At 32.3% G+C, this 57,812-nt stretch overlaps 10 protein-coding genes and 1 long non-coding RNA gene across 11 annotated transcripts; 5 read left to right on the forward strand and 6 right to left on the reverse strand.

Annotated features, from left to right (window-relative positions):
- Nucleotides 1-415: 415 nt before the first annotated feature.
- On the forward strand, nt 416-3,949 carry LOC126673480 (protein REVEILLE 6-like). Its single transcript, XM_050367636.2, has 8 exons — nt 416-719; nt 1,207-1,264; nt 1,473-1,596; nt 1,702-1,851; nt 1,946-2,050; nt 2,716-2,825; nt 3,323-3,382; nt 3,491-3,949. Exons 1-8 carry the CDS (start codon nt 505-507, stop codon nt 3,578-3,580), a joined length of 912 nt encoding a protein of 303 aa, XP_050223593.1. The 5' UTR covers nt 416-504; the 3' UTR covers nt 3,581-3,949.
- Nucleotides 2,430-14,780, reverse strand: LOC126673479 (uncharacterized). Its single transcript, XM_050367634.2, has 11 exons — nt 14,513-14,780; nt 14,303-14,382; nt 13,959-14,057; nt 13,794-13,846; nt 13,283-13,444; nt 12,630-12,820; nt 12,361-12,469; nt 7,146-7,438; nt 6,847-6,925; nt 5,036-6,694; nt 2,430-4,916 (listed from the first exon to the last, which is right to left on the reverse strand). The coding sequence occupies exons 2-11, from the start codon at nt 14,377-14,379 to the stop codon at nt 4,828-4,830; spliced, it is 2,811 nt and encodes a 936-aa protein (XP_050223591.1). The 5' UTR covers nt 14,380-14,382; nt 14,513-14,780; the 3' UTR covers nt 2,430-4,827.
- LOC130015306 (uncharacterized) lies at nt 6,365-7,537 on the forward strand. The gene is made up of 2 exons (XR_008790327.1): nt 6,365-6,454; nt 6,536-7,537. It is a non-coding gene; the product is annotated as an uncharacterized LOC130015306 (long non-coding RNA).
- A 2,307-nt stretch (nt 14,781-17,087) lies between the features above and the next one.
- Nucleotides 17,088-18,892, forward strand: LOC126674725 (40S ribosomal protein S10-1). Its single transcript, XM_050369218.1, has 5 exons — nt 17,088-17,234; nt 17,327-17,375; nt 17,516-17,795; nt 17,903-18,038; nt 18,604-18,892. The coding sequence occupies exons 1-5, from the start codon at nt 17,232-17,234 to the stop codon at nt 18,694-18,696; spliced, it is 561 nt and encodes a 186-aa protein (XP_050225175.1). The 5' UTR covers nt 17,088-17,231; the 3' UTR covers nt 18,697-18,892.
- Nucleotides 18,893-20,550: 1,658 nt separating this feature from the next.
- LOC126674068 (heat shock protein 83) lies at nt 20,551-23,446 on the reverse strand. Its single transcript, XM_050368439.2, has 4 exons — nt 23,024-23,446; nt 22,785-22,926; nt 22,398-22,678; nt 20,551-22,289 (listed from the first exon to the last, which is right to left on the reverse strand). The coding sequence occupies exons 1-4, from the start codon at nt 23,159-23,161 to the stop codon at nt 20,739-20,741; spliced, it is 2,112 nt and encodes a 703-aa protein (XP_050224396.1). The 5' UTR covers nt 23,162-23,446; the 3' UTR covers nt 20,551-20,738.
- Nucleotides 23,447-24,673: 1,227 nt separating this feature from the next.
- LOC126671358 (glutaminyl-peptide cyclotransferase) lies at nt 24,674-28,161 on the forward strand. The gene is made up of 11 exons (XM_050365129.2): nt 24,674-25,024; nt 25,093-25,149; nt 25,265-25,300; nt 25,438-25,502; nt 26,278-26,341; nt 26,713-26,830; nt 26,919-27,016; nt 27,099-27,169; nt 27,274-27,301; nt 27,535-27,589; nt 27,869-28,161. Exons 1-11 carry the CDS (start codon nt 24,764-24,766, stop codon nt 27,964-27,966), a joined length of 951 nt encoding a protein of 316 aa, XP_050221086.1. The 5' UTR covers nt 24,674-24,763; the 3' UTR covers nt 27,967-28,161.
- A 967-nt stretch (nt 28,162-29,128) lies between these two features.
- LOC126671356 (probable serine/threonine-protein kinase At1g01540) lies at nt 29,129-33,128 on the forward strand. The gene is made up of 6 exons (XM_050365123.2): nt 29,129-29,819; nt 31,644-31,745; nt 31,828-31,950; nt 32,054-32,339; nt 32,532-32,741; nt 32,821-33,128. The coding sequence occupies exons 1-6, from the start codon at nt 29,287-29,289 to the stop codon at nt 32,965-32,967; spliced, it is 1,401 nt and encodes a 466-aa protein (XP_050221080.1). The 5' UTR covers nt 29,129-29,286; the 3' UTR covers nt 32,968-33,128.
- On the reverse strand, nt 32,995-35,581 carry LOC130014487 (probable polygalacturonase). Its single transcript, XM_050365121.2, has 6 exons — nt 35,473-35,581; nt 35,062-35,376; nt 34,643-34,763; nt 34,182-34,356; nt 34,015-34,085; nt 32,995-33,840 (listed from the first exon to the last, which is right to left on the reverse strand). Exons 1-6 carry the CDS (start codon nt 35,503-35,505, stop codon nt 33,137-33,139), a joined length of 1,419 nt encoding a protein of 472 aa, XP_050221078.1. The 5' UTR covers nt 35,506-35,581; the 3' UTR covers nt 32,995-33,136.
- A 3,406-nt stretch (nt 35,582-38,987) lies between these two features.
- LOC126671355 (probable polygalacturonase) lies at nt 38,988-41,585 on the reverse strand. Its single transcript, XM_050365119.2, has 6 exons — nt 41,482-41,585; nt 41,036-41,383; nt 40,627-40,747; nt 40,159-40,333; nt 39,996-40,066; nt 38,988-39,821 (listed from the first exon to the last, which is right to left on the reverse strand). Exons 1-6 carry the CDS (start codon nt 41,512-41,514, stop codon nt 39,118-39,120), a joined length of 1,452 nt encoding a protein of 483 aa, XP_050221076.1. The 5' UTR covers nt 41,515-41,585; the 3' UTR covers nt 38,988-39,117.
- Nucleotides 41,586-46,425: 4,840 nt separating this feature from the next.
- Nucleotides 46,426-49,148, reverse strand: LOC130014654 (probable polygalacturonase). Its single transcript, XM_050365126.2, has 5 exons — nt 48,801-49,148; nt 47,738-47,858; nt 47,477-47,651; nt 47,319-47,389; nt 46,426-47,186 (listed from the first exon to the last, which is right to left on the reverse strand). Exons 1-5 carry the CDS (start codon nt 49,131-49,133, stop codon nt 46,495-46,497), a joined length of 1,392 nt encoding a protein of 463 aa, XP_050221083.2. The 5' UTR covers nt 49,134-49,148; the 3' UTR covers nt 46,426-46,494.
- Nucleotides 49,149-52,485: 3,337 nt separating this feature from the next.
- LOC126671357 (probable polygalacturonase) lies at nt 52,486-54,841 on the reverse strand. Its single transcript, XM_050365128.2, has 5 exons — nt 54,265-54,841; nt 53,835-53,955; nt 53,554-53,728; nt 53,395-53,465; nt 52,486-53,259 (listed from the first exon to the last, which is right to left on the reverse strand). The coding sequence occupies exons 1-5, from the start codon at nt 54,595-54,597 to the stop codon at nt 52,571-52,573; spliced, it is 1,389 nt and encodes a 462-aa protein (XP_050221085.1). The 5' UTR covers nt 54,598-54,841; the 3' UTR covers nt 52,486-52,570.
- Between the last annotated feature and the right edge of the window lie 2,971 nt (nt 54,842-57,812).

Raw genomic sequence — 57,812 nt, forward strand, 5'->3', positions numbered from 1 at the left:
AGTAATTACAAAGAAATTTATAGAAATTATTATTACTAAACAAGATAATTTTAATTACATAATGAACAACAAATTTTATTCTTCAAATAATTATATTCTTTCATGAATTGTTGCTCATATTTTTTTCTCACATATAGATATGAAATAATTATTATGATAAGCTATAATTAATAATTATCTTAAGTAATACTTCTACACCTACACGTTACATAATTAATGAATACAGTACTACTCTATACTATAGTCGGCCAACTAAATTCTGATAAAAAAAAATATTTATGTGATCATCTAAAATCAAATCATTGAAGACTAGAATGACCACGTGGCATATTCTAATACGTTCTTCGTCCACATTTCGCCAAAAAGACTGGACGCATCTGATTCAATCCTCAAGCTTACATATCACACGTGTCACAGCAAAAGCCGCAATTCATCGTTAAACTTAATTCAAAGCTAAAACCCCCAACAACTGATAATAGTACTAACAAATTTTCAATTCAGTTCATGGTCTCAAAAAACCCGAACCCGCCGGAGCTTTTCTACTTGGATCCGAACGGAATGGCCTTACCCGGACTCACACCCTTCGACACCACAACTACTTCCACCAATTCGTCGTCGGAGGATCCGTCTAAGAAGATCCGAAAACCCTATACCATCACCAAGTCAAGAGAGAGCTGGACCGAACCTGAACACGACAAGTTTCTAGAAGCTTTACATCTGTAAATATTTAAACTTTGTTGTTCAGTTTTTGTTTCTATTTTTAGGGTTTTGTTTTAATTCTTTATATTTGTGTATGAAAATGTACTTGATTTTATGTCTAGATGATGAGTGTTGGTCAATTTAAGAAATGTTGCTGATTAATTGGAATTAAAATTATTTGCTATTTGCATATTTTGCATTTTCTTGTCTAAATTTGACTTGAACGAGAAATTAAAGTGTAAAGATTGAAATTACTGCTAAATATTTTTGATGGCAGGATTGCCTTCTGATGAATAATTATGTTGGTTAATTTGGAAAATTAGGAGAGTCAGCAGAGTAATTTATGGTCTTGGTGCTTTAATTTTGATATAATATCTCGTTTTTAGAGTATTTTTGCTTGTAATAAGACTCCCTTTCAGGGAGAATTTTTGTCTGATCGAAAAGATTCAGTATTGTTATCTTGTTGTCTTAACATATTCTCACTGGTTTTACATTGGTCTTTTTCAGCTTTGACCGCGACTGGAAAAAGATCGAAGCATTTGTTGGTTCAAAATCGGTTATTCAGGTAATGCTAGATAAGTGGTAGTGGTAGATAATTTAGTCATGTTTTCATCCCTGAAAAATGAGCATTCTTATCCCTAATATATATAGTTCCGCAAGTATTTAATGTTTCTGGTCCTCTGTCTTGGTAGCTTTGCTTGCATGATTGTTTTTACATTTCATTTATCCTTATTTAGTTCACTGCCATAAAACATTGAAAAACCATTCTGCAGATACGTAGTCATGCACAGAAATATTTTCTAAAGGTGCAGAAGAGTGGAACCAATGAACATCTGCCTCCCCCAAGGCCCAAAAGGAAGGCTGCTCATCCATATCCTCAGAAAGCTTCGAAAAATGGTAAGAATGGCTCATTTTACTAGGTTTATTAAGTCTTTATTGGAAAAGGATTAGCAATTTAACTTAATTCGTTTTGCACATCCCAACTTCTTTGACAACCTTCAGTATCCTTTCAACCATCATCTGCTCTTCTTGAACCTGGATATATTCGAAGGCCTGATTCCTCTTCCGTGCCTGTGAACCCTATAACAAATGCTGCTGCAGCTTCTTGGACGAATAACACGCCAGCACTCAGTTTCTCAAATCAAGCAAAAGGTTCATTGAACTCATCTTGTGTACAACAGTATTGACTATTCGGGAAAGCTGATTTTGTGGTATCACTTACTTCTATCTTATACGTGGTTTGCAGGACCAATAGTATCAAATAATTGTTGCAGTAGCACAGAGAGTACTCCTAAAACAAAACCAATTGGGGAAACAGCTGAGCAAGGGACTCGTAGCCATCCATTACGAGGTGAGGTTTTTTCTCCTTCCAATCAAACATATAGCCTTTATAGTCTGATTATGGTGCCTAAATGGTAGTAATGTTTTTGAGACTTGTTTGAAGACTTCATCTGCTCTGGAATTAGATTTGGTTGACGGGAAGTGTACTTACTTCAATTAGAATAAAGTTTGTGTGAATTTCAGGTTAGGATACAAATTTTAGCATTTGTGTGTGTGCTTGTGTGATATCCAAAATAGACTGATCTCGACTCACTCTAGCTGCTTATCTTATGCACACATCATGGTAACATTCTCTCTCTCTCGCTCATCGTATAATGCTCCCCGGCACATTTCTGTTACAGCTTGATAGAGGCATTAGTTTTCAGGAGACTTGTACTATTTTTTATTAAAAAAAAAACTAATGAATTTGCATCGGTTAGTTAGATTCTTTTATAATTTTCTTTACCATATGAATATCTTAGATGCGTGTGACCTAATTATATGTCTATATACAGGACTGTATATTTCTGCATAGATTTTCGTCCTTTTCCCTTTTAATGATTGCTTACAGGTTCCTTTCGGTCGGCATTCGGAGGCCTTGACTGTGTTGTTGCTTCTTGTCAGATGTAAATGATTTTATTTTATAATCCATTCTGATCAGGCACTAAATACCACTTATCTGCCTTCTTACTACAGTTCTGCCCGACTTTGTTCAAGTATACACCTTCATTGGTAGTGTCTTCGATCCAAATGTTACTGGTCATCTGCAGAGACTTAAAAAAATGGACCCTATAGATGTTGAAACGGTAAGTCTTGATAATTCTCTTGTAGCTTTGTTGGCTGTATCCATATTTAGTAGTAAAGTTAGCCCCTAGGCTGAGCATTGGAAATTCTATAATGATTGTGTAAAACAGTTCGAAAAATATATGCACTCTGTGTTAAAGTGGGAAATCCCACATTGGTTGTGTGTGTGAGTGGACATGTGTTTATATATTGGTTGGGCACCTCCACTTAATACCAATTGGTTTTAAGATGGAATCTAACATGGTATCAGAGCCTTGTCCATTCACACAATTTGAGTTTGGCCCGGCCCACGTGAGATTTACGTGAGGGGGGACTTTGTTGCTCGGCCCGTACACGCTACGCGTGAGGGGGAGTGTTAAAGTGGGAAATCCCACATTGGTTGTGTGTGTGAGTGGACATGTGTTTATATATTGGTTGGGCACCTCCACTTAATACCAATTGGTTTTAAGATGGAATCTAACACTCTGCACTCATTATGTTTTTGTGATTCCTAATTCAGGTGCTGTTGCTGATGAGAAACCTCTCTATCAATCTGACCTGCCCTGAATTTGAGGACCATGTAAGTGGTATTTCAACAAATCACACACTTGTTTGCAAAAGTTGTGAAAAGTAATGTCTAGCTCGAATTATCAAGTGTCACTTATGTATTGTAATATTGATGATGCAGAGAACACTACTCTCGTCCTATGAGATTGACGCAGATGTAGCTGGTGCAAACAAAACTCTTAAAGACGACTCACCAAAGCATGCCACATAATTTTGGTTATGAGCCGAAACTGACCTTTCATCACTGTTTGATTTGCCTGAGTTCCGAATTTACTTGTCTGATTGCCCCATACAACACCGACTTATCAGATGAATGCAGGCCGAGAGACTAGTTAGATAGCTTCAACCGCCATCTATTAAAGGCGTCTGCAGCAATAATTTTTTATTTGTTTTCCTGTCATGCTATAATAAGCTATAAGTAACTTTTAGCATTCTGACTTCATGTACATATTGGAAAGACCCAAAAAATAAAATTCATGGTACCACGACGAGTGTATAGTTGTAAAAATCGTTGGAAGACTTTCGTGTACAGTATCTAATTACGCTGTATTCAAGTTTTGACTCAAATTTTCATTGTCTAGCTTGTGTGTGAATTAGGACTGCAGGATTTGTAAATACTTGTAACTAAATGGAATACCTGGTTGTCTTCAGATGCTGCATGATAATTATGAGATTTTGATCGAATATGCTCCAAATGCTCAGCCAGTCTTAATATATTATATCTAATGATGTTCCTTTCCTTATCTGCCATGCGCTCCGTCATTATATTAAGCTCTCCTTGTCTCGCAGAGTAACAATAACCTCTAGATTGTATCAGAGATCATGCTTGTACAGATCGAAAGAACTGTTTCAGCAATAGTATAGTGCTTGGGATTGATTTTTTTTTTCCTTCCAAACTTGGGATTGAAATTAATCGAGTACTATGACTACATTTAATTGGCTGGGTGTGATTATTTTAATTTTCTGTTAAAAGGGGCTTTAAAGTTTAAACAACATGGCAGTTATAAATGAGAAGCGGTGGGCAGTCAGGGACCTATTTTTTCTCCCCAAGGATATGGCATTTTTTTAGGACTAACCCAAATTTATAGCATTGAAGAGACGGATTCAAGCACATAACTGTGAGAAATTCAAACACGAGGATATATCTATTTTAGCAGAATTTCAACGTGCTACAGTTAAAGGATAGGTCCAAATTTCTAAAAGTTGGTTACATGTTATTGGCAAAGGGTTGGAGTCTGAATGTACCACGTTTCTCGAATTAGTTCAAAATAAACATCTTCCATTACTTCAAAACCAGGAGTTTGAAGTTCTTATTTTCAGCCGAATCATGAAAGCAAAAGATTTAAGACTCTGGATGTTAATGTTGTCTTATATCTACAGAAAGAATGGAAGTACCCAAGAAAGATAACTGAAACCCATCCAGAAGATGCCAACATATAATCCCTATGTATCAAATTGTCAAACATTTCGTGACCACGGCCACCTTGGGTGAATTTGCTCTGCTTTTGCTGTCCCCAAGAGTCTGTTATTGCCTAAAAGAGAAGGGTCTACCAAAATGACATTGAATCAGAATAGATAATTATCCAAAACAAAGACGGTAAATAATTTCATACAACAAAAACAAAGGCAAAATTAATTTATGTTCCTAGAAGTTATAAATGCATACCTGGATCTGATATTCCATAGATTTGGTGTTCATAGTTCTGGTTAAAGTTTTGGTTTAGCCAAGGACGATAATATTGCATCTGATCAGAATGTGCACCACCAGAAAGTATATTCCATGGGTGAGGAAATTCACCAGGAATTATCATTTGATGCTGCCGACGAATAGGACCATACGAATGTATCTTTGAAGCTGAGGACCTGACTGCTGAATGATGGAACACTGGCTTTCTTGGATGTGTTTGGGAACGTGGGTAAGGTTTTCTTGCAACATCGATATCATCATAAGAAGTTTTCGAGTCCGATACACCATTAGAGACTAAAGTGGCATTTCCCAAACTGCTTGGAGAATTTTCATTACCTATGCTGACATTGTAAGCATTCGACTTTTGAGTATTGTTAGCTGAAGCAACCAAATGAGCTTCAGTTGAATTATTATCAGCCAACAATATTGTATCCATTTGAAATACCAACTCATCAAGTGTGATCAAACTGTCTTCATCAGGCAAACAAACTTCATCAATTGCATTAGCTTTCTCGTCAAATCCATCGACAGGAGTGAGCTCTAAAGCCTGTGCACTTAAGGAATCCGATTTTATTTCGTCCTCATCTTCACTGGAGGCCAAGTCACTGCCTTTTCTTTCATTTAAATCAGTTTTCTGCCCACAGTTTAAGGATGTGGTAGCCTGATGTTCAACTCCGATTAGCTCATCTATTGGCAAAAGAATTACCTCACTGTCCAATGGAGATGGGAAATCGACATGCCACAAGAAATCATATTCAGTAAGATCGTTTGAAGTAATTAAATGCAACTTCTTTGTGGAACCTGCTTCATCTTCCGACATTACATTTCTTTCCAAGCTCTGTGTAGTCCTTGCATTGGAGGATGAGCTTAAATTTGACCATGCTGCTTCCACATCTGTTGCCTCTTTACCCTTCTTTAACAAATCAAAAAGGTGCTGAGCCGAACCAGAATGACTTGCAGTACGTAAATTCTCACGCTCTACGTCATAATCTTCTTCAGATTGATGCTGAGAAAAGTGGTCTTCACCGACCTCTAATTTTTCAGCTGTCATTGCACTGAATTGATTTGAGCATGCCGCTTCTAGAGCTTCAGTATCTTTACCCTTCTTTAACAAGTCAAGAAGGTGCTGAGTTGAACCAGAATGACTTGCAGTCTTTGACAATGTTCTCCCTATGTCATAACATTCTGCCGCTTGGTGCAGAGCGATGTGCATTTCAGTGACATCTAATGCACCGGTTTCTACAGTCTCCATACACATAATAACACCTGGAGGCATAACAGATATACTAGCACTGTCTAATTGCTCAGTGATTTTCTCCGTGGCAGGTGCAATGAGCTTATGTTCTTTGCATTGATGCCGGTCAAATTGGTTTTCACTTGCCTCTAACTCAATTGAAGGTTCAGTCTCCTCACCCTTAATACCATCTTGACACATAATTGATCCCATAGAACTGCAATGATTAGAGTCTTTCTCAGCAGCAGGATGCGCGGAAGGTGCCACGGGCTCCAGTGGAACTTCACTGTCATGACAAGAAACACTTGTGGACCCATTTTCAACAGCACTTGTGCTAGGTTCTATGTATACTTCAGGTTCCTTAATTTCGTTGCCAATTAAGACGCCACCTGCTGGCTCTTTCTCTAGTGAATGCAGAGAAGATAGTCTTAGATACTCCATCAATTGTATTAGCCAATTAGGTTTTAGATGCTCAAATACACAAAATGATAACTGTTAGAACTTTCGTAGTGTATGAAGAAAAGGCCAAATAAACTGCGTTATTCACATAAACTACCTTCAACAGTAAACTGATCAACAGAGATGGAAGAGGAAGACATGGATATCTCGATCTTATCCACTTTAACATCATATTGCTGCCAGTCAGTAAACAAGCATGGGAATCTGTTAGAAGCTGGTTAACTATTAAGACTACAAATATCAGATTCAAGACTAAGCTGAAAAAAATATATTAAAACCAATGGTTCTTCAAACATTTGAATATTACATCAAGAAAATATATAGTTCAAGAAGATACAGTTCACTGAAAGGAGTTCATTACTTCTACAGAGACAAAAACAACTTTGTACTAATTACCTCTTGTGTAGGAGAGTGGTGTAACAATTTTGTTTGAAAATTATTCTCAAAGGATCTGCCTGAAGAAGTGGGAGATAATTTTCCTCCACATGTAAAAGCTTGTCTGGAAGAAGAGGACGAAGCATTATTTGGAGCTGATGATGCTGCACCATAGCACTTGCTAAGAATGCCCTTATTATTTCTGGAATCCATGCGGTGAGTATCTAGGTCCGAGCTCACTTTATACTCAGCTGGAACATTTTGTTGCTTCCCTTCAATAGGATTATGTTCCTTCCTATTCAAGTCCAATGAATCTAGAGAAAGTGTGTACACCTTAGAAATAAGACGACTTGCAGATACATAAGCACAGGAAGCAGAATGCCGTGACTCAGCAACACAGACCTATATATAGCTATTGGAAGATATTCTCTATATCTTTTTGATTCTCATGTTTCCTATATTAGCTATATTAGACCGTTGTACATGCTTAATTATAGGCTTAATTATAGGCTTAGTTTTCTCTGTACATGTCTTAGTCTCCAAGGCTAAACTTCCTATTTATATTGTTGTATTCTGTAAACAATTGATATGAATAACAATTATTTCTTTTTTCTCTCTTAAACTTTGATTTCTTCATGGTATCAGAGCAGTGATCTTACCTCTTTTTTTATTAATCATCCTTGATCATGACTGACAAAGGAAGTAATGTTGCTAATTCATTAAAACAGGTGGTTGTTGCCTCCTCTAATCCAGCAGAAAGTGACGTCAACACTTCTCAAAAACTGACTTCTATCTTGTTAAATGAATTCAATTATCTACCATGGTCAAGGGCAATCACCATTGCTCTTGGTGGGAGATCCAGATTGGGATTTATCAATGGCAAAGAAAAGACTCCAGCCTTTGAATCATCTGAATATGAGGCCTGGTTGTCAAAAGACCAGATGGTTATGTCATGGATTCTTAACTCCATGGAAAGTGGCATCGCTGAAATATTCAGCTATTCTGAGTCTACCCTTGATTTATGGGAGGCTGTTCGTGAAATGTACGGTAATCAAAATAACTCTGCTCGTATTTTTCAAATTCAACAAGAGATTGCTAATCTCCGTCAAGACGGAAAAACCTTCATTAATTTATTAGGCAGATTAAAAGGTTTGTGGAATGAATTGGAGGTGTACCGACCTCATTCTATTGATCAAACTACCTTGCGAAAAAGAACTGAAGAAGACAGAGTTTTACAACTACTGGCCAGTCTTGGTTCTGACTTTGAAGACTTTAGGCGTAACATTCTGATGACTCCAGAATTACCAACATTAAAGAGTATTTGTTCTTTAATTCAGCGTGAAGAAGTTCGCCGAAAGGTCATGTCTCGTGAAACAACAAACAACAACTCAGAGGTTCACGCCTATCTTGGTCATCAATCTTCAGAATCAAAAGCTTATAAAGGGAAGCGTCCAGATTTAAAGTGTGACCATTGCAATTCTCCTGGTCATACAATTGATCGATGTTGGATTCTCCATCCCGAGATGAAACCCAGGGCCTTAAAAGACAGAAAAGGAGGAAATCTGAAACAAGGCACTAATTACAAGGCTCATGTGGCTACTCATACAACTAATTCTTTTTCTTCTAATCCCACTGCCTTGTTAAATGATTTTGCTAGCTATTTACAAGAAAAACATGGTCAGGGAACATACCAGACAGGAGCTGTCAACCAAAAGAAAGATGAGTCTACTGCATCAGCTGGACTTCTTAGCAAATTTTCTGGGTTCATAACTGATGCAAATCTTGAGAATAGCCAAGGTATCATTACTGCCTTTATGACTGCATTAGAAATTAATAATTTGCATGATTTATGGGTTGTTGATTCTGGTGCCACTGATCACATGACAAACAAAGTAACTAATATTTCTAATTTTTGTCCAATATCTTCACTTGTTTCTATAGCTAATGGTAAAGGCGTTCCTATTAAGGGTAAGGGAAAAATCAAACTTGTCTCAGATGCCATAGAAGCTGATGTTCTTTATGTCCCTTCTTTTCCGTTACAATTGCTTTCTGTTCCAAAGTTGATATCTTCCCTTAATTGTGAAGTCATTTTTACACCTGACAAGGTTATCTTTCAGGACCTCGTCAACAAGAAGAAGATTGGTGAGGGATTCTTTTTGAATGGACTCTATTTTTTTCTACCTGTTTCTAGAACTCCAAAAGGTTTTAAGGCGATTACAACTCCTGACGATGAACATCTTTTGTGGCACCGTCGTCTAGCTCATCCGTCAGAATCTATTTTTTCAAAAATAAAGTTAGGATTAGATAAAGGGACTCATGAATGTGAAATTTGTCATTTTTCGAAGTCTACAAGACTTCCATTTACTTTATCGATTTCTAAATCTGTTCAAACTTTTGAATTAGTTCATTCAGATGTATGGGGACCTTTTTCTACTTCTATTGACGTTTTTAAATATTTTTTAACCTTTATTGATGATTTTTCAAAGGTTACATGGGTTTATCTCTTGAAATCAAAAAATGAAGTTTTTCATTACTTCAAGGATTTTCATATGATGGTTTCCATTCAATACTCGACTCATATTAAAATTCTTCGATCAGATAATGGTACAGAATATACATCTCATGACATGAGAAACTATTTAACTTCCAATGGCATTTTGCATCAGACTAGTTGTGTTAATACTCCTCAACAAAATGGAGTAGCTGAACGCAAAAACCGTGATTTGTTAGAAAAGACCCGAGCAATAATGATTCAAATGAATGTTCCTAAGCATTTATGGTCTTATGGAGTTCTCACTGCTACATATCTTATAAATCGCTTACCAAGTCGTGTGTTGGATTTTAAAAGTCCAGTTGAGATTTTGCAGGGAAAGAAACCAGAATTATCCCATTTGAAGATTTTTGGTTGTACTTGTTTTGTGCATATAGCAGCACATCTCCGTGATAAACTTGATCCAAGAGCGGTCAAATGTATTTTCTTGGGATACTCTCAAACCAAAAAAGGCTACAAGTGCTACGATTCTGCTAACAACAAACTCTATGTAAGTAGAGATGTTCGCTTTATTGAAAGCATGCCCTTTTTTGAAACTTCTACACAGGAGGAGATTCTAGAGGATTTATTTCCGTTACCAATTATTGAGTCTTGTCATGAAAATTCAATAAATGGTGTTAAAGACCGAGATATTTACATTCAAGATTCAGCAAATAGTTCCTCATCTCCAAACGCGAGTGTAGATGATGTTGATAATAATATTGCGGCAGAATCATCAAATGCTCAAAATCTGTTTCCTCGGCGCAACCCCCCACGAGATCGCCATCCTCCCATCAAAATGAGGGACTATGTTGCTCATGCTTCCAGGTACCCTCTTGCTAAATCTTTAACTTATCAGAGACTCTCTCCCTCTTATGCAGCTTTTCTCACAACAATTTCAAGTGTTCCTGAGCCTAAGAGTTTTCAAGAAGCTCAGTCCCAAGATATTTGGAAGAAAGCTATGTTTGAAGAGTTAACAGCCCTTGAAGAAAATAACACTTGGTGTATAGTACCTCTTCCGAAAGGAAAACATGTGGTTGGTAGCAGGTGGATATTCAAAACCAAATTCAATTCAGATGGGTCAATTGAGCGTCATAAAGCACGTCTAGTGGCTCAAGGTTTTACTCAAAAATTCGGTGTTGACTATAAAGAGACATTTGCTCCTGTTGCAAAAATGACCACTGTTAGAGTTCTTTTGTCCGTTGCTGTTAATAACGGTTGGTCGTTGTCTCAAATGGACGTCAAAAATGCGTTTTTACATGGGGACCTTGAAGAAGAAGTTTTTATGAAGCTTTCACCTGGGCATCCGCAGAGCTGTGATTCCAGAATGGTTTGCAAACTAAATAAATCTATTTATGGTTTAAAGCAAAGTCCTCGGGCATGGCATGCAAAGTTGAGTTCTTGTCTTGGGATGCTTGGTTTTTTAAAGAGTTCTGCTGATTCTTCTTTATATGTTCGAAGAATGAAGGGTGATATAATTGCAGTACTTATCTATGTGGATGATCTTATTATCACAGGAAATAATGTGGATTCAATTGCTCAATTAAAGAAGAGTCTCCAACTCCAATTCCCTGTGAAAGATCTTGGTCCTTTAAGATATTTCCTTGGCATTGAAATGGCAACTTCAAGCAAAGGGCTGTTCTTAAATCAAAGAAAATACATTCTTGATTTACTTGAAGATGCTAATATGGTACATGCCAAACCTGCTGCCACTCCCTTTGATAGTAAATTAAAGCTTCATTCACAAGCACCAGCTCTTGATTCACCAAGTTATTATCAGAAACTTGTTGGAAAACTGATTTACTTAACTATCACGAGACCTGACATCTCTTTTGCTGTAAGTCTTGTTAGTCAACATATGCACGCACCTACAACTTATCACTTATGTTTGGTGAAGCGTATTTTACGATACTTAAAGGGAACGATTGGTCGTGGAATTGTGATGATGAGAAACGGGCACAACAACATCATCGGATACTCAGATTCAGATTGGGCTGGTAATACACTTGATCGCCGATCAACTACTGGATATTGTATGTTCGTGGGTGGTAATCTTGTATCTTGGAAAAGTAAAAAACAACATGTTGTAGCTCGATCAAGTGCCGAAGCCGAGTACCGTGCTATGGCAGCAGCAGCGTGTGAGTTTACATGGTTGAAAAGTCTGCTGGATGATCTTCATTGTTCTTATGTTACTCCTATGACTCTTTTTTGCGACAATCAAGCTGCTATGCATATTGCGGCAAATCCGGTATTTCATGAAAGGACTAAACATATAGAAGTTGATTGTCATTATATTCGGCAACAGGTTCAGTCGAAGCTTATCTGTCTCTCTTATGTTAACTCGAACAATCAACTTGCAGACGTGTTCACTAAAGTTACATCTTCTGCTCACTTTCATCGTCTCATGGGCAAGCTTGGATCCATCAATCCTCTGGATCCCACTTGAGGAGGAGTATTGGAAGATATTCTCTATATCTTTTTGATTCTCATGTTTCCTATATTAGCTATATTAGACCGTTGTACATGCTTAATTATAGGCTTAATTATAGGCTTAGTTTTCTCTGTACATGTCTTAGTCTCCAAGGCTAAACTTCCTATTTATATTGTTGTATTCTGTAAACAATTGATATGAATAACAATTATTTCTTTTTTCTCTCTTAAACTTTGATTTCTTCAATAGCAAAAAAGCATAATACTGAAATTTACCTCTTTCCCTTGATTCATTTTCTTGTTTTCCAGGACTTGAATACTTCAAAAACTCAAATGTGTTACCGGCAGTTAGATGTTTACTCTCTGTCCTTGAAAGATGATTCATCTAAAAGACAATAAAGCCAATATTTCCAACAGATATCAGACACTGCCTTTTCAATTTATCAACCTTTTTGAATGGTAATTAATGCATTTGGTATTTATATAATAATAGAATTCATTCAAAGCTAAAGCTATTAATATTCTGAAATCAGCACAAACCATACCTTAGAGAGATGTGGGGGTCTATAAGGTGTGGCACTTCGGTTGAGAAGATGACAACTGTTGCCTTGAACTACAGGAGGAGAATTTGCAGCCAGAGATTCACGATATTTTGGAAGAGCTTCCCTTCTTAGAAGTCCACACTCAGGATTCTGCTGTGAATGTTGAGATGGGCTGCCGTCCCATCTGCCAGATTCTACATTCAGTAAGATAGTCCAGCATCACATATCCGGTAGAGAAAAGCCAGACGAAACCAGGACAACCATTTTACTTTCAGTAGAATAGAGTTAAGAAAATAATTGCAATGCACTGCACACCAAGACAAAACATGCCCCTCCAGTAAATCCCTCGGAAAATTAAAATCATCTTATTCTCAAAAAACACTGAAAAACATGCCAGTGGCTTTTAACTGAACAATACATATAGTGAAGAAACCTAGTGGATGCAATGCAATAAATAGAGAACTCTTCTGTGAGCCACAGCAGAAAGTAATTACTCCAACTCAAAAGGACTTAACATCAAATAATAGCTTTTGTATTTTTAGATATCAGAACAAATTAAATGACAAAGCCGAAAACTAAGAGACAATTGAGAGACATGATAGTATACTAACCGAAAAAGAAATTGACAACAGTACTTAATTTTTTTTAGCACAAACCTGTATCACTAGAAGACTGTTGTGAACCCGTAGAAGCATTGTTGAGTTCACTCGGTTGAGGTGGATGACAGCTGCTGCCTTGAGCCTTTGTAGAAGAAACGCCAAAAGAACTCGAGGTAGACTGAAAATCCCGAGATAGGCTGTCATCCGAGCTTCCAGAATCTGCACTAGAATATGATGGTTAACATCACAGTATCACACGAGTGAATCATCTAAGACTACATTAATCATATAACTATTAATAAAAAATAGTTTTCTTTCATCTTCGACTTCTATAGATTGCAGACTTATGTCAAATCTTTTTCTTAAGAATTTATCAAGGTGGATTTAAACATGTAAAATAAAACCATGTTCATAATTGTATTATTCATAATAAGCAATCGCTATTATAGAAAATGTCTAATCAACATAGTCAATGACAATGTCATAGAGGCAAACTAACATATAACTCGAGATACTAATAGAAACTGAATCATTTACATTGACAGCTAAATTACCTTTGAGCACGTACCTGTAACGGAGCAGAACCAAAATGGTGAACCAGCAGAAGCATTGTTGAGTTCACTATTTCAAAATCAAATTAATTTCAGAGCAGCAGTGCACAAATAACAAAACAATAAAACACAATCTCAAAAAAAAAAAAAACACCTGATCACAGAAATTCCTTATTACTCACCTCAAAATTGATGAATCAAATCCAATCGGTAACCTATTGCATATGTCCAGCTTAGCCAAAGATAATAGAAATTGTCTCGTATATGAAAATTCCACGTCTCTGCATATTAAAATCAAATATAAAAAGCAATCTTAATCAGTACGAAATCTAACAAAAAAGGAAAAAAAACTACAGTAATATTTTTAAATTATAACATGTAAACCAACACAGCATGACTAAAATAAACTCATTAATGATCTTACTTCTTCTTTCTAGTTTCCATTTTCTCAGCAACCAAACAATAACTAATAACATCAAGATTTTGAAACTAAAAATTAATTAGAAAACAAAAATTAAAGAATTACTTGTGAGAAATAAGTTGTTCTTCAGCTTCTGATCTTGAATTTGTCAGTGAACATTGAACTTCACATGCGGTGCTCATTTTCTGCACAGTAAAACATTATAATCAATTTAACTTCGCTCACAAGTCCAAAATCTTTATAATAGACGCTCATACAAATGCAAAAAAAAAAAAAATCAAATCAAATCAAACAGAATTCATGCCGCATTTACACCTCTATGTTTTTCGGTACTACACCGATTCGCCGAGTTTTGAACTATTTTTTATACAGATTTGAGAAGAGAATGTGCTAATTAGAATGTTTAGTTTTAACTTCCGAGTGAAGTTTTAGATATTTCTATCTGATTCTTAGAGGTTTAAACTAATTCTAACTGAATTTTCCCGAGAAAATTCTGAGTTCTAATGTACAATTTGTGTTTGGAAACAGAGAAAAATGAAGGAAAATCAGTTTGTGCATGGAGCACGAGGACCAGCACTGTTAGTGTGTGTCAAATGATTTTGGAGAGCTGAGATAGAGACAGAAATACACATTTATAGGGATTTGGTTGTGATTAACTGTGGTAGGTTACATTTAAACCTGGAGCAGTTCATCTGTTGATTATCGTATCATTTGATATGATATGACGTGGCACGTATCTGTTTGATGGATGATTGAAAGGAAATGTTATCAATTTAAGAGAAAATGGAATGGAAGAGTGCATGATAAGAATTATTGACACCCTTTGATTTCATGATTTTCTAAAATATATCATAATAATTTTATTTCATGTGCACACATGACTAATGATATGAATTATTAATCTATAAATTATAATTACTTATACTAATAAATCTAAATAACATAAATAATACATTTATTAAGAAAAAATATATACTTGTAAGATTTTAATTTAAATAATTAAATATAAAAAAAAATTATTAATAAATAAATAACTAAAATTTATGATTTGAGTAAGCATATAAATGAATATTAATTAAATAGATATAATAGTACAAATTTTGATAAATATTTTATTAAAGTAATAATGTGGTTAGTATAAATCTATTTATTTAATGTGTTAAATTAATATTTATATTTTATTTTAAATTACTTTAATTAAATTTATCTATATTCATATAGCAATTTAATGACCGAGTCAAGGGCATGAGGGGGCCTTGGCCCTCTCGACATTCAAACATTGACTAAATAATACAGAAAATTGAAATAAATTGTAATTTGGATCCCTCCAACTTTTAAAAATTACCCTTCATATATAATACGTATTGTAATTTGACCCCTTAATATAGTAATTATAGCTCCATCATTCTTCTAATGTATCACATAGTATTCAAATCTCATAACATATAACACCCAATAAAAATTGGTATAATCACTTCCTAAAAAAATTGTTATAATCACTTTTACTTTTCTCTTTTCCATAAAAAAACACTCCAAATTCTTATTCAAACTTGTATATTCATGAAATGATAATAAAGTGATGACTAAGATTGCTCTTTTCTTGTTAATAATAGGCCGTTTCGTAGCAGTGGATGATGACTCAAACTGGCGACAACTTATAAATGGTAAATGAGAAATAGGCTGTGGGGGTAAAAGAGGACGCTGCAGGCGTAGGTTTCCTAAAATGATATAAGAACATATTTCGTGGAACACAAGAAATAGTAATTTACTGAGAAAAGTCGCAGTCCAATTTCTGAAATGGAAAATTATTAGTCCAAAATTGCCTGAGGTAGAATTGCATACCCAACCATAGTCTTTCCAATCGGATTGTAAATAGTGAGACTTTGTGAATTTGTTTACATATAATCTGCTTATCATTCGTCTCATGCTCACTAACATTTTACTATATCATTAAAATGTTAATTGTAAAATTTAACTGATGAAGGCTTACACATATTGGTAATTTAGTGAAATATAATTGATTCTCTCAACTGATGCTATAATATGCAAAGTTAATGTATTTTTTTTAAAATATCCACTATATTTTAAGAAATTGATCGGTTTTAGTTTAAGTATTTTTTATATTTTTTTTTACTTTTGTCCTCTTTGAAAAATGGATCAATTAAAGCCTGATATTATATTAGTATGGTTTACAGAGGAGCAAAGGATCAATTCGGTCTTTATACTTGTGACTCGGGATCAAACACTATCATTCATTTTAGATCAAATTACTTAGAGGCCTCTGAAGTATACTATAATTAATAGTTTGGTATCCCTTGTTTCAAAAGTCTACTTAATGGTCCCTCAGTTTTAATTCAGTTAACTGAGAGATCCTTTTGTTAATTTGAGGGACCAAATCGTTTAATAAAATTAAAAGTGAGGGACCAAATCGTTCACAAAACTAAAGGTGGGGTACCAAATCGATTGAAAATAAGTGTCGAGATTAATGGATGGACCTAATAGTTAACGAAATTAAAATTGAGGGACCATTAAATAGACTTTTAAAACAAGGGGTACCAAACTGTTAATTATGGTATATCTCAAGAATCTTAGCATAATTTGCTCTTCATTTTAATTAGTTAAGAACATCTTTTTTATTTTTAGATCAATTAAGAACAGAACTACATGAATTTATTAAGCTCAAGGATTGAAATTAATGAGCCTAAAAAATAGAAAAAGCTATTTTTAATATTTTAAAAATAAAAAAATTATCAATAATTGATCAAAATGGTTGAAACTTGAAATTGGATTATTTGGTCTGGGATCACAATTTTAAGGACCGAAAGAGTCTTTACTCGTTTACAGAGCCCTTATCCTAAAGGCCCAACTTAAAGAACAAGCCCATAAAAACAGCCCAGATTGCTTCGTATATAGAATCCTCATAGTTCCTCTAGGGTTTTTCCTAACCTTTGAAGTTGAGAACGAGCTTCTTCGCATCTGTGCAGCTACTGCCGAAACAAGAAGCACCGTTTTACATCATCTTCAATCAGCAACCATGGTAAATCTCTCACTCTCACTCTTTTTAACCATATCAATTATTCTCCGTAAGATTAACTGCTTATCAATAATATCCTTAATGGTAATTCTCAGATTATTTCAGAGAAGAATAGGAGGGAAATCTCCAAATACCTCTTCCAAGGTACCCTGATTTTTTCTTCAATTAATTTGGTAGCTGTTAATTTTATTATTAGGTCAAATTGGGTTGATTGTCTGTTAAATTAGGTTAAATTGAGTTGAATGTAATTAATAATGGGATGTTAATTTGTGGTGAATATATAGAGGGAGTTATGTTTGCAAAGAAGGATTTCAACTTAGCAAAGCACCCGAACATCGATGTCCCGAATCTTCAAGTAATTAAGCTTATGCAGAGCTTTAAATCCAAGGAGTATGTTCGTGAAACATTCGCTTGGATGCATTACTACTGGTTCCTTACGAATGATGGAATTGAGTTTTTGAGGACTTATCTCAATCTTCCATCTGAAATTGTTCCTGCTACCTTGAAGAAATCTGCTAGGCCTGCTGGTCGCCCACTCGGTGGCCCGCCTGGTGATCGCCCCAGGTAATTAGACCTTTACCCTTCACAGAATCACAGTTTTGACTTATTTTATTACCCTGGTGTATTTTTGGAGGTGTTTATTTATTTAACTTTTTTTGTGAAATTTATAGGGGTCCACTTCGCTTTGATGGAGATCGCCCAAGATTTGGTGACCGTGAAGGTTATCGTGGAGGTCCTCGAGGAGGCGGTGGTGATTTTGCCGGTGAAAAGGGAGGAGCTCCTGCAGATTTCCAGCCATCCTTTAGGGTAAGTTCTTGTTTTAGCATAGTGTCTCTGTACTGAACTTTAAGTTCTATGGTTTGTCAAATATAATGATCTTCAAATGTTGCCATGAGAAATTAGAATCTTATATTGAGCTGTAGCTGTATGCTTTTTAAGCTTTGTTCTGGTCTCTTAAATTGTAATGCTGGGGTCTATTTTAGTAAAACTGAAATTATAAATGTTGTCACTGCACCCAAGGCATTGTAAAAGCAGCGAGTTGAGTCGTGTTATTCAAAATACTGTAGTACTAATTGACTAGTAGCGACTAAAGTCGGAGACCCACATTTCTATGAAAGTGTACATTAAAGCTTGCCATATCTGATTGTTATCGATCTTCTATTTTATAGTGTCTGCGGTTCAACCATATGCATATGTAATTCGTTGTGTTTTTAGTTAACCATATTTCTGCAGTGTTTTTCCTTTGGCTTGGCCTGAATATCTTTTCATTCAAATATTGGATTCCAGACTTATGCAGTGATTTGATTGCTTTGTAAATGTCATCACTGGAGTCTGTATTTATCTGTTTTTATTGTATGTTATGAACAAACAGGGTTCTGCTGGTGGAAGGCCTGGATTTGGTCGTGGAGGTGGAGGCTATGGTTCATCATCTCAAACTCAAACAAGTCCTCCTGCCTTACCTTGAAGATTTAATTGAGTTAATGATGTTCATGTTTTTTATTCAAACTTAGTTCTAAGTTGCAAGTTGTTTGTCGTCCCTATGCAACTCTAGGGTTTTGTAAGCCTCCAATAGTACTGAGCTTGATTTATGAATGAGAGATTTATTGATAACATTATTAAAGGTTTTCCAGTTATATAATTTGTTTTGTAGTTTTATTTAACAGCACTATTGTCAAATGTTGGTCATCTGGTTTCTTGCATTCATGCTAATTTCTCCAACATGCATATGATTTAGTACTATTGGGCTTCCGGCATTCAGCTCTATGCACTGCAAGTCAATGTCTCTAATGAAGGAGTCTAGAGTCTAGCATCGTCTTTTTATTGTATCTATGCACATAATTAAAGATTTTGGAAAGTTGGGGAATATTGAAAGTCCCTATGATTAAATGCACATAATTTAAGGAGATTGTACTCAGAAGGCTCTAGTAATCGAATTATTTCCATGTATACCTCTACATAAACTGATACTCCCTCCATTCCTAAAAGGTTGACGTTTTAGAAGTTAAAAAATATTCCTTATTATTTGACGTTTTGATCATTTAGACCACTTTCTGCCCAAAATAACCTTATTGTTCTACCAAGTGTCAGGGCCCTTATCATCTTCCTCTGATCTGCTTGTGCTCGTGATTTATGAAATAAAACGAAAATGAAATCAAATAGAAAAGATTACCAAAAACAGTCTACAAATTCAATCCAACTTCAATTCTTGTTAACTGTTCAAATTTTAGAAAAATTATTTATCAACTGTGCAATTTTTTTGGATTTAAGAGTATTTGGAACAAGAAATATAGTGAGAGACAGAGATTTTTAAAAAGAAAAAAAGAAGCAAAACTTGCACAGTTGATAAACATTCGCAAATCAGTGTGCCAAATCCAAGTTTAACCCAGATCTACAAATATTCATTTGAAAAACTTATTTTAATTTTTAAAAATAAAAATTATGAACATTTGCAGATCTTTGAATTAGTTTGGCTATTTATCAAGAAGAAGCAAAACTTGGATTTCACATGCCAATTTGAAAAAAACATGAATGAGCAGTAGAGTGGTTGTGTAGAAAATGCTTCTACCTTGTTGAAAATGAAGAAGATGGAAAGTGAAGCATTTTCATCCTTTCTTTGTGCAAGGACGTGTCATTTATTAAGGGCAATTCAGGAAATCTGTTATGTTTAATGCTTTTCTTAATTTGTGTGCAATACTCTAAAACGTCAACCTTTTAGGAATGGAGGGAGTAATACAGTAGCTAATCTAGTAATGTGCAAGGTTGTGCCTTTTCTAGTTTAAACTTGGCAATTTGCCCTTTGAACATGCACACAATGAGCAATTATTATTAAAGTAGTATTTTTTTTTTATGAAATTTTATTAATTATATCAAATTAAAACTATTGAAAGCTTAGTAAAATTTAATTTAATTTTTTCCTCAACTCATTTTTCTCATATGAAAATAATATATTTCCTAATTATAATTTCTTTTATTTTATTTTATAAAAATTAATTAAGAAGTTAGATTGAGCTTTATTTTTATCAATTCTGTCTTGTCTTGTTTAGTTTAACTGATAATTCTTCAATTAGAAATTAAAAACTGAATTCTATAAAGAATTTCTTGTATTCTTTTAAAGATTTAATTATTCTTTGTCCATTATTATTATCATGTAATTACCCAGTGCAAGTTTAAAGAGTTGATTGATGTTTGAAACTTAAATTCAAAGACTTGTACTGTTTGCTGTGGAAAAAGATGTCCTAGGAATTCACCTGGTTTATAACTGTATCTGAGAGGGGCAAAAGTTACAAACATTCATGCAGAAAGTAGATAGAGATGAATAGAACCAGATTATAAAGATTTTAAATTAAAAAGACTACGAAACATAAGTCTGCTTTACAATGGTAAGACCAGCACACCCAAAACTTCAAAATTTGACAAAGGACATCAACAGGGGAAAACAAGGACAATTATGACACAGACCCACAAAGACCTCATCTCCAAGCCTTAAAAAACTCCACAACTGGAACCTTAGTCAACTTCCTCCATCTTACTCTCCTCAGCATCAGCTTCCTCCAAAGCAGGCATGTCAGCATCATCATCAGCAGTATCGTCCTCTTCGATGCTCAAACCTAACTTCAACATCCTGTGAATCCGAGCAGCAAATGTGTTCGGGTCCTCAAGACTGAAACCAGAGGTTAATAGAGCAGTTTCAAACAGCAATAGCACGAGATCCTTCACGGATTTGTCATTCTTATCAGCCTCAGCCCTCTTCCGCAACTCCTCCATAATCCCATTGTCAGGATTAATCTCCATAGTCTTTTTGCTGGACATGTAAGATCCCATGCTGCTGTCTCTCAATGCCTGGGCCTTCATAATCCTCTCCATGTTTGCAGTCCAGCCATATTCTCCAGTCACCAAACAGCACGGAGAGTCAACAATCCGATCAGAAACCACCACCTTCTCAATTTTATCTCCCAAAATTTCCTTAATAGTCTTGCAGAGATTCTCAAAGGACTGCTTTTTCTCCTCCTTTTTCTTCTTCTCTTCCTCGGTCTCATCGTCGAGCTTCAACCCTTCTTTTGTAGCAGAAACCAGCTTCTTCCCATCGTACTCCTTTAACTGCCCAACAGCATACTCATCAATAGCATCCACCATGAAAAGAACTTCATAGCCTTTCTTCTTGAGCCTCTCTAGGAATGGCGAGTTCTCGACGGCCTTCTTGCTTTCACCAGTAATGTAAAAGATATCCTTCTGACCCTCCTTCATCCTAGTAACATAGTCCTTGAAGCTTGTCATCTCATCTCCACTCTTGGTAGAGTGGTACCGAAGCAAATCAGCCAATTTTGATCTGTTCTGGCTGTCCTCATGGATACCCAACTTCAAATTCTTTGAGAAACTCTCATAGAATTTGTTATAGTCATCTTTATTCTCTGCAATCTCATTGAACATCTCGATACATTTCTTCACGAGATTCTTCCTGATCACCTTCAGGATCTTGTTCTGCTGAAGCGTCTCACGAGAAATGTTGAGTGGGAGATCATCAGAATCAACCACACCCTTGACAAATCCGAGGTACTCAGGGATGAGCTCTTCACAATTGTCCATGATGAACACTCTCCTGACATAAAGCTTGATGTTGTTCATCTTCTTCCGCGTGTCGAAGAGATCGAACGGAGCTCTCTTCGGAACAAAGAGAATGGCCTTGAATTCGAGCTGACCCTCAACTGCGAAATGCTTGACAGCCAAATGCTCCTCCCAATCATTAGTCAAGCTCTTATAGAATGCAGCATATTCATCCTTGGTGATCTCCTCAGGTTTTCTCAACCAGATTGGTTTTTGCTTGTTGATAAGCTCCCATTCATGAGAAACTTCTTTGATCTTCTTCTTCTTTGAAGAGGTCTCCTTCTCCTCGTCGACTTCTTCCACGTCACCTTCCTCTTCCTTCTTGGGTTCATCATCTTCGTCGTCACTAATTTCTTTCTCAGTTGTTTTCTCAGTCCACAAATATATAGGATAGCTGATGAATTCGGAATGCTTCTTCACTAGGTCCTTAATCCTCCTCTCTTCCAAGTAATCAAGCTGCAATCACAAAGATCACATTAACATCACTATTATGCAAATTTATTGAGCCCACAGGTTGCTGCCTAACACTGTAATTATGCAAATAAGGATCTAGCTAATTAGTACCTGATCCTCCTTCAAGAAGAGGGTAATCTTGGTGCCCCGACCGAGCTTCTCCCCGTCGACATCCCTCGTAACAGTGAAAGAACCACCAGCCTGTGATTCCCAAACATATTGCTCATCATCATTGTGTTTTGTAGTCACAATGACCTTCTCTGCCACAAGATAAGCAGAATAGAATCCGACTCCGAATTGACCAATCATGCTAACATCAGCTCCAGCCTGCAATGCCTCCATAAACTCCTTGGTTCCAGATCTTGCAATGGTGCCCAAATTGTTCACCAAGTCTGTTCAAAGAAGCGAGACCCTTTAGCTCAATCCACTAAAAATTAAACAATAAATTTGAAGCAGACATAAACAGGATTAAAACTACAAGATAATAGAATAAATTACCTGCTTTGGTCATGCCAATACCGCTGTCGATAATGGACAGGGTCTTGTTAACCTTGTCAGGAACAAGCCTGATGAACAACTCCGGTTGAGCATCAAGCTTGCTCTTGTCAGTCAAGCTCTCAAATCGAATCTTGTCCAAAGCCTACATAAATAAAATAAGAAAAAACAGATTAACCCCAGTTCTAGCAACTCGTAAAACAGAACACAAGTCGAAAAACAGGGAATAAAAAATAACTTACATCAGAGGCATTGCTGATGAGCTCACGAAGGAAAATCTCCTTGTTGCTGTAAAAAGTGTTGATGATCAAACTCAGAAGCTGGTTGATCTCAGCTTGAAAAGCAAAGGTCTCAGCGTCACCCATTTGAACGTCTGCCATTTCCAAACACTAATTCACACGAAATTCAACAGCGAATAAAACAGAGTATTGAGAAATAACGAGCGGATTTTTAGAAAGCGTTGCGAGAATGCTTTAATTGATAATTATCGAGAGTTTTTTTAGATGAGCAAGCAGGACGTGGGGTGATAAGTTTATATAGTGGGGGATTTGAAGAGGTTCTTCTAGTCCCTTCTTCACCGAGAGGTCAGCGTGTTAATGGGGAAAAGAAATGGGTTCTGGATTCTTCCTTGTATGAAACGTCGTCGTTTGGTGATTTTAGATAATTATGGGCGCCAATTTTGGGTACCTGATAGTCGCGAATGTTCGCCTCTCTGTTTTTGTATATCTGGAATGTTCTTTGCTGTTGGAGACCGTTTAAATATGTATCGCTAAACTCATTTGAGATCCTTTTATTATATGCGTTTTAATTAAATAATCCTTATAATTTATTTTTATTCATTTGAGTCCATATAAATACCATACTTTATCAAATATATCCTTATATTACGTCTGCGCGAGTCTTATAAATTTTGTGAGAGCCTGTTCATTAAAGAAATGTATAGTACGATGGTTAATTAAATATTTCCAATTTAGTATCAATTATAATTAACATTTTCACTCTCGCATATGTGATTCTTAGGGTATTTATTATATAATTAGTTTTCTCGAATCAAAAGTACAAAATATAAATTTAAGTGATCAAGTAAAATTAATCAGTACAATGACCAAATCACAATTATCACTACATTTCATAATCGCATTGATAAAAAAAGTATAATCTAAGTGTTAAATCTTAAAAGGACTTAATTACACAGGACCATAAAAACAACAATAATAATATTAGAAAAAATAAATTATAGAAATTTAAATATTTCTTTTAAATGATTAGTACTTATAGAGAACATAGAGGTTTTTATAGTTATTTTATTTTTTCATCATCGTTAAATGAATTTTTATCACGTTTATTCAATAGTCAAATAATAAAATAAGCTAAAAACAAAAAAATTGTAGTCTCTTTCGGAGTACATAAACTAAATATTAATAGAATAGATTACAAATTTAAGTGCACATTAAAAAATAAAAATTAACTAGTAAAAACAAATAAATTTTTGTCATTCAGTTAACAACATATTAAATATATATTCTAATTTTTTCATAATAAAAGAAATCAATATTAATAAAATAAGAATATTTAAATTTAATTCAATTAAAAAGTATATAAAAATTCAGTATTATTAGCTATCTATTTAATCCTTTAATCCTTTATTTTTTCATACTAATTTTATTTCAAGTACTTAATAAATAAATGTCATTGTGATAAATGATGATTAAAAATAATAAATTAATAAACGAGACTAGACCGATAATAATAGTATGTCTTTAAAAAAAATTATGTTAATATCCCACGTTTTTTATATAACATGCTCAATAATAATGATAATAATAATATAATGAATAATGAATAATTTCTTTAATGACATTTGTTTTTGATAATTTATTTTTGTTCGGGGAAACTAGTCAACTGACCAAAGCTGAGCTGACCAACCAGCCAAAGGCAGCTCTAACTCTCCTCTCAACAACTCACTAACCTTTCTTCCATTAATGGGAGCTAAATCGATCAAAAAACGATCCAATACAATTAGGTCAATCCCCAAATCACAGAGTCCCATGCCATCTCCTTCCAAATTCACTCTCAAAAAATTTCCACTGTTCGTTTTATTCTTCATGGCTCTCAGTATCATCGCTCTCTTAGGCATTTCTCCAATTATGTTGGCCAGTTTAGGGTTTGCTAATCAATCACCTAATATTTATACTATTCAAGTTGTCAATGAGTTCCCTCACGATCCAACTGCATTTACTCAGGTAATTTTGTATTTTTTTGCTTGTTTCATGCTTTGATTGCGATTAATTAATGTGAAATTTGGTTGCAGGGTCTTCTTTATGCAGGCAATGATACATTGTTTGAGTCCACTGGTCTTTATGGTGAGGTGCGCTTCTGTTTGTATGCTTTTGCTTTTTCTTGAAATACACTAGGATATATATTTTCTGCTTTGATTTTGTGTTAGTAATTGTTAATTAACTTGTATTTTTATGTTGCTCCAGTCATCTGTTCGGCAAATTGATCTTCGGTCAGGGAAGGTATGTATGTCTCTAGCATTCAATTGCTTTTCTAGCTAGGCTTAATTGCTTACAAAGATTACTGTTTGTTTACATTTAGAAGTTGCAATGAAACTGGATATTAAATTCAACCCGTCATTGTGTTGTATCGTGTATAGGTTGAGGTTATTCAGAACATGGATGCATCTTATTTTGGGGAAGGCCTTACACTTCTTGGAGAAAGGTTTGTGAATTAGTTGCTTTTAGTTTGTTTGCTGATTTACAATGTTTGACTTGCTGTTTGATGTTTGGACGTATTGGAGACCATCTGCATCCTGCTAAGTTTATTTTTAGCATTTCAGATACCAGATTTTTAAATGATTGATTTGTGTAAACTATAGTATAATAATTTAAATCTTGATTATTAGCGAATCTTCCAAAAATCTATCAGGCATCGCATCCATTGGCTCCATAATGCCTCTTTTATGGGTACCTTTTGGTTTTGTGGTTCTTCGACAGCTTATGTGCTGTTAACTGTCAGCCCTCAAAACAAAAATAAATGAAAATAAATCAAATGTCACACTTAGTTTTTGTTGCATAGAAATGTGCATGTGCAATACATCTAACATAGGAATATCAGGTTAGGGATATGCATTAAATATGCATCTGCTGTTTTTTACCTGCTAGCTTTACTTGGCTCTTTATGCCAAGTGTGTTCTAGAGGAAGAAAAATAATAGTGCACAAAAGCTCGGAATTTTTTAAATACTACTACGTAATCATGTGGTTTCACATGTTCTTTTCTAATGAGCAACTTTATATTTCTGAATGTCAGTGTAACTTCTGTTTCCAAAGAGATATTTGTGTATATGTTGGAACTTTCTACCTATTTGCATTGCTTACAATAGGATTGCAGTTGCATCTGATTTATTAAATTTTTTATTGATATGGGTGGGCCGTGCAAGTAAGTACTTAAGAACTTTATTATAGTACTAATAATAGCTTTTATGTTCTTTTGTAGGCTGTTCCAAGTAACTTGGTTGACGAAAACTGGTTTCATTTATGACCGAAATAATTTAAGAGAAGTTTGTGCTTCTCCATTTTACTTTTGGCTTGTGTATATGCATGCAATATAATACCTTTCTGTTAAGTTATTTCCTCATTTAAGTAGCATATCTTTTAACCATTTGCAAAATGATTTTTATTTTATGGCATTCATCTTGAAGTATTTTTGACTTTTAAGATCATTTCCACTCTTAAATATCATAGTTCACTCTGGACCAATTTTTCCCTTTTGCTTCAACTTCTAGTATCATCTTCTTCCAGAACAGGCAATTAGATGCCTGTTTACCTTCGTTTTTATTTGAGATTGAGGTGTGGCATCTTTTAAGGTGGCTTATATATAAGTTGTTTATTTTTGGATCTTAATTTATTTTACTTGTTTCATTTGATGCAGATAAAAAAATTTACTCATGAGATGAGTGACGGCTGGGGACTGGCAACTGATGGAAAAGTTCTGTTTGGCAGTGACGGGACTTCAGCATTATATCAGCTTGATCCTCAAACATTGAAAAGTTTTTCGTTGTCTACTACACTTAATTATGACCTTTGGTTTTTCTAATTTGCATTAAACTGATACTTTAGTTTTGTCAATTGATGCAGCCAGTAAAATAAACATTGTGAAATATGGTGATCAGGATGTGCGCTACCTCAATGAACTAGAGTTTGTAAATGGTGAAATTTGGGCAAATGTTTGGGGGGTATCATTCGATCCTCATTTTATCTTTTTGAGTTGGATTATCCTGTGGTTTACCTTCTAAGATTTGCATTCTCCTTATGTAGACTGATTGCATTGCAAAGATATCAGGAAAGGATGGCAGTGTGATTGGATGGATTCTTCTCGAAAATTTAAGGTCTTTTTGTTTGCTTTCTCTCTATATTGGATTAGTTGATGTTCTTCTGTAATATGGTCATATGATATAAATGGCTTGATAACCTTTTTTACTTTTATTTACAGGAAAGGGTTAATTGCAGCTGGATACAGGGTGAGCATCTCTTCAAAACTCGATAAAAGAAATACAATTTTTTTTTCACCTGATCCTTTTCATTTATGCTTGGTTTTATCTGTTGCTTGTAAAAAGGAAGAAGTGATTTGTTAGCCACAATATCTCTGCAAATTTAATCAAATTATTTTCATATCATGTGCATTTATGAGTTTTCTTATAGTTTAATATGTCCTTCATCAACTTATTCAGCTGAACTTTTGACTGCTTATTAGGGCGTTGATGTTTTAAATGGTATTGCATGGGATAGCAATGACAACCGTCTTTTCGGTAAGCTGTTTATACTGGACAAATCCTTTTAAGCTTTTCTTATTGAAGGCTAGGTTGTTTTCTGAGTTCAATCTGTGTGAATAAGTACCATCATAAAGCAAATATAAAGTTGGTGAACAATTTTTTGTTTGAATTTGTTTCACTTTCATGAAATAGCATTGGCTATTCATATTAGCATACACCTTATTCTATTTGAATTCCTTACTGCTGACAGCGTTAGAATTCTAAGTTTAATGTCTCTTCTCTTAGCTCATGTTTTGAACTCCATATTTTATGCAGTTACTGGAAAACTATGGCCAAAGCTTTATGAAATCAAATTGCAACCCGTAAACAAACACATGGACAGTAGAAAGATTAAACAGCTTTGCATACCATAGTTATAGTCAGCTATACCATGAAGGTGTTAACATGCGCAGTGTAAAACTTCACGTCTCGTGGCTTTAGAATGTGAGAGATCATTTTTAGTACAATGTATTGAAAACTACAACTCAATTAGATTTTATGTTCTTTAGTAATTTTTGTTATTACTCATGATGCTTAAAGATAAATTATACTGATATGTCGTTATCGAATTTGGAAGAAGACATGTTACTAAAATTATTAAGATGCAATTATGAATGAAACTGATGTAGGCTGGACTAGGTGTGTGCAAAAACCAAACTGGAATTTTTAAGAACGGTTCGAGTCATTGAGGAGATTAGTTTGATTTGGTCTGTATCTTTATAAATATTTGGTTTTTGTTCGGTTTGAACAATTTTAAAATCGAATAGTAAAAAAAAGTTAAAAACCAAACAAATAAGTAAATTTATTAAACTAGTTACTAACTTCTTAGGAATTTAATTTTAATGCACAATTGCATATTCATTGATAATTATTAATTTTTTAGGAATTTAATTCAAATGCATAAATGCATATTCATTCATAATATATGTATATGTTAATAATTATATGAAAAAAATTAGACACAAAATTTTTAAGTCATTAAATTTTATTAAATTATATTTTTATTTATATTTACATTAAAAATAAGTTTAAGGGCTAAAATAAATTTTAATTTTATGAATCAAGTTCTTTGACATGTCAAAAAATAAAAAAATATTTATAGAAATAAAAGTAATAAATATTGTTTGATTTTAAAATAGGAGGAACAAGATTGTGAATTAAGGTAAATGTTAGGGTATCAAATTAATTTGCTCAATATTTTGAAATATTTAAATTAATTTTAAAATAAACAAATAATATTTTCAATAAGTTAATATGTAATTTTTTTAATCAAACCAAAATGAACTAATCAAAAAGTTTGGTTTGGTTTAAACTTCCACTATTTTATTGTTTCGGCCAATTCCAAACCGAGCCGAATCTAACCCATCCATGCACGCCCTTATTCTGGACTGTTAAATGACACAGAATAATCCAATTTGAAATATACGTAGCAAAGAATCTGGCAGATAGCTCTAATAATTTCAAATTAAAAAAAATAGCTCTCCATGGCTGATAAAACACGCAAATCATATCCTAACGACTAATATTTTCTTCAAGTGGCAAATTAGTGTTGGTTCATTGCTAAGATTATTTCCACACCTAAACCTTTACCCAAATTTCCCGCTAGTTAGTTCACATGTCAAATTTTTTGAACTACAAATTTCTTTCATCTCTAAATCTTTCAAACTTTTAGTTAATTCCTTCTGTTTCCAATCATGTTCAACCACCAATTTTCTCTGAGCAAAATTCTTTCAAAGCAAACACCATTTTTTGGCATCAGGTTATGGATTATATTGGTAGCTTTAGTTCTAGTTTTTTCTCTTCTGATTCTAACTATAATCTTCACCAGCATTATTTGCCTACACCGCAAGAAAAAATTCAAATCTCTCAAATCGAATTTCCTTATATCGAATGCTATTTCTTGCGGTAGTAATTTCAGGAATTTTTACAGCGGATCGTCCTTGGATAAGAGACTGTTGTCTCAACGAATCGGGGAAACTGAAATGAACCTGGCAAAGCTAGACCATCCGAATAAAAAAATTATGAGTAGTGTAGATGATTTGGAGTCGGCTGGTAGATACTTCCCTGACGCATGGAGAGGGAATAGATTCAGTTACAAGGATATTGAGGTGGTTACTGGTGGATTTTCCGATGAAAATTTGATCGGAAATGGTAATCAGGGTGTCGTTTATCGCGGTAGTTTGTTGGATTCCACCAGAGTAGCTGTGAAGAGCCTGTTGAGTAAGAGGTACGGTTTCTCATATCTAAATTCTATCAATTTTAACACCTTGTCTTTTTAATTTATTTTTATACAAGGTTGTAATCAAGACAAGTTAGTTTGATTCAAGTAGACTTTAAATTTTGAAACTTGAAACTCTATTTGAATTTTATCAACTTTCATTTTTAAGTACTTGTAATGATTTTCAAAAAAAGTACTTATAGTATTCTTATTAATAATTAAATTATTCATCATTCCAACGCACTTTGATTAAACATCGATTCAAAATAACTTATAAAATACATGGACTTAATGCTTTAAAAAAATCCCAACCTTTCATCTCATATTCAATCCTATTCTGATGTTGAACATTTGTCAATTTTATCTCATTTTGCATTTTTTCATTTCAATTGTACCATGAAAAATAAAATTGACATTTATTTATTTGACATGTAAAACTACTTGTAATATTAAAATTAGCAATTACTATCAACTTTTATTGTTATCATAGCCATAATCTATTCAATTAGATGACCAAAACTAATTCAATTAAGAATATTTTATATATTTATCTAATTAATTACAATTAAAATAAGCTTAGAATTTTTGTGACACTCAAAATAGAAACCAACCTATTCATTATGGACAGAAGGAGTATAAAATTAAATTTTATTATATAAACAAAGATATAACTGTAAATATATTTAAGGCAAAAATACTGAAAACCCCTCCACCTTTGAACTTTTTTTCAATTCCATCACCATTTAGGAGAATCGTCAATTGCACCCTATTTGGAGTTTTCAGTTTGAACTTCTACCCTAATTCATTAAATTGACCTCTTTGCCTTTGTAAAAAAGTTTAAAATGATCCTTTATTTTTAGACTATATACATATTAAATGCTAATGTTATTAATAATATAACAAAAACCTTCTTCTTCATAAAATTCAACAATTAATAATTTTTTTATTTTCTTAATTTATATTAATTATGAATAACTTTTAAAATTTAAAACCGTAGATTTTTAATCGGAAAAAAATTAAAAATCTTAAAATTTAACAAAGAATATTCTTTCAAAAAAATTAAAAAATCGTAAAAAAATACCTTCACACAAAACGAAGGCAATCTATATATATAAAAAATTAAATACAAAAGAAATTATATTTCAAAAAAAATTCAATTTTTTTTTTAAAATAGACCACCCCGGTCGGGGTGGTTTGTTCTAACAGACCACCACCGTGGTGGTCTATTCTAAGGAGAACAGACCACCCGGTGGTGGTCTGTTCTCCACCACCACCACCGGTGGTCTGTTAACAGACCACCGGTGGTAAAAAAATTTAAATTTATATTATTTATAAAATATAATAAATTAATTAGTTATTAGGACTTGTTTGAATATTTTTAAAGATGAAGAAGTTGTTTGTATTTTTTCAATTAGAAAAAAAATTGATATAACCCTTCTGTTTAGTTGATTTTAACATTTTTATCCTTCAATTAATTAAATTGTCAATTTTTAAAATTTTGGGTAGAGGCAAAAACTGAAAAAAAAAATTAGGTGGTAGTGGAATTGAAAAAAAATTCAAATGTGGAGGGGTTTTCAATATTTTTGCCTATATTTAATAATATTTGATATAAAATTTAATTAACCATAGCTCGATTAGGCTTGCGAGCATACCCAGCTAAGTATTTTGATATTCGAATTGTACTCAGCAGTTGGCTCGAGTAGCTTGAACTCGAGTTCAATTTGACTAAAGTCAAATTATTTTTGAATCAATCTCGAATAACTCTTGACGTGTAAGATCCACCAATTAGTTCAAAATGTAGAATTACATAATCATAGAAATTTTGGTCAGCAGTTGCGGAGCTGAGCAGTTTATAACTGAAGTGGAGATGATAGGGCATGTTAGACACAAGAATTTAGTCAAATTACTTGGATACTGTACGGAAGGAGGTTACAGGTATTTTACATATATTTTACTTGAATGTTCATAAAATCATTTTATTGATAAATTATACAATTTAAGCTTTTCTTTTTATCAGAATGCTAGTGAATGAGTATGTAGACAATGGAAATCTGCAACAGTGGCTTCACGGATGGACCGACGAAATCAGCCCTCTAACATGGGACATAAGGATGAACATCATCCAAGCAGTGGCCAAAGGGTAAAAGAAAAAAATTTGATCTTCAATCATTATAAACTCTTCATTTTACTTTATTATGATGCTTCAAGTTCATGTCATTTGAATAATTAATTTGCTTATATAGACTGGCTTACCTTCACGAGGATATTGAACCAAAGATAGTTCATCACAACCTTAAATCTTGTAACATATTGCTTGATCACCATTGGAATCCTAAGATCTCTGATTATGGGATTGTTAAGCTCTGTGATTCTCAAGAAAATCAGATAGCAGCACTAACATATGGTTACATAACTGAGGAATGTGCTTCTGATGGAGTTGTTGATGAGAAAATTGATGTTTATAGCTTCGGGATTCTCGTAATGGAGATCATATGCGGGAGGATCCCGGTAGATCACAATCAACCCCAGGTAAGGATTCCTCGTACCTATATTGCACGGAGAACTTATCGAGTCCCATTGTTTCACCGTTTCGGGTTTTAATGCTTATCGTTTCAGCATTTCTGTTTCCGTGCAACATAATTGCAAACCATTGAGTTCATATGCTTAATTAGAGGCCTAATATTCGTATTTTTAAGTCGAAAATTAGTAATGGATTTGCAGGTACACTTAATTGACTGGTTGAAGTCGATGGTCGCGAAACACAAGATAATGTATGTGGCAGATCCTAAATTGGCAGTATTACCATCTTTGAAGGAGCTGAAACGTGCAATTTTAGTTGCTCTTCGATGTGTCGATCCTGATTTAAAACACAGGCCTACAATGGGAGATGTCGTCCATATGCTCGAGCCGCGTGACTTACTACTAAATGATGTAAGAAAGTACTTAAAACGTGATTCATAATGCTTCCACATAGTAGCTAACTTATATCCTGTTTGTTACTATAATGCAGGAACTTCGTTTTCGGAGAAATTCACTGTCTAATCGAAGTTGCTCACAAGGGAGTCTGATAGTTACAAAATCTGCCGAGGCAGATTTTGCTACTACACACGAAACAGAAAGCAGCAGTAATGACTATCAGAAAATGATATTCGAGTAAAAGGTAATGGGGATACTCATAGCAAACTTCAAAAAACACGACAATTACATTTATTTATTATTGTAATTATTTTATATAATAACAAAAAGTCATTCATGTATCAATGAATAAACTACCCTAAATAGCAGCACCTTACAAATGTGCTTTATTTTATTTCTTAATGATAGATTTATATCCCAGGGGTAATGCTCTTGGCTGAACATGTTTTGAGCTGAATGCTTTCGATCGGCAGTTTATCTACTGGGAAAGGGCAATCGGACGCTTTTTCAGGCAGTGAACTGCAGGGTTTAGGAGTCACACGGCTTGAAACACCCTGTACATCTGTGCAGTTCCATTGCAATGGTTTTGGTGTGGCACTCAATGTTATAGTTGCATTAGAAATGCAGATTCCGGTAAAGGGATCGTTAGGATATCCACTTAGTGCTCCTGTGATGTTCACATCCTTGGCTACAATGTCTCGGTAGTTGATATTTTTGATCTCTGTAAATGCATTTGGGTCAAACCCGTCATCTGGATGCGTCTTATAAGCACCTGATATCCAGAAAACATACTTCATGGTTTGCAAATTTAGCCTTCTGACAAATATGTCTCTCAAATAACCTCCTCTTCCAGGTGCAGTTTTGATTCTAACAGCAGATTCTGTATTGATTGCTGTCATGTCCTCAACTCTTACGTTTTCAATTCCGCCGGATAACTCACTGCCTAGAGCTATGGCCGCACTTTTAGGGGAAATGCAAGTCAGTCTTCTTACAATTAGGTCTTTTAAAGGCATTGCAAATTTAATTCCATACTGGTCCCAACCGCTTTTGATTGCAACGCAGTCATCTCCTGATGTAATGTAACAATCCTCTATTATAGTGTTTGTGCACGAATCTGCAGAACACAGAAATGAAAAAACGTTGAAGCATGAAGTGGTGAAATAATATTTCTTTTACAATAATAGGCTGTATAAATATAAAGTTTCGGAGACAAAATTCTGAAAGGTAGAACTCGATAAATATCCGTGCAATTTTAGGACGGAATGCAAGGGTAAAGCAAGAAACTGACTTGGGTTAATTCCATCAGTATTAGGAACTGCAACTGGGGCGTTAATCGTCACTCCTTTGATAAACACGTTACTGCATTTTATTATGCAAAAATTCATCAGAAATCACATTTGTGTAATGTACTCATAAACTACAGATAAAAATGTTGACTTATATTATTAGACCAACCTGCTGTATACAGGATGAACATGCCACATTGGGGAGTTGAGTAAAGTAATATTTGATATTTGAAGGCCTGTTGCGAACATAATCTCAATCAGTAACGGTCGAGTCGCATTAAGCTGACCCTTCGTAAATTTGTCCCACCAGGGAGCACCCTGACCATCAATGGTGCCATTGTTACCTGATCATGAAAGCCCCAATCCATTGTGCTTAATTAGCCTTAAAAATGATTACAAGAGAAATCTCTAATTAGTATACTTTAGATAGCACGAACACTTCATTCAATTTATGTGTTCCGTTTCACAAACTTTTCATACACTTGATATGTTTCGGATACAGAACTTCATTTTTTACATAGAAACCCATAAAATAACACCATTTCGGTGCATGTCCGAGTGTTCGTGCTGCCTAGCAGTAGCCTTAACAAAAAAAAAGTAACTACAGAAAAATGAGATTTTATTGCGTACCAGTGATTACAACATCAGTGAGATTTGTTCCAGAAATGAGACTACCAAATCTTCCATCAGAAAGAGTTGGTTCTCTTCCAAAAGAGGGCAATGGTGCGACAAAAGGATAATCTGATTCTGTCTGTTCATTTATAATAATGCATATTTATATAAAACTACAATGTCATGCTAAGATTATAGGAAAATTGAAATTCAGTTTAAAAAATAAAAGGAAAACGCTTTATAACCCATCAATTTATACCCATTTTCCACTTCTATCCTTACGTGTCAAATTCTCATTTGTTCAATTATTTTCAGAAGTGTATAGCTCGCAAAATAACTTTCAATCTCTCCACTCGTTGGTTGCCACGTCAAACGATAAAATAACATGGATTAAAAAGATGGGTTAAATAGCATTATTCGAGAAAGAATCGGGTTACCTGAGAAGCAAGAATGGTGGCATCCTTGTGGATGAAAAGGGTGAAATAGCTAGTGAGATTGAAGCTACCAGTCAACCATTTTCCGGGTGGAACAATAAGTTCCGCGCCACCATCTTTCGCGTATTGGCTAAGATTAGCAATGGCAGTTTGAAAGGCCTTTGTGTTCAATGTTTTTCCATCTCCAACACCTCCAAAATCTGTCAAAAATGCCGAGTGCTTACGGCAATTTATGGCAGAGTATTCGACTCCATTAATTTCTGCTATTCCAACACTTAATGATCCCACAGAAATCAGCACAGTGAACAGTGCAAAGTACTGCATCAAAAAAATTAAATTAACAGAAATCAAATATATGATCATAAAATACTATTTAAAATAAACAAATAAATTATAAAAAAATGAAGTACATACATAGTATCGTCCGGACTCCGGGAATGTCAGCATTTTTCTAGTAACTGAAGATTGTGAAGTTATTGTTACCTTCTCATGCAAAAACTGAAAATATTTATATAAATTTTATGAGTTAAATATAGGGAATTACTAACAAATTAAACGGTGTTTTATTTTTAGATTAAACTCTATAATTAGCTAAAAATAAATAGAGACTTGGGATGATTGATCCAAAAAAACTGTACATTGGCATGTTTTGCGGGTCTCAGGTTTTTACATCGTGGTGTGCATTTCAGGGATTGATTTTATCTTAATTTGGTATTTTAGTGTTTACTACATTGTTTTTAGAAAGAATAATAATGATTCTCCTGAATAAAAGAAAATCTCATCATGCTTCAAAAAAAAAGCCTAGTTATAGAAAAATCCTGAACTTTAAGGGAAAATAATAAAAATACCTAAAAAGGGACTACCATTTTCATATAACACCTTTTGTTTTCCAAAAACATATATTTTTTTCTTCTTTTAAAATGATTAAAAAAAGTATATATTTGTTGTGTATAAAAAATATATGCAAATAATACAATTAAAAAAATATAATTTTATAGATTATTCATCGAATACATTGTTAATACATATAAAATACAGGCTTGACACATAAATAATATAATTATGTATCTAGGAAATATCCATTATATATATATATATATATATATACATGCCCGGCCTTAGGCATGGGCCACCTAAGGCCTATGTCTAGGGCCACAAATATTAGAGCGCATCATATTTATACGGGATTTTTTAAATAATTTATTATATTAATTTTTTAAAAATATTTTGTTAATACTTTTAATAATAGATGTAGTTAATTTACTATATTGAAAAAATTAATTAGTTAATTACACACACATATTAATTACACACACGCACACGCGCACACGCAGTGGGTCATAATCGTTTAGGGCCAATTTATATAGGGTTAATTGCAAATTAATACACGAACTTTACCCTAATTTGCAATTACAACACGAACTTTGAAACTTGGCAATTTAATACATCAACTTTCATTTTTTTGGCAAATTAGTACACCGACCAATCATACAACAACATGTGGCTTTATATGACAATGTCCACGTTAGTGTTTTTCCAGTTCGGTGTATTAATTCGCCAAAAAATGAAAATTGGTGTACCAATTTGCCAAGTTTTAAAGTTTGTGTTGTAATTGCAAATTAGGGTAAAGTTTGTGTATTAATTTGCAATTAACCCATTTATATATCTAATAGAAAAAAAGAATAAAAATTATGTTATATACAATTTTTATTTTATTTTTTTTATACAAATACAATTTTTACAAAGAAACGTTATAAAAATCTACTAAAAATTTATCGAATATTTATCAAATATCTACCAATAATCTACAAAGTGTACTTTTACAAAAACATAATGAAAAGAGCGCATCTTTATAAACAAAACGAGCTTATTTTTACAAACAATTTGACAAAAATAAATATTTTTATAAAAAAAACTAAAAATTTCGCCTAGGGCCTCAGTTCATCTAAGGCCGGGCTTGTATGTATATATATCATGTATGAATTATGTGGTAAAATAATACAATTATCATGTATAAATTATGTATTAACGATGCATCCATTTAATATTTAAAAAAAAATATTTATCATGTATAAATTATGTATCATCGATATCTACTAACTACATTTAGAAATGTATCTATCGTGTATAAATTGAGTAAAAAAATGTATATATCATATATAAAATATGTATAAAAAATGTATTAAATATGTATAAGAATATATATGTAATACATGCAATAAAATTTCCGATACGTCTCAAAGATGTACCAAATATGTATAAAAAGTATATGTAATAAAACTTAAAAATACAAAAACAAAAAAAGGGGTTCGAACGATCGAATATGTATCAAATGTATATCGGAGATGTATCAAATATGTATTAGAGACGTATTACATACGTGTTGAATATGTATCCGGTAAGTAGTTCATAAAATTATATTTTTTAAAATTTTATTATATGTGTATCATGTATATTTATATTTTTAAAAGTTGACATATTTATTTAAAATTAAAATTACATCTTTTATTTATAAAATTTATATATAATACATAAATTTTTATTATAATTTAAATATATATATATATATATATATTAAATAAATTATGCATTAAAAAAATAAAAAAAATGGAAACATTTTCTAAAAAGAGAATGTAACTGAAAATGCACATGATGCACCTTTGAATAATTATACAATGCAACGGTTGTGCCATATATTCGTGTAACAAACTAATGAGGCGTTAGTCATGTGCAAATATTTACTGATAAAAATAGAAACAATAATTAAAGATTTATTATTGTAAATGCTCATTAGCTTGTTGTAAAAATAATGAGGCATAACCATTGTATAGAATAAACATTCTGCACCTTTTCACATAACAAGTGTTCACGTGTCAGCAGACCTGACGCGTCAGCAAAATCAGAGGGAGACATAAATTTTGAAAAAAAAAAGGTTTTTTAGCTTTGAAATATAGAAAACGTGTAAGTGTAGGAAGAAAAGGGTAGGGGATGATGTAATAAGAAAAAGATAATAATGTAAAACGTTACCAAATAAAAGAGGTTGTGCGAAAATAGGGATCACTTTTTGGACATTTTGAGTAATTTGTTCGAACTTCAATAGACATTTGTGCGTGATATAAGTATAACTAATCAAATTCTTCAATACATATCCTACTAATTGTTTATCGTCACCGCATAATTTTTTAACAAAATTAATATTTAATGGGTGTAAATATTAAAAAAAATTGTCGTATATTATTAATTTTTGTGCAAATTCTTTCTCACTTCTTAAATGGGAAGGATGTGGTATTTTTTAGAAAATTTTAGTGAAGTGAATTCGATCACTGCTTGTTCTAATAGTAATATTGTAACAATTATTTTGCGAAATTAAACTAATATATACGGAATTTTTTTTAGATAGATTTATTTTACCACGTCATCCATAAACTAACCTATTAAATTATAACATATCATTAAAATATATAGTAGTATTATAGTAATATTTTGGTCATTATTCTTTTACACCTTTTATTAATAATATTACTTTAATACCACTATTTTAATAATGTTATATAATATGATAGACTTATTCTATGGATGATGTGAGTCTACTTGATTTTTATATAAACTGACTCACACCTTTCTTTTTGCCGGAAAATGTATAAAAAATTAAAGAAGAAGATGATAATGTAGAAAAATAAGAGTGATATCGACAATGACATGGCAAAGAGGAAGGCGTGAGTAAACTTCCGGCAAGCCACGTAGGACAAAAGCCATCGGATTTCATTTGGTGATCGCCGGAAGTTACTAATTACAAAGTTCAGTGACCATTTTGGAACAAAATATTGTCCGGTGACCATTTTGCAATTTTTGGAAAAGTACAATGACTCCCAGAATCAATAACCCCAGATTTTGCTACTACACATGAGACAGATAGCAGCAGTAATGTCTATCACAAAAAGATATTATTTATTATCGAAATTATTTCATATAATAACAAAAAGTCATTCATATATCAATAAACTACCCTATATAGCAGCAGCTTACAAATGTGCTTTATTTTATCTCTTAATGATAGATTTATATCCCAGGGATAATGCTCTTGGCTGAACATGTTTTGAGCTGAATGCTTTCGATCGGCAGTTTATCTACTGGGAAAGGGCAATCGGATGCTTTTTCAGGCAGTGAACTGCAGGGTTTAGGAGTCACACGGCTTGAAACACCCTGTACATCTGTGCAGTTCCATTGCAATGGTTTTGGTGTGGCACTCAATGTTATAGTTGCATTAGAAATGCAGATTCCAGTAAAGGGATCGTTAGGAAATCCACTTAGCGCTCCTGTGATGTTCACATCCTTGGCTACAATGTCTCGGTAGTTGATGTTTTTGATCTCTGTAAATGCATTGGGGTCAAACCCGTCATCTGGATGCGACTTATAAGCACCTGATATCCAGAAAACATACTTCATGGTTTGCAAATTCAGCCTTCTTATAAATATGTCTCTCAAATAACCTCCTCTTCCAGGTGCAGTTTTGATTCTAACAGCAGATTCTGTATTGATTGCTGTCATGTCCTCAACTCTTACGTTTTCAATTCCGCCGGATAACTCACTGCCTAGAGCTATGGCCGCACTTTTAGGGGAAATGCAAGTCAGTCTTCTTACAATTAGGTCTTTTAAAGGCATTGCAAATTTAATTCCATACTGGTCCCAACCGCTTTTGACTGCAACGCAGTCATCTCCTGATGTAATGTAACAATCCTCTATTCGAGTGTTTGTGCACGAATCTGCAGAACACAGAAATGAAAAAACGCTGAAACATGAAATGGTGATATTATGTTTCTTTTACAATAATAGGCTATATAAATATAAAGTTTCGGAGACAGAATTATGAAAGGTAGAACTCGATAAATTTCCGTGCAATTTTAGGACGGAAAGTAAAGGTAAAGCAAGAAACTGACTTGGGTTAATTCCATCTGTATTAGGAACTTCAACTGGGGCGTTAATTGTCACTCCTTTGATAAACACGTTACTGCATTTTATTGTACAAAAATTCATCAGAATCACATCTAATGTGCTCATAAACTGCAGATAAAATGTTTGAGCTTATATTATTTTACCAACCTGCAGTAGACAGGATGAACATGCCACATTGGGGAGTTGAGTAAAGTAATATTTGATATTTGAAGGTCTGTAGAGAACATAATCTCAATCAAGAACGGTCGAGCTGCCTTAAGCTGACCCTTCGTAAATTTGTCCCACCAGGGAGCACCCTGACCATCAATCGTGCCATTGTTACCTGATCATGAAAACCCCAATCCATTGTGCTTAATTAGCCTTAAAAAATGATTACAAGAGAACTCTCTAATTAGTATACGTATCAGCTAGGTAGCACGAAAACTTCATTCAATCAACATTTGTTTCAGAAACATTTTGAACACTTGACGTCTTGGATATGAAACCTCGTGTTTTACATAAGAAACTTTAAAATAACACCGATTCATTGTATCCGCGTCCGAGTCTTCGTGCTACCTAGCGTATTAGCCTTAACAAAAAAAATTAACTACAGAAAAATGAGATTTTATTGCATACCAGTGATTACAACATCAGTAAGATTTGTTCCAAAAATGAGACTAGCAAATCTTCCATCAGGAACAGTTGCTTCTTGTCCGAAAGAAGGCAATGGTGCAATTAAAGGAAAATCTGATTCTGTCTGTACATTTATAATAATGCAGATTTATTATAAATTACATTTCATGCCGAAATTTTAGGAAAATTGAAATTCAAATGAAAAAAAAAAAATGCTTTATAATCCACCGATTTAAATGATTTAACATTGAAAATTTTAGGAAAATTGAAATTGAAATTCTCATTTCTTTCAACAAAAAAAAATCAAAAGTGCATTTACTCGAAAAAACGGGATTTCTTTTTAAAATCTTTTCAAGCGGTACAATAAGATGGATTACAGTTAAATAGCATCATTCTAAAAATATGGGGTTACCTGAGAAGCAAGAATGGTTGCATCCTTGTGGATGTAAAGAGTGAAATGGCTAGTGAGATTGAAGCTACCCGTCAACCATTTTCCGGGTGGAACGATAAGTTCAGCGCCACCATCTTTCGCGTATTGGCTAAGATTCGCAATGGCAGTTTGAAAGGCCTTTGTGTTCAATGTTTTTCCATCTCCAACGCCTCCAAAATCTGTCAAAAACGCGGTGTGCTTACGGCAATTTAACGCGGAGTATTCGACTCCATTATAGGTATCTTTGTTGAAAATCTTTACATTTCTGCTTTCTGCTATTCCAACACTTAATGATCCCACATAAATCAGCACAGTGAGAAGTTCCAAAAACTGCTTTAAAAATATTAAATTATCAGAAATTAAATATATGATTATAAAACATGATTTAAAATAAAAAAAATACAAGATAAAAGAAAACAAGTATGTACATAGTATCGTCCGGATTCCGGGAATGTCACCATTTTTCTTGTAACTGAAGATTGTGAAGTGATTATTATCTTCTCATGCAAAAACTGAAAATATTTATATAAATTCTATGAGTTAAATATAGGGATTAATAACAAATTTAACGGTGTTTTATTTTTAGATTAAAACTCTTTAATTAGCTAAAAATGAATAGATAGTACTTGGTATGATTGATCCAAAAAAACTGCCCATTGGTATATGTTTTGCGGGTCTCACGTTTTTACATCGTGGTGTGCTTTTCTGTGATTGATTTTAATTTGGTATTTTAGTGCGAACAAAGGATCACTTTGGCCCCTCAACTTGGCACAAAGTATCAAAAACGTCCAAATTGAGAAAACCGGATCACTTTTACCCTGAACTTGTCAAAACCGGTACAAAAAGACCCCTATGCTGACGTGGCACCTTAATTGGAGAGTGGGTTACTAATTAATTAAAAATTACCCTAATTAATCATATTTAAATACTAATTAATTATAATTTAAACCTAATTAATTCAGGGGCCTTTTTAGACTTTTTTCAAAAACAAAAATCAAATTTTTTTCTCAGTTTCCGGCGAGGAGGAATCTCCTCGCCGGAAAAACGAAGCTGCTGCTCCTCAGGAGCAGCAGCTCCGGTCTGTTCTTCAGAGAACAGACCCGCCGTCTGTTCTCTGAAGAACAGACGAAGGGTCTGTTCTCTGAAGAACAGACCCGCCGTCTGTTCTTCAGAGAACAGACGGCCGGTCTGTTCTTCAGAGAACAGACGGCCGGTCTGTTCTTGAAGAACAGACCCGCCGTCTGTTCTTCAGAGAACAGATCCGGTCTGTTCTTGAAGAACAGACCCGCCGTCTGTTCTTCAGAGAACAGATCCGGTCTGTTCTTGAAGAAGAACAGATACCCAGATCTGTTCTTCTTCAAGAACAGACCCACGGGTCTGTTCTTGAGGACCCACGGGTCTATAAAAAAATTTAAATTTTTTTAGTTTTTTTTGTTAAAAAATTAATTTTTTTATGTTTTTATTAAAAAAATTGATTTGGGGATTAATTTGTTATATATAAAAAAATTTAGGGGTCAATTTGTTATATAAAATTTTAATTTAAAAGGATTAAATTGTTTTTATTTTAAATTAATAGGAGTTAATTTAAAATGTTAAGAAAAAATTAGGATCATTTTACCCTCTTTACCATTTAAAACCACCTAGGATTAAAGAAACCCGGAGAGTGTATCTCACTCTCTTAAGTGAGAGTGGGGAGGGGTCTTTTTGTACCAAATTTAACAAGTTCAGGGTAAAAGTGATCCCGTTTTGCTAATTTGGACGTTTTTGATACTTTGTGCCAAGTTGAGGGGCCAAAGTGATCCTTTGTTCATTTTAGTGCATGCTACATTTTTGGTTTCGAAAGAAATTAATGATTCTCCTGATTAAAACCTAATCACTCAAAACCCCCCTCACCTTTAACTCCTTTTGCAAATATATCTCGATGTAGGAATTTCTCTAATTCTATCCTAATTTGCCGTTTTATGTTTCAATTGTATCCTAAAATATTAAATTGACATCTTTTCACTTGAAAAAAAGTTTAGAATAATCCTCCATTTTTAGCCTATATTTCAACTAGATCCTAATATTATTAATAATATAAAAAATAAAAGATTATTTTAAACCTTGTTATAAGTGAAAAGAGGTCAATTTAATGTTTTGGGTATAATTGAAACATAAAAGGGTAAATTAGGATAATTTGAAAAAAAAATCTACGTCAAAATATATTTGCAAAAGGGGTTAAAGATGGATTTTTGAGTGATTAAGCCTTAGATGAAAATCTCATCATGCTTCTAAAAATAGCCTAGCTATTGAAAAATCATGAACTATATAATAGACATTCAATGAATTATATGAAGTGACATATTCAATGAATTAATACTATTCACAAATTTTCAATTTTCAATAAAAACTAAATCAGATACCACAACAGTTTAATTTTAAAAAAATTAATTATAAAAATAGAAATATTTAAGCACCATAAAAATTCAAAATTATGTCATAAAAATGAAATATTATTAAAATATTCCATGCGATAAATTTAAAAAATAAATAAATTATATGATAAAATTTAAATTGATGTTAAATACAGGATAAATTAAAACAAATGTTTAAATTCAGAAATAAAGCCACCGCCACATTTAAGAAGGGACATATCTCATTTTTATATATTGTTTCTAAGAAATTTTTATTATCGTATTTTTTTTTGGATAAATGATAGGTATATTAGCACAACCACAAATCAGTGGTAGGCAAAAAGGCAAAAAACAAACAAGAAGCTAAGAGTTATTACAAAAGAAATCAAAACATCGAAAGACATCGTTCCCAGAATAAGAAAAATCATGGTGTTGAATTTTGTAGAACTCCACGGCTTTGCAAACGCTCAAGAAGACCAACGAGTAAATATCTGTCGCCTCATTCTTAAATATTTTCCGTGCTAATTTATATTGAACTCCCATTTTTACCTCTTTAGCAATTTTTAATATATTAAATAAAATATAATTTACACCGAAGTTGATTTATTATTAGTTGTGATTTTGAAGCTTTATGTGACCGTATAAATAGTTTATCTACTTATCTTCTTAAAAACCTATCCGAATTTAATAAATTTTTATATGGAGGTGCCAAATTCTTGTGCGTTATATAACTGATCAAAATCTTCAATACATATTCTACTAATTGATTATCATCACTGTTTTGAAAAATTATTTTACGCAACTGTTATGTCATGTCATTCGTGCAACAAATTAACATTGAGTTAGCCATATGAAAAAGTTAATAATAAAAAAAGGTCTAATGCCTTAAAATACCCCGACCTTTTAGCCCCTTTTCAATCCTACACTGACGTTGAAAACTGGTTAATTTTACCCTATTTTGCATTTTTATATTTCAATTATACTTTAAAATATTAAATTGACGTTTTTCTCGTTTGGAAAAAATTAAAAAACGTTCTCCATGTCTAGCATATATTAATTGTATATGTTGAAAATTTATTTAGATTTAGTTAAATTAATTAAAAATTTAAATTAGTTTTAATTTGATTATGGTTTTTAGTTAGTTTTTAAAAATAAGACTTATTTGTACTTTTTTGAATGGAAATAAATTTAATTTTATCTTTAAACTTAGTTAATTAAATGATTTCATCATTTAAATATAAAAATTATAAAAAAATTGGGTACAATTGAAATGAAAAAAATACAAAATAGGGTAAAATTGACCAGTTTTCAACGTCGGGATAGAATTGAAAAGGGGTCAAAAGTTCGGAATTTTTTGAGGTATTAGGCCTAAAAAAATTAATTAAAAAATTTCCTATCGCAAATATTCATTAGCTTTTTATAAATATGACATGCCACAACCAATGTAAGAGATAAACACTCGTAAACTTTTAACGAAATCAATAATTAATGGGGATAAATAAGGAATAATAAAATATTGTCATAATCTTTGTGCAAAATCTATTTTTACATATCATATTTTTAAATTTATAATTTTATGATGAAGTGACATATTCAATGAATTAATAATATGGTTCATAAATTATTCATTTTTAACTAAAAACTAAGTCAGATGCCACAACAGTTTAATTTAAAAAAATATAAAAATGAAAATATTACCATGAAAAAAATCGAAATTACGTCATAGAAATGAAATTATTATTAAAATATTCCATATAATAATTTAAAAGATGAAAAATGATATGATAAAATTTAAATTGATACTAAAATACAGGAAAAATTAAGAAAAAATGTTTTAAATTTAGAAATAAAGCCACCGTCACATTTAAGAAGGGATGTATCTCCTTTTTATATGTTGCATCTAAGAAATTTATATTATCTTATTTTTCGCGCTAATTTACATTGAACTTCTAATTTTATCTCTTTAGCAATTTTTAAATACATTAAATAAGATTCAATTTATATTGAAGTTGATTTATTACTCCCTCCGTCCCAAATTGATAGGCATTATTTGCATTTTTTTATCCCAAATTATAGGCAGTAATTTATTGCTTGAATGTTTAATTGTCATATATACCCTCATTAATTATAGTTGAATGCATTGAAAATAACACAAAATATGCTAAAAGACAAAATTACTACTATAATAAATGAGGATAAGTGTGGTATTTGTTTATAAATTTACTCATTTTATCTTGATAAGTACAATTTTTTAAGACTTGTGTTTGTCCTAAACTGTCTATCAATTTAGGACGGAGGGAGTATTAGTTGTGATTTTGAAGCTTTATGTGACCGTATAAATGGTTTATTTACTTATCTTCTTAAAAACCTATCCAAATTGAATAAAATTTTATATAGAGGTGCTAAATTCTTGTGCGTGATATAACTAATCAAAATCTTCAATACATATTCTACTAATTGTTTATCGTCACCGCATAAGTTTTAAAAGATTATTTTACATAACCGTTGTATCATGTCATTCATGCAACAAACTAATAATGTGTTGGCCATTTTAGAAAAATTAATAATTAAAAATTTAAATAATAATTAAAAAAATTCCTATCGCAAATGTTCATTGTCTTATTGTAAATATGACATGTAACAATCAATACATGAGATAAACACTCATAAGCTTTTTAACAAAATCAATAATTAATGGGGATAAATAAGGAATAATAAAATGTTGTCATAATCTTTGTGCAAAATCTATTCTTCTCTCCCCCTCCACTGCTCATGCTAATAACAATTATTTTGCCAAACTAAACTATATATACATATATTTTTTTTAGGGGAAGCACATCATAAAATGGAGCACTGTTCTGTCTATCTGAACAAGATCAATCTTACAAAAAAATACCAAATTGTAATATGAGAATCTAAATTTGATAATAGAATTAGAAATTATAATCCGAGAAAAATGTAACTCGATGCTAATTTGGATAATGCAAAAACTATTTATTTTATTTTTACTTGTATAGTTTTACAATCTTCAAAAAATCAATAAGCTAGCTAGTTATAGTTAGCAGAGCAATTCTTCATCTTAACATTATCAATCGGCAATAGATCTTGCGGATAAGGACACGTAATGTTTTTGGCTGGCAACAAACTGCAAGGCTCAGGACTAACATTGCTCGTTACTCCCTGTATGTCTGTGCAATTCCATTGCAGTTCCTTTTGTTTCTCGGTCAATGTTATACTTACATTCGAAATGCAAATTCCCGTAAACGGGTCGTTTTTTATCCCCTCGAGTCTCGCTGCGTAGGTCACATTTTCAGCTACAATGTCCTGGTAATTTATTCCGGTAATATTCGGCAATGCAGCTGGATCATAACCGGTACCTGGATGTGATCCATATGACCCGGTCATCCAGAAAACGTACTTCATTGTCTTGAAATTCATTCTTCTGACAAATATGTCCTTCACGTAACCTCCTCGTCCAATCGCGGTTTTAATTCTGACACCTGATTGAGTGTTGATTGCTGTGATGTCTTCGGCTCTGACATCCTGGATTCCGCCTGACATTTCGCTTCCGAGAGCAATTGTTGCACTGTCAGGGTAGATACAAGTTAATCTTCTTATCACCAGATGCTTTGTCGGCATTCCGAATTTGATTCCATATTGATCCCACTCGCTTTTAACTGCAATGCAGTCGTCCCCTGATTGAATGAAACAATCTTCGATTCTAGTATTCGTACACGAATCTACATATCAAAGATGGAACCTTATCATATGTTGCACAAAATGAAAACGCTGAAACAAAAAACGTTGAAACATAACAATCGAAAGGATGTCTTTTACGAGAATACGTAATAAATAGGACGTATGACTCGAACCTGGATTAATCCCGTCTGTGTTGGGGGAATCAACTGGTGCAAAAATAGTAAGCCTTTGGATCAACACATCACTACACAAATTTTCAAATGAAGAACATTATACAAAACAAATGGCTAAGCATGTAATTTTGATTATTAGTACATAAAAGTGGGCAAACCTGCAATATGTGGGATGAACATTCCATGAAGGAGAGTTAATTAAAGTAAGATTTGATATTTGGATCTTATGAGAGTACAGGAGCTCAATGAGATATGGTCGAGTCAGATTCAGTTCACCCTTGCGGAACTTCTCCCACCAGATTGAACCTTGCCCATTAATTGCGCCATTGTTACCTAATTTTATAATATGAACCCACTACAATAAATTCATCATTTAGGCTTAAATTCTACTATACAATAAAGGGAAAATATTTAATTACCTGTAATTATTACATCCTTAAGATTTGTACCGAAAATGAGACTGCTAAATCTTCCACCAGCTGCATCTCTTCCTTGCCCGTATGAAGGCAATGGAGGTATAATTGGCCACTCCGCCTCATCCTATACAATCACACCGACGAATTCAGAAATTTTTCATAACGGAGAAAAATAATGTTATAACGGAGAAATTTTGGTCAATGGGTATTTTACGAATTTTTTTATAAATAAGTGTGTAATAATGTTATTATTTGAAATTCAAATTTATAAGATACACAATTGCTCTCTACACGCTCTATGTAGGTTCAGGGCCGGTCTTAGATGAACTGAGGCCCTATGCGAAATTTTTAATTTTTTTTTTATAAAAATATCTATTCGTAAATTTATTTATAAAAATAAGCTCTTTTTAATTCTTTTCACAAAACACGTTCTTTTCACTTTGTTTTATAAAGGTATACTCTAGGTAAATTTTTGATATTTTTTTAGTAGATCGTTGATAGATTTTTAATAAATATATGTTCGGTAAGTTGTTAGTAGATTTTCATAACATTTCTTTATAAAAAATATATTTAAAAAAAAATTTATATTCAGTGTAATTTTCTCTTTTTCCTATTTGATAGATAAATAGATAGATTACGCCCTAAACGATTAAAAAATATAAAATTATATATTATTTTCATTTGTATTACTAGTTATTACTAAAGAGTTTAATTAATAAACTACAACTAAAAAGGGGCCCTTTAAAATTTATTTTCTAATTAATTACTAGAATATCTAATTAAATTTTAAAGTTAAAATTACATCTATCACACAAAAAATTAATAAAACATTAAGAAAATTAATATAATATTTATCTTTCTAATATGGGGCCCTCTAATATTTGTGGCCCTAGGAATAGGCCAAGGCCGGACATGTGTAGGTCCATCGTATAAGTGTATTACATTTACATATGAAAATATCAACTTTACGTAGCAATTAGATTAGCAATAGGGATTATAAAATTTGAAACGGGACGAATTGAAAAATATAGCTTTGCAAGATAATGTGATAGAAAGAATTTGAAACCTGAGAAGCAAGAAGAACAGCATTCTTATGAAGAAAAAGGGTGAAATGGCTAGTAAGATTAAAACTCCCAGTTAACCATTTTCCTTCAGGCACAATAAGCATTGCTCCTCCATGTGGTGCATATACGCTGAGATTGGCTATTGCTGATTTGAATGCCTTTGTGTTCGACGTTCTTCCATCTCCGACCTTTCCAAAATCCGTTAAAACCGCGCTGTGTTTTCGACAGTTTCTCGCAGTAAAATTTATAGTTTCAGAACTTCTAACACAATAACATAACAAAAGATAAGAAAAGAGAAGGATACAAACTCTGCCTGAACTGAAACACAAATCCATTGTACAAAAAGTAATGTAAATGAAAATGATTAATCTGAAATATATATTGAATGTAGTTTGGCTAGTATTATTAAGGTATAAGTGGAAAAGAATCTCAATGAATTAAGATATGAAATAAGCAAGGTGCTTTATACAATTACACATCATTTTTTGTTTTGGTAGTTATATTTATTTAGTACATTATCATTTTTTATTTAGACTATATGGGCCCAGACCTGCTTCTGTATACACAAGTAGCCTAGCTTGAAAATTTTAGTCCAGTCATTTAATGGGATGGTACAAATTTAATTGACATGAGAATTTCACGTTCTATTCTTCATTTCAGATAGCAAAGTTTCATTCGTCTAATCCCCACCCAAAAGTGTATATCTCAACAAATAGAATTTAATCAATTCACTATTGGATTGACACGTCAGGCGGTATAAAAAGATGGGTTAAAAGTGTTGGGTTATATAACATTACTCTTTCAGATAAAATAGAATTGTTGTTGACTAAAAAATTTCAAATTTTCAGTTTTGTTCAATTTTGAACCTAAAAAGATTAAGGGATTTTTAGATAAAAATCCACCAATTATCAAACTAATCTCATACACACCCATTGACCGAAACTCGTTGATAATTTTGAGCTCCAAATTATGCATTAAGCATATTTTGATAAGTATATTGACTATAAATTTCTAAATGACAATTTTTTACCTAAAAAATGATTTATTAACTTATCCAAAAATAATTGAATTATTATTTGACTAATAATATTAATATTGAAAAATTATGAAATATAAAAATTTAAAATTTACTGAATTTTAAAAGTCTAATGGTTATGATTTGAAAAGTTTTAATGAATAGTTAATTTTAATTTTGTAAAATTTAATCAATAATATATTTAAAAACTTGAGCTCCAAATTAAGCAACATATTTGACAAGATAATTGACTACAACTTGCCAAGTGGCGACTTTAAATTTTAAAGTTATTTATTATTCTATTCATTAATATTAAGCTTTAGAAGTTATAAAATACAAAAAGTTCAAACTTATTGAATTTTATAAGTCAAGTTTCAGGGAGGGCGGCGGTTGGTCGTTTGACTCGGAATTTCATAAAAAAATACTACAAAAGACACGTAAAAAACGAACAAAAAAACATATTGGCTTCTACTAAAATCAATATACAGTTGATAAAACATCCTAAATCAGCTAAAGAACATGTTGTTGATGAGAGATCATGGCAGTCTGAGCAAGAATACATTCATGACAAGAAAGGCATAAAATGTTTTAACACACGTTCTAAGCATCGAAATCTAACAGAAAATGGATATAAACGTATTAAAACAGCCTAATAACATGTTTCTAATCAGTTTGTATGGAAATCATGCCAAGAATATTCAAATTGACAGTTATAAAAGTTATAAAAGTTTTGTGGCAAAAACAGTCAAATAAACTAATCATGCACCCTAATAAATACAATTCAACATTTATGATTAAAATAGAGTGAAAAGTGATAAAGAAAGATTATGGGTACTCAGAAGTACCGTTCTGAGTCATTGACTCGTTTTTTCGTGATCCAGATGTGGAATTCAGCTTCAGATCAGTGCGCAGCAAGGCGTTCTCGAGTAATTAGAACGTACTTAGTTCGATTCTAGATTGGAATTGAGTGGTGTGTGTGAGGGAGGAAGTTCGGCCACAACTAAATTCCTAGGGCTGGGTGTTGCATTTGTTATATTTCCGGTCTGACCAAAAGCTAGGTTATTCTAGTTATCATTGTTTCCCATAATAAAAGAGTATTTGACCATTCATAATGAAGCACGTTTGGAGTAAGCATCATCTATATTTATGATATTGCTTAATCCATATATATATAGTTGTTGATGTTATATTCAATTTATGTGGATGTCATATGTGGTTTCACTTGCTAAAACATTAAAGAAAGAAGAATTGAATGCCATTAAAATATAAATATTTTTAGACATGAACATATTATTATAATTATATGATTTTAATGGTAATCAAATTCTTATGAGGTTCATCAAAACAATTCAGGGTGGAGGATAATATGTGTTCTTTTTGATTTAACCCTTTTTGCATTAAATTGATTTATGGATGACAATTGTTTTTCATCAAATGTCTTTTTAATTTATTTATATGACATATCTCCTATTTTTTTATTTTAAAATAATTTTTAATTTACTATTTTTTATTATTAATTATAAGACTTAAATGCACCAAAAAATCACCAACTTTCGCGTGTTTTTGGTATTTAACATAAATTTTTTAATTTTGGCAAAAATGTACATGAACTTTCAAAATTTTACAATTAAAATCACCGGCACCGTTTTGGATGTGAAATAATATAATTTCTCAAAGGACACAGACACGTGGTTTTAGTTGCAAAAAATTTGGAAAGTTCATGTTATGCCAGAATTAAAAGATTATGTTAAATACTAAAAACACGCAAAAGTTGGTGATTTTTTGTGCATTTTAAGTCTAATTTTAATTAAGTAATTATTAAAATTTTAAAATTTGAATTATGCAATTAATATTTTTTATTAAATTACTACTATTTATATATTATAATATACGAAAACATTTAAAATTAAATTTATTAATTAAAATTAAGTTTATATAGATTTTTTTTTAAAATGTGGTTATAAAATTTGAAGAGTTTTTGTTGATGTTTAGAGATTATGCAATCAAATGAGGTGATATATCAATATATTTATAAATAATGAAATAAATAAAATTTCAAATTTCAATGTAATTTAATAAATAAATTTAAGACTAATATTTTTTTAACATACATGGTTATAAAATACGAAGAGTTTTAAATTATTAATAATATTTGTAAGCTAATTAAATATGAAGAGTTTTTTAAAAAACAATTAATATAATATAAATGAAATATTTAAACTAATAAATCATATATATGATTTAATTTCAAATGAAATATCAATTGAAAATAATATATATATATATATATATATATATATATATATATATATATATATATATATATATATATATTAAAAATAACATTTTGTTAATAAAAATTATTTGATTATGGATTTCAAATTTTAACTGTAACATTAATATTTATATTTTATAAAATATGAATTTTTTGAAATAAAATAAAATAAATTAAAATTTAATCTTATTAAAATTTTGATTATTATGGTTATACAATGTAATGAGTTTAATTTAAATTTCGATCTTGTATCAACTAATTTATCTATTATATTAAATATGACTAAAAAAATCTAAATAACATAACGTGAATCACAATTACTATTAAAGATATTAAAATTATCAAAATCACGCGCGCAATGCGGCCTAATTATAATAAATATCCACAAATAGCTAAATTTGGATAATGCAAAAGCTTTTTATTTTATTTTCACTTGTTGAGTTTTACAATCATCAAGAAATCAATAAGCTAGCTAGTCATAGTTAGCCTGGAGCAGAGCAAATCTTCATCTTAACATTATCAATAGGCAAAACATCTTGCGGATAAGGACACGTAATGCTTTTGGCAGGCAACAAACTGCAAGGCTTAGGACTAACATTGCTCGTTACTCCCTGTATGTCTGTGCAGTTCCATTGCAGTTCCTTTGGTTTCTCGGTCAATGTTATACTTACATTCGAAATGCAAATTCCCGTAAACGGGTCGTTTTTTATCCCGTCGAGTCTCGCCGAGTAGGTCACATTTTCAGCTACAATGTCATGGTAATTTATTCCGGTAATATTCGGCAATGCATTCGGATCATAACCGGTACCTGGATGTGATCCATATGACCCGGTCATCCAGAAAACGTACTTCATTGTCTTGAAATTCATTCTTCTAACGAAAATGTCCTTCACGTAACCTCCTCGTCCAATTGCGGTTTTAATTCTGACACCCGATTGAGTGTTGATTGCTGTGATGTCTTCAGCTCTAACGTCCTGGATTCCGCCTGACATTTCGCTTCCGAGGGCAATTGTTGCACTGTCAGGGGAGATGCAAGTTAATCTTCTTATCACCAGATGCTTTGTCGGCATTCCGAATTTGATTCCATATTGATCCCACCCGCTTTTGACTGCAATGCAGTCGTCCCCTGATACTATGAAACAATCTTCGATTCTGGTATTCATACACGAGTCTACACAACAAAAATGGTTATCTTATCATATGTTGTATGGAAATAGAAACGCTTAAACGAAAAACACTGAAACAGAAAACAACCGGGGATTATTTTTTACGAGAATATGTTATAAACAGGACGAATGACTCGAACCTGGATTAATCCCATCTGTGTTGGGGGAATCAATAGGTGCAAGAATAGTAAGCCCTTGGATCAACACATCACTATACAAATTTTCAAATGAAGAACATTACTATAAAAATGAATGGCTAAGCATGGAATTTTGGTTATTAGTACATAAAATGGGCAAACCTGCAATATGTGGGATGAACATTCCATGAAGGAGAGTTGATTAAAGTAAGATTTGATATTTGGATCTTATGAGAGTACAAGAGCTCAATGAGATAGGGTCGAGTCAGATTTAATTTGCCTTTGTGGAATTTTTCCCACCAGCTTGCACCTTGCCCATCAATTGTGCCATTGTTACCTAATTTTACAAATAAGTTATGTCACATATATAATATGACCCCACAACACTAAATTCATTAAATTAGGCTTAAATTCTGTAGAATTAAGGGGAAATATTTAATTACCTGTAATTACTACATCCTTAAGATTTGTACCGAAAATGAGACTGCTGAATCTTCCACCAGCTGCATCTCTTCCTTGCCCATATGAAGGCAATGGAGGTATAATTGGCCACTCTGCCTCATCCTATACAATCACACTGACGAATTCAGGAATTTTTTCATAACGGACAAAAATATAAAATCATATATGTTTTATTATATTTTTATTTATAATTAAGTCTTAAGTTATTATTTGAAATTTAAAATTATAAGAAGCGCAATTGCACACTACACGCTCTATGTAGATCCATCACGCAAGCGCATTACATTTACATATGAAAATATCAAATTAATCTGGCAATTAGACTAGCATATTAGCAATAGAGATTATGAAATACGAAACGGAACCAATTGAAAAATAATCTTTGCAGTAAACGTAGAAAGAATTTGGAACCTGAGAAGCAAGAAGAACAGCATCCTTATGGAGAAAAAGAGTGAAATGGCTAGTGAGATTAAAACTCCCAGTTAGCCATTTTCCTGCAGGCACAATAAGTTGTGCACCACCTTGTGGTGCATATACGCTGAGATTAGCTATTGCTGATTTGAATGCCTTTGTGTTCGACGTTTTGCCATCTCCGACGCCCCCAAAATCCGTCAAAACCGCGCTGTGTTTTCGACAATCTCTCGCAGGATAATGTATAGTTTTAGTACTTCTAGCATAAGAACATATCAAAAGATAAGAAAAGAGAATGATACAAACTCTGCCTGAACTGAAACACAAATCCATTGTAACAAAAAGTAATCTAAATGAATATGATTAATCTGGAATATATATTGAATGTAGTTTGGCTAGTATTATTGAGGTATAATTGGAAAAGAATCTCAGTGAAATTAAGGTATGAAATAAGCCAGGTGCGTTATGCAATTATTAAAGGTAAATGATGAAGCAAATAAAGGAAGTACTACACATCATTTTTTGTTTTGGTAGTTATATTTATTTAGTACATTATCATTTTTGATTTAGTTGATAATTCTGGACTGGTTTCTATATTTGTAGTAGACTATTGGACCCAGATCTGCTTCTGTATACACAAGTGGCCCAACTTGAAAATTTTAGTCCACTCATTTTATGGATGGTAAAAATATAATTGACCTGAGAATTTCACGTTCTATTCTTCATTCCAGATAAAATAGAATCCTGTTGACTAAAAAAAGTTAGAGCTTTTTATCAGTTTGGTTCCAATTTGAACCTTACAAATCAATTCGGTTTTAGTTTACCGAATCAAAAATCAAACTAAATTAAAAATCATGTAACTAGTAAAACTAGTCAAGCGTTGCTTTGACTCTTTCCGACCAATTAAATAATTAATGTTGAACTAACTTACTATATCTTAAGTAAAATATTTCTTGTGAGCATTCCAAGTTTGTAATACATTTTTAAAAAAATATTTACACCAATAAAGGCTAGAGGCGGAACTAGAAAATTTGAAATGGGGGGGTGGGAAAAAAAATTCGTAAAAATTATAACTATATCCTAAGAGAAGTAAAATTATACATAAAGAATTTATAAAAGTTATTTTTTTTGAAGATATTAACAAAAAATTAGAGATGACAATTATATAAAAGTATAAATTTGATGACTATATTTAAAAAAAAACATGATGTACTAATTTGTTATTTTTGAAAAGTTTGCGGAGGCGGTCGTCATTTCATCAAATAGGGCTGGTTCCGCCCCTGATAAGGGCTGCATTGATAAAAATTTATTATATTGAAGTATAAAGGATTGTAATAGAAAAAGAAAAACTCATTGTGAAACTTTAATTCATGAGAAACAAATTTATATTCTTACTTGTATCTTTTTTCTTATGTGTTTGTCCTAATTAGTAGTTATATACTACAATACACTCTCTATTAATTAATACTTAATAAATTCAAAAAATCAAATTCAATATTATGTTTTATAAAATATTTAATAAATTAATAATTCTAATAATTAATAAAATTTTAATTCATCATATATATTAATTATTAGAGGGTCGACGCATTATCTTTTACACTTCTATCTTTACTGCAATTTAGACTTTTACTATCGCTTTTAAAATATAAAAATGCATGGAGAAATAATTAAAGCCCATTATCTGCTAAAATTATTTTAGTTCCTTTTAAATTTATAATATTTAATTTTTAAAGTCAATATCGCATTCATTTTCTATAGTAATTATTTTATTATGCCATAGTAATAGAATTTATATATTCAGTACTATAATAGACCCTCTAATAATTAATACTTAATAAATTAATATTTCTAATAATTAATACAATTTCAGAGAATCAATTTCAATTTTACTCATATAAGATATTCAATAAATTAATAATTTTAATAATTAATAAAATTTTAATTCACCATGTCTATTAATTATTAGAGGGTCGACTGTATATCAATAAGTTGTCATAATACTAAATTAATTATTTTTTAAAATAATTAAATTATTAACAAATAAATTTAAGAATTGAAGTGTAACTTTTAATAAATAAAAGAACTAAATCTATTATTTTTCGACTTAATTTAACTTATTAGGCGTTATTGCTTAGTAGAGGCATAATTATTATTATGTAGTTTGTTTTGTTGATTTTATTTTACTTTCTGTTTAATTTGACTAGTTTTACATCTAATCTTAGCCCAGGAGATTATTAATTTGGTATACCTCATTCAGCTTATGTGGTTTGACTCTTAACATCATTTGACTCTTAACTTTCATGTATAGTATAACTTTCATGTATGGTATATTGATAAATTTGATTTGTTTAATTATTTATATTTTATATATTCAATTGGTCTAATTTAATTTTTTTTAATTCAGTTCGATACGGAGTTCCAAAAAATTTACACATTAGTCAATTTTTTAACACTTAGAATTGTTTCAGGTTTGCAACTTTTATATCAAGACAATTATTCATTCCCCACAATAAAATTGATGAAAGAAACACATCTAACTTCTTTTATCTATAAAATAGACTAGCTAAACAAAAGTGATATTCTCTTAAAATAATGTAAAAGTGTTGAAATTCATATATCAGACATAATTAGAAATTAAATTAAAATTAAAAAAGATAAAATATAATAATTTCATACAACTATTATAATATATAAAAGTTATAATTTATTAAAATTTAAAAGATAAGCGCGTAATATTTTTTAGGCTTATCCTTCGAAAAAACCCTCACCTTTTACCCCCAATTCGTTTGCACCCTCACCTTGTAAAATCGTCAATTTTACCCACATTATGACCTTTTGGTTTCAATTGCACCCTCAAGCATCAAATTAATCTATTTTCACTTGAAAAAAGCTCAAATTAATGCTTTATATTTTAGCATACATTTTAAATAGGGCTTAACGTTATATTTAAAACAATAAAACTCCTCCTTTTAAAAATTATAAAATTTAATAATAATTTTTTATTTAATATAAACAATTTTTTTAATTAATAATATTCCGATATTTGAAGAACTTCGCCGCCGCCATCCGACCCGTTAAGAAATATATCATTAAATAATTAAAAAAATTAAAAAACTTAAATTTAAAATTAATTTTAATTTTTTAAAAATAAATAAATAAATGAAACTCGCTCGTCTTCCTCGAGACGAACACGGAGCATGGCGAACCCGCTCCGGGTATGTCTCGAGGAAGACGAACCAGTTGTCTTTCACTGAGGAAGATCGACTTCCTCTGAGGTTTTTTCATTATTTTAATTTTCTGATTTATAGAATTTTATTAACAGTTAAATCGATCAGCTTGCAGGGTTATTTTTTGGATTTCCTTAAGATCAGATCTTGAATCAACAGACATTTTCTATTTCAATACCTCTTTGATCTCTGTTTTTTAAAGATTTAGTCTTTTGAATCAAAAACCTGTTCTTTTAACTAGGGTTTGATTTTGTTTTCAGTTGTTTTTTGTTAATTTAGTTTGACAGAATATTTGTAGCTCTTTGAAGGTAAAAAAAT

This window comes from Mercurialis annua, linkage group LG3 (genome assembly GCF_937616625.2).
Source record: "Mercurialis annua linkage group LG3, ddMerAnnu1.2, whole genome shotgun sequence".
Classification (NCBI taxonomy): Eukaryota; Viridiplantae; Streptophyta; class Magnoliopsida; order Malpighiales; family Euphorbiaceae; genus Mercurialis; species Mercurialis annua.

What these genes read in the sequence shown, in the direction of transcription:
- LOC126673479 (XM_050367634.2), bottom strand. Translation starts at nt 14,379, where the DNA reads ATGAGCACCGCATGTGAAGTTCAATGTTCACTGACAAATTCAAGATCA. An exon ending in AAATGAATCAAGGGAAAGAG is followed by an intron (nt 7,439 to 12,360) that starts GTAAATTTCAGT and finishes CACTTTCTCTAG; the next exon opens with ATTCATTGGACTTGAATAGG. An exon ending in CTATGGAATATCAGATCCAG is followed by an intron (nt 4,917 to 5,035) that starts GTATGCATTTAT and finishes TCATTTTGGTAG; the next exon opens with ACCCTTCTCTTTTAGGCAAT.
- LOC126674068 (XM_050368439.2), bottom strand. Translation starts at nt 23,161, where the DNA reads ATGGCAGACGTTCAAATGGGTGACGCTGAGACCTTTGCTTTTCAAGCT. An exon ending in TCATCAGCAATGCCTCTGAT is followed by an intron (nt 22,927 to 23,023) that starts GTAAGTTATTTT and finishes TTATTTATGTAG; the next exon opens with GCTTTGGACAAGATTCGATT. An exon ending in TATTGGCATGACCAAAGCAG is followed by an intron (nt 22,679 to 22,784) that starts GTAATTTATTCT and finishes TTCTTTGAACAG; the next exon opens with ACTTGGTGAACAATTTGGGC.
- LOC126671358 (XM_050365129.2), top strand. Translation starts at nt 24,764, where the DNA reads ATGGGAGCTAAATCGATCAAAAAACGATCCAATACAATTAGGTCAATC. An exon ending in TGATCCTCAAACATTGAAAA is followed by an intron (nt 26,831 to 26,918) that starts GTTTTTCGTTGT and finishes CAATTGATGCAG; the next exon opens with CCAGTAAAATAAACATTGTG. An exon ending in CAATGACAACCGTCTTTTCG is followed by an intron (nt 27,590 to 27,868) that starts GTAAGCTGTTTA and finishes TATTTTATGCAG; the next exon opens with TTACTGGAAAACTATGGCCA.
- LOC126671357 (XM_050365128.2), bottom strand. Translation starts at nt 54,597, where the DNA reads ATGGATTTGTGTTTCAGTTCAGGCAGAGTTTGTATCATTCTCTTTTCT. An exon ending in GTTCATCCCACATATTGCAG is followed by an intron (nt 53,466 to 53,553) that starts GTTTGCCCATTT and finishes AAATTTGTATAG; the next exon opens with TGATGTGTTGATCCAAGGGC. An exon ending in CACAGATGGGATTAATCCAG is followed by an intron (nt 53,260 to 53,394) that starts GTTCGAGTCATT and finishes TTTGTTGTGTAG; the next exon opens with ACTCGTGTATGAATACCAGA.
- LOC126674725 (XM_050369218.1), top strand. An exon ending in CTCCAAATACCTCTTCCAAG is followed by an intron (nt 17,376 to 17,515) that starts GTACCCTGATTT and finishes GTGAATATATAG; the next exon opens with AGGGAGTTATGTTTGCAAAG. An exon ending in ATTTCCAGCCATCCTTTAGG is followed by an intron (nt 18,039 to 18,603) that starts GTAAGTTCTTGT and finishes ATGAACAAACAG; the next exon opens with GGTTCTGCTGGTGGAAGGCC.
- LOC126671356 (XM_050365123.2), top strand. Translation starts at nt 29,287, where the DNA reads ATGTTCAACCACCAATTTTCTCTGAGCAAAATTCTTTCAAAGCAAACA. An exon ending in ATCCAAGCAGTGGCCAAAGG is followed by an intron (nt 31,951 to 32,053) that starts GTAAAAGAAAAA and finishes TTGCTTATATAG; the next exon opens with ACTGGCTTACCTTCACGAGG. An exon ending in TAGATCACAATCAACCCCAG is followed by an intron (nt 32,340 to 32,531) that starts GTAAGGATTCCT and finishes ATGGATTTGCAG; the next exon opens with GTACACTTAATTGACTGGTT.
- LOC130014487 (XM_050365121.2), bottom strand. Translation starts at nt 35,505, where the DNA reads ATGCTGACATTCCCGGAGTCCGGACGATACTAT. An exon ending in CGGAGTCCGGACGATACTAT is followed by an intron (nt 35,377 to 35,472) that starts GTATGTACTTCA and finishes TTTTTGATGCAG; the next exon opens with TACTTTGCACTGTTCACTGT. An exon ending in GTTCATCCTGTATACAGCAG is followed by an intron (nt 34,086 to 34,181) that starts GTTGGTCTAATA and finishes AATAAAATGCAG; the next exon opens with TAACGTGTTTATCAAAGGAG.
- LOC130014654 (XM_050365126.2), bottom strand. Translation starts at nt 49,133, where the DNA reads ATGGATTTGTGTTTCAGTTCAGGCAGAGTTTGTATCCTTCTCTTTTCT. An exon ending in CTGTTCTTCTTGCTTCTCAG is followed by an intron (nt 47,859 to 48,800) that starts GTTTCAAATTCT and finishes GTGATTGTATAG; the next exon opens with GATGAGGCGGAGTGGCCAAT. An exon ending in GTTCATCCCACATATTGCAG is followed by an intron (nt 47,390 to 47,476) that starts GTTTGCCCACTT and finishes AAATTTGTGTAG; the next exon opens with TGATGTGTTGATCCAAAGGC.
- LOC126673480 (XM_050367636.2), top strand. Translation starts at nt 505, where the DNA reads ATGGTCTCAAAAAACCCGAACCCGCCGGAGCTTTTCTACTTGGATCCG. An exon ending in TTTCTCAAATCAAGCAAAAG is followed by an intron (nt 1,852 to 1,945) that starts GTTCATTGAACT and finishes CGTGGTTTGCAG; the next exon opens with GACCAATAGTATCAAATAAT. An exon ending in GCCCTGAATTTGAGGACCAT is followed by an intron (nt 3,383 to 3,490) that starts GTAAGTGGTATT and finishes TTGATGATGCAG; the next exon opens with AGAACACTACTCTCGTCCTA.
- LOC126671355 (XM_050365119.2), bottom strand. Translation starts at nt 41,514, where the DNA reads ATGGTGACATTCCCGGAATCCGGACGATACTAT. An exon ending in CAACCATTCTTGCTTCTCAG is followed by an intron (nt 40,748 to 41,035) that starts GTAACCCCATAT and finishes ATAAATGTACAG; the next exon opens with ACAGAATCAGATTTTCCTTT. An exon ending in GTTCATCCTGTCTACTGCAG is followed by an intron (nt 40,067 to 40,158) that starts GTTGGTAAAATA and finishes AATAAAATGCAG; the next exon opens with TAACGTGTTTATCAAAGGAG.